Source organism: Esox lucius, chromosome 2 (genome assembly GCF_011004845.1).
Source record: "Esox lucius isolate fEsoLuc1 chromosome 2, fEsoLuc1.pri, whole genome shotgun sequence".
In the NCBI taxonomy this organism is placed as follows: Eukaryota; Metazoa; Chordata; class Actinopteri; order Esociformes; family Esocidae; genus Esox; species Esox lucius.
The window spans coordinates 37,286,124-37,358,212 of record NC_047570.1 but is presented as its reverse complement, the minus strand read 5'-3'; the positions used below and the strand labels follow the sequence as shown (position 1 = coordinate 37,358,212).

Genomic DNA, 72,089 nt, shown 5'->3' with positions numbered 1-72,089 from the left:
TTCATTGTACTGTACTTGTACTGTTCAATGACAATAAAGTTAAATCTAATCTAATCTGGCCAGGTCCATCCCAGTAGTCTAATCTAATCTGGCCAGGTCTATCCCAGTGGTCAAATCTAATCTGGCAAAGTCAGAGACACCCGGCCTTAAACCCCAAGGAGCAAACAACAGTAGTGTTGAATTTCAGTGGCTAGGAAAAACTCCCTAAGAAGGTCGAATTTTAGGAAGAAACCTAGAGAGGACCCAGGTTTAGAGGGGTGACCAGTCCTCTTCTGGCTGTGCCGGATGAGATATTAAGAGTCCAATTGGAATAATAAATAAATTTCTCTTGGCTAAATCCAGAGTATATTTGATTTTAGACTAGGTCAGAAGTATGACCAGGTGGACAAGGACAGGAACAGCAACGGTCCCCCCAAACCAGGTAATCCGCAGGTGTGGACCAGGACCTCATCTCCTTCTAAAATTTAAAATTGGAGGAAGCTGAGAAAAGTTAGTAGTACATCCCTCATGTCCCCCAGCACAATAATATAGCAGCGTAACACCTTGGAAACTGAGATGGGGGGGTCCGGTGACACTGTGGCCCTACCCGGGGGAGGCCCCGGACAGGGCCCAACAGGCAGGAAATCAATCCAACCACATTGCCAGGCATCAACCAAAGGGACACCCACCAACCGCAACCCCCCTGAATGAGGGCCGAGTATTGCTAGTAGCGTACAGCCCAACTGCACAAGTGCGCAATAGAGAGTCAACAACAAGCCATTGACTCTTCTCCCGAAGGGCATTGGAGGGAGGGCATCCCAGTGGCGACGAGAGCCCACCTGGCAAGACAGCAAGGGTGGACAGTATCAAGCCTACTGGTCACCTTCACGCCCCCGGGCCAGGCTACACCTAATTATAAACCGTGCTGTAGAGATGAGTTTTTTGTAGACACTTGAAAGTTTGCACTGAGTTTGCATTTCTAACCTTAATTGGCAGATCATTCCACAGGAGTGGAGCTCTATGAGAAAAGGACCTGCCGCCAATTGTTTGTTTAGAAATTCTAGGTACAATTAAAAGGCCTGCGTCTTGCGATCTAAGGTTACGTGTAGGTATATATGGCTGGATCATTTCAGCAAGGTAAGTAGGAGCAAGTCCATGTATTGATTTATAGGTTAAGAGTAAAACCTTAAAATCAGCCCTAACCCTAACAGGCAGCCAATGTAAGGATGCCAGGACAGGAGTAATGTGATCAAATTTTTTTGTTCGAGTTAGGATTCTAGCAGCTGTGTGCAGCACTAATTGAAGTTTATTTATTAATTTGTCTGGATAACCAGAGATAAGAGCATTGCAGTAATCTAATCTAGAAGTAACGAAAGCATGGACTCATTTTTCTGCATCAGTTTTTGATAGAAAGTTTCTGATTTTTGCAATGTTTCGAAGATGAAAATAAGCAACTCTTGAGACATATTTTATATGTTCTTCAAAGGAGAGGTCAGGGTCAAGGGTAACGCCAAGGTTTTTTACAGTTTTTTGGGATACGACCATGCAGCCGTCGAGGTTCACAGTGAGATCTGCTAACAACGCTCTTTGTTTTTTGGGTCCTAAAAGGAGCATTTCTGTTTTATTTGAGTTTAAGAGCAAGAAATTCTCTGTCATCCACTTCCTAATATCTGAAACGCATGCTTCCAAAATAGCTAATTTAGGGGCTTCTCCATGCTTCATTGAAATATATAACTGTGTGTCATCAGCATAACAGTGAAAGTTAATATTGTGATTTCGGATTACATCGCCCAGAGGGAGCATGTATAGTGAGAAAAGTAATGGGCCCAGAACCGAGCCTTGAGGAACTCCAAAGCATACCTTTGACTTGTCAGAGGATATGCCATCCACACTAACGAACTGATATCTTTCAGATAAATAAGATTTAAACCAGGCTAGAACATGTCCACGTAGCCCAATATTGGTTTCCAGTCTCTCTAAGAGAAGGGAGTGATCAATAGTGTCAAAAGCAGCACTAAGATCAAGAAGCAACAGGACGGATGCGGAACCTTTGTCTGAGGCCATTAGAAGGTCATTTGTTACCTTCACGAGTGCAGTCTCAGTACTATGATGGGATCTAAAACCAGACTGGAATATTTCATAAATGTTTTTTGTCTTTAGGAAGGCATTCAGTTGTTGGGAAACACATTTTTCTAAGATTTTTGAGAGGAACGGGAGGTTCGATATTGGCCTATAATTGTTTAATATGTCGGGATCTAGATTAGATTTTTTTAGAAGAGGCTTAATTTCCGCAATTTTTAGTGAGTTTGGTACGCATCCGGAGGAAAGGGAGCAATTTATTATGTTCAGCATTGGCTGACCTAGCACAGGAAATAACTCCTTAAGTAATTTTGTAGGAATCGGGTCTAGCTGAGAGTTTGTGGGTTTAGAACTCATTACAAATTTTGTAAATGTGTCGAGCGATACGGTATCAAAAAACTCAAGTGTCCCCATTGACACCTGATCAGGGAGGCTCCGGAAATTTTCCGGACAACCGAGATTTTTAGGACCACAACTATTTAGGGATTCAGTTATTTGTTTTCTAATGGTGACGATCTTTTCATCAAAGTAGTTCATGTATTCATTACAACTAAAGTGAAGACCCACTTCACATGCTAAGCTTTGCTTTTTTGTTAACTTTGCAACTGTATCAAAGAGAAATTTTGGATTGTTTTTGTTCGCCTCAATCAGGTTGGAGAAATAAGCTGATCGAGCAGACGTGAGTGATTTTCGGTATTGTACTGTACTGTCTATCCAGGCTAGTCTAAATACTTCCAACTTGGTGGAGCGCCACTTTCGCTCCAATTTTCTGGAGGCTTGCTTAAGTGCTCTAGTATTGTCGATGTACCAAGGAGCAAGTTTCTTGTTGCGTATTTCTTTAGTTTTTAGTGGTGCAACTATGTCTAATGTATTTCGCAGTATTGAGTTTAGATCCTCGATTTGATCGTTTACAGATTTATTTACTCTGTCATTTAAGAGCGAACTAGTAAGAATATCAAGGAATTTATTTGTAATCCGAGAATTTATAGTACGGCTTTTGAAACTCATTGTTTGGGGGGCAAGTGAATTTCTTGTTTTAACGGTAAATGTAATAAGACAGTGATCCGATAATCCAGGATTTTGGGGGTAAATTATTAGATCTACAATATCTATTTCTCGTGACAGGACTAAATCTAAGGTATGATTGTGGCAATGTGTTGGACCTGAGACATGTTGGATGAAACCCATTGAGTCGATTATGGCTTGAAAGGCTTTTTGAAGAGGATCATGGGGGTTTTCCATATGGATATTGAAGTCGCCAAAAATTAGAATACTATCTGCCATGACTACAAGGTTAGACAAGAATTCTGGAAACTCATTGAGGAACAATGTGTATGGCCCGGGGGGCCTATAAATAGTAGCTATGTAAAATGATTTTTCGGCCTGGTTAACTTTCATGAGTAAAACTTCGAAAGAATGAAACTCTGTGATATGTTTGAGAGTAAGTTTATATTTACTGTCATAAATATTAGCGACACCCCCTCCTTTTCGGGATGCACGAGGGATATGATCACTAGTATAGCCAGGAGGAGAGGCCTCATTTAAGGCAGTGAATTCTTTAGGCTTTAGCCACGTTTCACATAAACCAATAGCATCTAGTTTATGATCAGAGATTAATTCATTTACCGCAACTGCCTTTGGAGCAAGAGATCTAATATTTAGGAGTCCCATTTTGAGATGCGAAGTGATACAATTATTTTTATTTTTGACCGAGGTGGAGGAAGGCTTTATCTTAATAAGGTTGTTTTTGTTAGCACTACCTTGTTTAACTTTTCTCAGCCTGGAACGAGTCACAGTGGCAATAGGTAAAGCTGTACTAACTACTCTGGCTATGCTATTGACAGACTCCACTATGCTAGCAGGCTGGCTAACAGCCTGCAGCCTGACCTGCACCCTATCTCATGTTAAAGCTATAGGAGTGAGACTCCTGTCAATGTTCCTAGACAAAAGAAGAGCACCACTCCAGCTAGGATGGAGTCCGTCGCTCCTCAGCAGATCAGGCCTGGCCCTATTTCTGGGAGAGTCCCAAAAAGAAGGCCAGTTATCTACAAACTCTACCTCCTGCGACGGGCAGAACTCCGTTTTCAGCCAGCGATTGAGTTGCGCAAGTCTGCTGTAGAGCTCGTCACCACCCCTAGCTGGGAGGGGGCCAGAGACAATTACTCGATGCCGACACATCTTTCTAGCTAATTTACACGCTGATGCTATGTTCTGCTTCGTAACCTCTGACTGTTTCATCCTAACATCGTTGGTGCCAACGTGGATAACAATATCTCTGTACTCTCTATACTTGCCAGTTTTAGACTTCGCTAGCACCAACCCCAGATTTGCGGCTACGTCGGTGGCTCTGCCCCCCGGTAAACAATGTACGATCGCCGGCTGATTCTTTAGTCTAATACTGCGTGTGATGGAATCGCCAATGACTAAGGTTTTCAGTTTTTCAAGTCCACCGGTAGAACATGCCTGCCGACCATTCCCCTCCGAAGACGGCTCGGGCCTTGACTCCGACTCCAGTGGGGAAAACCTGTTCAAAGTCTCAGTTGGTTTTAGCAACGATTCAGGTTTAACTGGTCGACGGCATTTCTTCCCAGTGACCAAGAGAAAGTTATTGCCCGGCTGCAGGAGCTGTGCCGGGGGGCTAACAAAACTATCGTTTCTACCTGGTGGCACTGACGCAGATTTTTCTATTTCTACACTAGCATAATCCTTGCCTGGCATTTGCGTCAGAAGCCGAGCCTCTAACTCTGCTATCTTTAACTTAAGACGAACATTCTCCTCCGTGTTGTTGCTACAACAATTACAGTGAAAAGGCATTGTATTGATACTTAGCCTCGGGTGTTCAGGGGTGAGTAGTTCTGTTAATTATGTCCAAAAAGAGTCCCGGTGTAGAAAAGTTGGGTAAGAGGTCAACAGATAAATATTGCGTTGGTAAAACTCTAAAATAGAATTTTGACCAATTAGTTTATATCGAGTAAATTCGAAAAAGTTTGGCAGGTAGCCAGGTAGGTAACAGCAGGCAGGGTACAGCACGTCAACAATCCCACAATGCAGTTCGTCTCAATCAAAACGTCTATCCCAGTGGTCCAATCTAATCTGGCCAGGTCTATCCCAGTGGTCCAATCTAATCTGGCCAGGTCTATCCCAGTGGTCCAATCTAATCTGGCCAGGTCTATCCCAGTAGTACAAACCACTGCATCCAGTGGTGAAACTGTACTGCTGAAGCATGGAATCAAGTCCATACAGAAATAATACTCAAATTGTCCCCCTCCACTATCCAATAAAGAGAAAAACAAATATCTAAAACAATATTTAGAATAGTAATGTATGGCTTCCTTGTAAAACATTAAGAGATTACTCCACCTTTTTCTTTCCTTTCCAAAAAAGTTGAAAAGGAAATTTTGGAGTGAGGAACAGAAGTGTTCACTTTGCAGTGGTCTCTTAATTTTAACCCTTCTGTTCCTCACTCAAAACCTTCTTTTACGACTTTGTTGAATTTCTTTCTGGAGTTGTATATGTTTACAACATATATGCTCATATAAGACATTTAAATTACAAGAAAAAGGTGCGGCAGTCTCTTGTTTTTTTCTCTTGTCAACCTGGAAAAAGGGATCTAGAATTCCTCTGCCTGGGATCCATGGAAGACGGGTTCCATCTCCCAGAGGTCTATTCATTGTGTTTCCTGTGTTCTGTGGCTTTGGAGATAAATAGGGTGTCTTTAACCCCTGATGGGAGCACATTATATATCCTGCCTAGTAAAAACGACATTAGTCAGTGCCACCAAGCATTCTTCTCCACATAATTGTGCTCCATTGTCTACCACGGCTGCCTGGAGTTTCTCTTGGAAAACAGCTTTCTGGGTAGAGAGGGCTTTGTAGATCTGGATATAAAGCGACAATTCTACTGAAGGCTGGGAGCATCAACCCTGCTGTTTCTGATTAATTGTGTCATTAGGATGGAAGAACCTGCGATATTGTGGCTGCTGCATGTATGAACTGTTCCTCAACTTGTCCACATTTCAATTTGCTTTGTTGAATTCTGTAAGTAGTATAAACACACTTTAATCTGACACAAGATATTGAATTCTGGTCTGCGTTGAACATCTTAGTGGAACGTCACATTCAGAATTGTTTTTATAGTTTAATTTATTTCTGTTCAATAAGTGAAGAATGTTTATATATTTGATGTTATAATTGCTAATACAAGTGTCTGCAGTGGGGTCACAAAGGGCAGCCAGTTGCACCAACGTCACATCGCTGTCCAACTCCCGGAGGATGCTGGGCTGGATACACCTTAATCCCGTATGAACTGTTAGTGGTCATTTACCATAAGTCACAAGGCGCTTTAGTTGTCACAGATAACAAACTTCACCTTTTCTGAACAGAAAGGAAAACACAAACCAGCAAGCGGAATACCTTGAAAAATGTCTTTCAATTTTCTCTGACAGAAAAATGTGTCTCTTCTACATTTTCCCAGGATCTTCTGCACATAGCAAAGGGTTTTTGGAGGTGATAAGGAGATGCGATTAAGGAGTAAGAACCTGGTGCACTCTGGACCCCTGGCTATACTCCTAGGGGATGGTCAGGATCCTTGTTAGTTGCCTGAGCTGTCCAGTTACCGGGGGTTATGTTACCTCTACCAGGAAGTGATACGGCTTCCTGCCAGGCTGGCATCATGCTGAATGGATGCCAGCCTGGCATCCAGTTGAGGCCTTTCAACTGGACACATTTTAGAACACATGACAAGAAATAATATGACCTAGAAATGACAAGAAATAATATGACATTACATTACCTACTTGCCATGACAGATTTATGGTAATACTGGCACAGGAGAGCTACTTTTTCAGTGACAAATAACTACCCTATTATAATAGTTGTCTACTAAAATGATATAAAAAAATATTTTTCCCATTCCCAGCACTTCAACAGTTTCACCAGGGTAACAGAAGAGAGAGAAAGAGAGAATGAAACACAGAAAGTGAGAGATATACATGTAAGTATGTTTATAGGCACTCTTCTTCAAACCTATTTGTAGTATGTGTTGTGAATTCTTTAAGGTTTATTTCTTTTAATATTATCTACTGCTTTATTCTATATGTTTTAAGCGTCTATTATGTAGAATACTTAGTGTATGGAATTATTTAGTACGCAATCTCATTGGATGCTGTTTTGGCGTAAGTGACGCGTTCCCTATTATGCAAACCGACCTGTCAGGATATGACGTATTTTTCCACCAGTGCAGCATCTCTGAGTGCAGGACAAAGTTATTGACAAAGTGGGTTTATTTCCTAACTTTATGTTCGTAATACTGTATGGTTATGCTGCTGATATTATATTTAGCCTTAAGCCTGTAGGTCGTGGGTGTTTCGCAATTTTTATGTATATTAGTTTGTCGGGTTGCACGCACGTGTAAGTGCCGCTAGCATCGTGGCATCTTGCTAACATTGATAATACATCGTTTACCTATGTGTATACATCTGTATAAGGATATTCTATATTTGTTATACTTTAATAACATAACGAGGACGCTGTATAATGTAGTTTAAGTTGTTTATATGCTCTGTTATATTCTGATTGCTTGTTTATTATTTGGCTAAACACTTTGGGAGAGCTGTTGAAATAGTCTTAATTAGTAATGTACTGTTTATTACAGCAGTATGTGAGTATGTTTGTTTAACATTTAGTTATTTACTTCTGTTTATTTGTTTATTGCAGAAACTACCTCCAATGTATAATGTTTATATGGTGAAACCCTGCACAAATAAAAGGTGGAAAAGATATGATGACTCCTACTCTCTGATCGGAGTACTGAAGTGGTTATTAAGCACATTAAAGAACTGGCATTCCCAACCCAACAGTATGAGAGAAGTAAATGTACTACTGTATTCCTTACCGAGAGGAGGATGAGAAGGCAAGACAAAGTTGAATGTTCTGGATGTTTTTTTGCATTTTATTCTTGGTTAAAAAAATGTAAATGCATTGTAGCTTCTTTTTTTTTCACAAATCTTGGGAATGTAAACAAATGTTTACCATGCCAATAAATCCCTTTAAATTTAAACTGAAATTAACAGAGAAATGTAGAGAGGATGAATAAAGGCTTTAATTCATCCTGTTTAACAGCCCAACCCTGTAAAGCCTGGCACATCGAATAGTAGCCTGAAAATTATGATATTTTTAAATTGAAGTGTTTATTGGGCCCTTAGAGAAAATACCACCATTTTATTTTAAAATCAAATTTACATATATGCAAAAAAAATTGGATCATATTTGATTCATCAGGCATTAATGGCAATTTATTGATCACTACAATTTATTGCATTTGGACCATTTCAGTTGGCTTGGAACTTTTTTTTAGAACTGGAACTGAAAATCAATGTTTAAAATACTTCATCATGAGAGTGGGATGCATATATAAAAAAACACAAGTATATCAATTTCCACTGCAAATATATCTTAAATATATCCAATGTTTCATTCGTTCTATTAAAAAATCGAAATTGTGTATTTGGCATTATGGTAGGCATAAAGCAGATTGCATCATGAAATCCAATGCAATGACGACTGAGGGATTTACTTCCTTATATACCTGCTTTATCATATTTGATACACAAATTATCAACACGATTTTACTATAAAATAATGTACGAAATATTGAGCAATTATAAGTTACTTCAATACAGTAAATATTCATATTGAAATATTACAAACAATATAAATGTTATTCCTACTGTAACTTTTTCAAAATTAGCAAAGAGTTCCCTATCAAAAACGGGTGTGTCACTATATGAAAGCAGACATTTTTGATTGGTCATTCAAAAAGCCCGCTATTGCCTGCAGCGTACAGACGATCCACCATGGGGAAGAAGACGCATCAGATTGCATACAATGGGATTTTAGCGAAAGTATTGATCATGTTGATGACGTTGAGGTCTCAGAAACTCATGTATCAAATATGATACAATTGGCGTTACAGGGCTAAGCAGCTTCTTCCCCACACTCAACCATGAGTCACAATTTTCTCCTATTTTCTCTACACACTGAGAGTTTACCATGAGAAAGAGGATGGGGGGATGTGCTGAGGCTTCAGGGATCTAAATAAGGCACACTTATTAGAACGAGTGTACACTCCCTGCTGCTTTAACCATTCATTAGTGAGCTGTGCTGTGTGGAATCTCTGTCCATATCTCTGTTTCTATATCTGTCTCAATATCTGTCTCCATCTCTGTCTGTCTCTATATCTGTCTCCATCTCTGTCCATACCACTGTTTCTATATCTGTCTCTGTCCATGTCTCTGTCCATATCTCTGTCTCTATCTCTGTCCATGTCTCTGTCTCTATATCTGTCCATATCTCTGTCTCTATCTCTGTCCATGTCTCTGTCTCTATATCTGTCCATATATCTGTCTCTATATCTGTCCACATCTCTGTCTCTATCTCTGTCCATGTCTCTGTCTCTATATCTGTCCATATCTCTGTCTCTATCTCTGTCCATGTCTCTGTCTCTTTATCTGTCCATATATCTGTCTCTATATCTGTCCACATCTCTGTCTCTATCTCTGTCCATGTCTCTGTCCATGTCTCTGTCTCTGTCCATGTCTCTGTCTCTATATCTGTCCATATCTCTGTTTCTATATATGTCTCTATCTCTGTCTTTATATCTGTCTCTATCTCCGTCCATATCTCTGTCTCTATATCTGTCTCTATATATGTCGCTATCTCTGTCCATGTCTCTGTCTCTATATCTGTCTCTATATCTGTCTCTATCTCTGTCTCTGTCCATGTCTCTGTCTCTATATATGTCCATACGTCTGTTTCTATATATGTCTCTATCTCCGTCCATATCTTTGTCTCTATATATGTCGCTATCTTTGTCTCTGTCTCTATATCTGTCTCTACATATGTCTCTATCTCTGTCTCTGTCCATGTCTCTGCCTCTACATATATCTCTGTCTCTGTCCTTGTCTCTGTCTCTATTTCTGTCTCTACATATGTCTCTATCTCTGTCCATGTCTCTGTCTCTGTCTCTATATCTGTCTCTACATATGTCTCTATCTCTGTCTCTACATATGTCTCTATCTCTGTCTCTGTCCATGTCTCTATCTCTGTATCTACATATGTCTCTATCAATATCTGTCTTCATCTTTGTCTCTATCTCAATATTTGTCTTCATCTTTGTCTCTATCTCTGTATCCGTCTCTGTTTATGGCTCCAACATGTCTCTATCTCTGTTTGTATCTTTGTCTTTCTATCAGACTATCAAACACAATCACACAATGTCTTTCTATCTTTCTCCATCACCGTCTCTACGGCTCTCAGTCCTCATGTATTTTCCTGTTTCTTCATGTAGCTTCATCCCTGTGTCTCTTTTGCTCTCTTTTTGCGTGTTCAACGATATCCTGTCCAGCATTCTGAAACACTCAACAAAATGTAGTATGATAGTATGATTATATGCAGGGAAGAACAGGGGATAAAGGAAAATAAATTCAACATCAGCTCTGGGTGACTCAATGTTGTTGTTAGCAACCCCCCTTAGCACTGATAACTACTCAACTAAACATCACATGGGAACAGGTTAGCATGCTCAGCTAACCCGAGGACTCCCAGCCTGGGCAATGCACTGTCCATACACATTACAAGGAACAAACTGAGAACCCAATGCACTGTCCATACACATTACAAGGAACAAACTGAGAACCCAATGCACTGTCCATACACATTACAAGGAACAAACTGAGAACCCAATGCACTGTCCATACACATTACAAGGAACAAACTGAGAACCCAATGCACTGTCCTTACACATTACATGGAACAAACTGAGAACCCAATGCACTGTCCATACACATTATAAGGAACAAACTGAGAACCCAATGCACTGTCCATACACATTACAAGGAACAAACTGAGAACCCAATGCACTGTCCATTCACATTACAAGGAACAAACTGAGAACCCAATGCACTGTCCATACACGTTACAAGGAACAAACTGAGAACCCAATGCACTGTCCATACACATTACAAGGAACAAACTGAGAACCCAATGCACTGTCCATACACATTACAAGGAACAAACTGAGAACCCAATGCACTGTCCTTACACATTACAAGGAACAAACTGACAACCCAATGCACTGTCCATACACATTACATGGAACAAACTGAGAACCCAATGCACTGTCCATACACATTACAAGGAACAAACTGAGAACCCAATGCACTGTCCATACACATTACAAGGAACAAACTGAGAACCCAATGCACTGTCCATACACATTACAAGGAACAAACTGAGAACCCAATGCACTGTCCATACACATTACAAGGAACAAACTGAGAACCCAATGCACTGTCCATACACATTACAAGGAACAAACTGAGAACCCAATGCACTGTCCTTACACATTACATGGAACAAACTGACAACCCAATGCACTGTCCATACACATTATAAGGAACAAACTGAGAACCCAATGCACTGTCCATACACATTACAAGGAACAAACTGAGAACCCAATGCACTGTCCATACACATTACAAGGAACAAACTGAGAACCCAATGCACTGTCCATACACGTTACAAGGAACAAACTGAGAACCCAATGCACTGTCCATACACATTACAAGGAACAAACTGAGAACCCAATGCACTGTCCATACACATTACAAGGAACAAACTGAGAACCCAATGCACTGTCCTTACACATTACAAGGAACAAACTGACAACCCAATGCACTGTCCATACACATTACATGGAACAAACTGAGAACCCAATGCACTGTCCATACACATTACAAGGAACAAACTGAGAACCCAATGCACTGTCCATACACATTACAAGGAACAAACTGAGAACCCAATGCACTGTCCATACACATTACAAGGAACAAACTGAGAACCCAATGCACTGTCCATACACATTACAAGGAACAAACTGAGAACCCAATGCACTGTCCATACACATTACAAGGAACAAACTGAGAACCCAATGCACTGTCCTTACACATTACATGGAACAAACTGACAACCCAATGCACTGTCCATACACATTATAAGGAACAAACTGAGAACCCAATGCACTGTCCATACACATTACAAGGAACAAACTGAGAACCCAATGCACTGTCCATACACATTACAAGGAACAAACTGAGAACCCAATGCACTGTCCATACACGTTACAAGGAACAAACTGATAACCCAATGCACTGTCCTTACACATTACATGGAACAAACTGAGAACCCAATGCACTGTCCATACACATTATAAGGAACAAACTGAGAACCCAATGCACTGTCCATACACATTACAAGGAACAAACTGAGAACCCAATGCACTGTCCATACATGTTACAAGGAACAAACTGAGAACCCAATGCACTGTCCATACACATTACAAGGAACAAACTGAGAACCCAATGCACTGTCCATACACATTACAAGGAACAAACTGAGAACCCAATGCACTGTCCATACACGTTACAAGGAACAAACTGAGAACCCAATGCACTGTCCATACACATTACAAGGAACAAACTGAGAACCCAATGCACTGTCCATACACGTTACAAGGAACAAACTGAGAACCCAATGCACTGTCCATACACGTTACAAGGAACAAACTGAGAACCCAATGCACTGTCCATACACGTTACAAGGAACAAACTGAGAACCCAATGCACTGTCCATACACGTTACAAGGAACAAACTGAGAACCCAATGCACTGTCCATACACGTTATAGGGAACAAACTGAGAACCCAAAAGCACATCTACAAAAAGGCTTCACAGGAGCAGAGTCTCGACTATCTTCAGAGTGCCGTATTTGTAACCCTGAAAATCATTTTTAATGTGGGCCACCATTCTGACTGAATAATAATAATATAAAAAATGAAAGACATTACTGCTCATGGAAAGTAGGTCACAGCAGTAGCGCCATTTGGTTAACTATTGTCTGCTAGCTGAGAGCTCAACCAACCTCTCGCGGCCAGATGCAGACCAAAATGCAAATGAATCAATGAATCGTGTAGATTGGAAGTGGTCAGTGGTCTGTCTATCTTGTTCAAAGTCTCCTGATGTTTAGTTATGTTTCTCTGATTTTGAAGACTAGCGTTGAGTGATCGTCCGGTCGTGCGTGATTTAAGTCAGTGGGAATAAATGATGCGTGTGGTGGCTTGAAGCAATTCTAATGAAGTCTATCATGGGCCAAGTGGGCTTAGTCACTGTGCCACGTTGCATTCTTAAGTGTGTAGAAAACCAGTCCATTGACTTGTTTTGGATGGAGGAGAGGGGTTTCCTTCCAGCACTTATGGGTGCTGGATGTTGGGAAATGGACAATAAACCAAAAACAGAACAGGATACCAACATTTGAATTCCAGTGTGTGCCATTTTGTTATTAAATAAAGACATTGTTTTTCAAAAATAAGTGTGCGCATTGTAAATATATTTTTATGTTAAACCAAACCTCAAAGTGATTTGTCGTAGTCCTTGCTGCTGGCTACAGTACACAGTGTTGCTAATCTGGTTAGCACCTCCTGGCTAAAGACACTGGAGTCATTTATTCAAAAGAGATCCAATAATCACACCAGTCAGCAATATATTATCCCCAAAGTTTAACATGCACTTAATATGATGGAGATATGCAGTAATATCATACATAGTAGTACTTATTATGATGAAGATACGTGGTAATATCATACATAGTAGTACTTATATGATGAAGATACGTGGTAATATCATACATAGTAGTACTTAATATGATGAAGATATGTGGTAATATCATACAAAGTAGTACTTAATATGATGGAGATATGCGGTAATATCATACATAGTAGTACTTCATATGATGAAGATATATGTGGTAATATCAATCAATCAAATGTATTTATAAAGCCCTTTTTACAACAGCAAGCAGCAAACAACAGTAGTGTTGGATTTCAGTGGCTAGGAAAAACTCCCTAAGAAGGCCACATTTTTGGAAGAAACCTAGAGAGGACCCAGGCTCAGAGGGGTGAACAGTCCTCTTCTGGCTGTGCTGGGTGAGATATTAAGAGTCCAATTGGAATAATTTATATATTTCTCTGGGCTAAATCCAGAGTCTATTTGATTTTAGACTAGGTCAAAAGTAACGGGCCCCCCAAACCAGGTACTCCGCAGGTGTGGACCAGGACCTCATCTCCTCCTAAAATGTAAAACTGGAGGAGACTGAGAAAAGTTAGAAAGTGCATTCCTCATATCCCCCAGCACAATAATATAGCAGCGTAACACCTTGGAACTGAGACGGGGGGTCCAGTGACACTGTGGCCCTTCCCGGGGGAGGCCCCGGACAGGGCCCAACAGGCAGGAAATCAATCCACCCACATTGCCAGGCATCAACCAAAGGGACACCCACCGACCGCAACCCCCCTGAATGAGGGCAGAGTATTGCTAGCAGCGTACAGCCCAAGTGCGCAACAGAGAGACATCAACAAGCCAGTGACTCTTCCCCCGAAAGGCATTGTAGAGAGCCCACCTGGCAAGACAGCAAGGGTGGACAGTATCAAGCCTACTGGTCACCTTCACGCCCCCGGGCCAGGCTACACCTAATTATAAACCGTGCTGTAGAGATGAGTTTTTTGTAGACACTTGAAAGTTTGCACTGAGTTTGCATTTCTAACCTTAATTGGCAAATCATTCCACAGTAGTGGAGCTCTATGAGAAAAGGCCCTGCCTCCGGCTGTTTGTTTAGAAATTCTAGATACAATTAAAAGGCCTGCATCTTGCGATCGTAGGTTACGTGTAGGTATGTATGGCTGGATCATTTCTGCAAGGTAAGTAGGAGCAAGTCCATGTATTGGTTTATAGGTTAAGAGTAAAACCTTAAAATCAGCCCAAACCCTAACAGGTAGCCAGTGTAAGGACGCTAGGAGAGGAGTAATGTGTTCAAATGTTTTTGTTCTAGTTAGGATTCTAGCAGCCGTGTGCAGCACTAATTGAAGTTTATTTATTCATTTGTCTGGATAACCAGAGAGAAGAGCATTGCAGTAATCTAGTCTAGAAGTAACGAAAGCATGGACTCATTTTTCTGCATCAGTTTTTGATAGAAAGTTTCTGATTTTTGCAATGTTTCGAAGATGAAAATAAGCAACTCTTGAGACATATTTTATATGTTCTTCAAAGGAGAGGTCAGGGTCAAGGGTAACGCCAAGGTTTTTTACAGTTTTTTGGGATACGACCATGCAGCCGTCGAGGTTCACAGTGAGATCTGCTAACAACGCTCTTTGTTTCTTGGGTCCTAAAACGAGCATTTTGAGTTTAAGAGCAAGAAATTCTCTGTCATCCACTTCCTAATATCTGAAACGCATGCTTCCAAAGTAGCTAATTTAGGGGCTTCTCCATGCTTCATTGAAATATATAACTGTGTGTCATCAGCGTAACAGTGAAAGTTTACATTGTGATTTCGGATTACATCGCCCAGAGGGAGCATATATAGTGAGAACAATAATGGGCCCAGAACAGAGCCTTGAGGAACACCAAAGCATACCTTTGACTTGTCAGAGGATATGCCATCCACACTAACAAACTGATATCTTTCAGATAAATAAGATTTAAACGTAGCCCAATATGGGTTTCCAGTCTCTCTAAGAGAAGGGAGGGATCAATAGTGTCAAAAGCAACACTAAGATCAAGAAGCAACAGGACGGATGCGTAACCTTTGTCTGAGCCCATTAGAAGGTTATGTGGTAATATCATACATAGTCGTACTTAATATGATGAAGATATGTGGTAATATCATACATAGTAGTACTAATATGATGAAGATACGTGGTAATATCATACATTGTAGTACTTAATATGATGAAGATACGTGGTAATATCATACATAGTAGTACTAATATGATGAAGATACGTGGTAATATCATCAATAGTTGTACTAATATGATGAAGATATGTGGTAATATCATACATAGTAGTACTAATATGATGAAGATACGTGGTAATATCATACATAGTAGTACTAATATGATGAAGATATGTGGTAATATCATACATAGTAATACTAATATGATGAAGATACTTTGTAATATCATACATAGTAGTACTTAATATGATGAAGATATGTGGTAATATCATACATAGTAGTATAATTATGTCATAGACTCTGTCTGTCTAAAGATCTGTTTAAATTAGAAAAATGCTAGATCATAATTTCTTAACTTTCCTAACTTCTTAACGCTGCAATAAAAACTTCCTTTTCTAAATGTTGCCTCGCATAACTCATTTGTCACAAATAGCATATTCCTAACAGGGGGTTTTCAGAGGCAGGAAATGCTTAGCATGTAAATTAAATAGGCAGGAAATGCACAGTATGTTTTTCCACTGACAAACATCTGTCTTCAGCATGGTGACTGCAGGAGACAAATGCTCCCTTCCTCTCTCTTTCCCTGTCATCATCCTTTATGTTTTACAGCGTATTAACTACAAGAGCTCCACTCTCTCACGCCAACTCTAATTACAACCATTTAATCTGTGTGTTGTCCCTGGTTACAGTATCCTCCTCACTATGCTGTGGTGATGGAAGCAGAAAAGACAGCGTGCTATTCTGCCTGTTTCAGACCGAGGGTCCAGCCCGATGTCTGGCGGTCCAAGTCGACTCCATTCGGACAGTTCACTGAAATTCTAATTCCAATTCCAGGTATCGCAAATGCTTTTCATTAGAGTCAGTGTTTAAAATTCACTTTGCTTTCAGTATAACCCTGTTTACTCTCTGCATTGATTGGAATTGGCAGGGAACTGACCAACCCTGCTCTCGTTTTGGCCTCTACTCAGGTGGAACTGGTACATGTCATACAGTGAAATTCACACTGCCATATTACATGCGGGTTGGTAGGACATAATCTGCCACATTCCATGACAGGCACCCAGAGACTTGCTACAGTCTTGTGATAGCTCTTATGTCAGCCCAAGGGCTACTTAAATAGGGACAACGTGGGGCAGCTGCCTCTAATTGGAGACAATCAAAACGTCAGCACAGAGATGCCTAGAGGCACCTCTGCCGCCAGTCCCTGAATGTGACCCCCAGGCGTATAGAGATGCCTAGAGGCACCTCTGCCGCCAGGCCCTGAATGTGACCCCCAGGCGCATAGAGAGGACCTGACATAGGGTTTGGTTTTGCTGCAGGACACCCACAGGTTGATCTGCAGTAGTTAGGGTCAGCTCCGAATAAAACTAAGGGACCACTGCACCTTTTTCTTTCAAAAGTTAAAAAGGAAGTTTTGATTGAGGACCAGAAGCATTCAATTTGCAGTGGTCTTTTAATTTTAACCCTTGTTTTCCTCACTCAAAACCTTCCTTTTCGACTTTGTTGGATTTTTTTCTGGAGCTGTATATGTTTACAACATATATGCTCATATAAGACATATAAGTTACATACATATATTGCCATATATTACTTTTATGTTACTTCCGTATGGGTGGCAGTATTCTGGTTGGTTGATGTCAGGCTGGCAGGTTGATCCCTGATTGGTTGATGTCAGGCTGGCAGGTTGATCCCTGGTAGGTTGATGCTGGGCTGGCATAGGTTTGATTCATTCATATTGGCAATATCCAAGACATTTAAAAAATAAATAGTACTTGGGATAATTTTTCATAAAAAAACACAAGAAGTATATATACAATTATGGATATACTGTTCAATACGGGACAAAAACAAATTGATTTTCACGTAAGTAATAACTAAATTAAGATAATTATATCGGAAAAGACAGACACTTAAATGACTGGTACTTCAGTTCCCATTAGAATCCCCTCAACCGCTGAATTCATGTCATTACCCTTAATTTACAAGCAGCGTGTTGCCCTGAGCAAAACAAATCATTCCCCCATAAGGGACCAATGAGTCGACTCATTCTCATAGATTTCATGAAATGGCACAGTGGGTACATTTCCCTGGTAAAATAAATGAGACCCCCTCATGCTTTTGCCCAAAACCATATGCATTAAAAGAGTTGAGTGTGGTATAGGGAGTGTCCCATGCATTCTGATTGGTCCTGATTTCCTGAATCATTGGATAGCTTGGTAAGTATCTGAACAGAAGGGATACATGCGACCTATCAGACCAGGAAATCAGTACCTTGGAGATCAGGGTCCATGATGCTTCACTGCTGTGCAGAACCATCATTTTCTGCTCGCCTTTTCAATTCACCTAATGTAACTGTATGTAAGAAACTGGGTTTTAGAATTGTTTTTTTTATTCACATTAAATCAGTTAAGTAAAAACCAAATATCAATATGTTGACAGTGCTGGTACTAAACAGATGAGGAAGGGGAGGGGAACTATACAAGTCATATAGTCAAATAATTCAAATAGAAAATTCACGTCTAAGACTGTTAGGATGGTCAAGACTGTTAGGTTGGTCAAGACTGTTAGAATGGTCACATCTAAGACTGTTAGGATGGTCAAGACTGTTAGAATGGTCAAGTCTAAGACTGTTAGGATGGTCAAGACTGTTAGGATGGTCACGTCTAAGACTGTTAGGTTGGTCAGGACTGTTAGGATGGTCAAGACTGTTAGAATGGTCACGTCCAAGACTGTTAGGATGGTCAAGACTGTTAGGATGGTCACGTCTAAGACTGTTAGGATGGTCAAGACTGTTAGGATGGTCAAGACTGTAAGGATGGTCACGTCTAAGACTGTTAGGATGGTCAAGACTGTTAGGAGGTCACGTCTAAGACAGTTAGGTTGGTCAAGACTGTTAGGATGGTCACGTCCAAGACTGTTAGGATGGTCAAGTCTAAGACTGTTAGGTTGGTCAAGACTGTTAGGATGGTCTTGTCCAAGACTGTTGGGATGGTCAAGTCTAAGACTGTTAGGATGGTCACGTCCAAGACTGTTAGGATGGTCAAGACTGTTAGGATGGTCAAGTCTAAGACTGTTAGGATGGTCACGTCCAAGACTGTTAGGATGGTCAAGACGGTTAGGATGGTCACGTCCAAGACTGTTAGGTTGGTCAAGACTGTTAGGATGGTCAAGACTGTTAGGATGGTCTTGTCCAAGACTGTTAGGATGGTCAAGTCTAAGACTGTTAGGTTGGTCAAGACTGTTAGGATGGTCTTGTCCAAGACTGTTGGGATGGTCAAGTCTAAGACTGTTAGGATGGTCACGTCCAAGACTGTTAGGATGGTCAAGACTGTTAGGATGGTCAAGACTGTTAGGATGGTCACGTCCAAGACTGTTAGGATGGTCAAGACGGTTAGGATGGTCACGTCCAAGACTGTTAGGATGGTCAAGACTGTTAGGATGGTCAAGACTGTTAAGATGGTCAGGTCTAATACTGGTAGGATAACCAAATCTAGGACTGGTAGGATGGTCAAGTTTAGTACTGGTAGGATGGTCAGGAGGCTTTGTTGCAAAACAGAAAACCAATTCTTGATTAAATTTTAGACTGCTTACACACAGTGCAGGTCTGTAGGTAGATGGGCATCTGACTAGTAAACAAAATGTTGCTACATTAACTTACCAGTCACCAAATAAAAAAATGATCTCCCTGAGCAAGGCAGTTAACCCAGGATGTCATGGTCCCCTGGAAGTCCTGTGTGCTCTAAAGTGAATATGTACAGTACAGGATATTGATCATATTAACAAATATTTTAGAGCAATTTCTCATGGTTAAAGCCACATCCCTATAAGCAGCATGACCGTGCAAATGGCTCAGCAGAGGAAGGCAATTAAATCTATTCATTACAATTCTTTGTGAAACACCCAAATATAATCCCAGCCTGTGTAGTGCTGATAAGGCCTTTTGCCCGTCTGTCAAAGACTGCCAGGCGTGCTGCAGGGAGCCAATACGCTAACAGAGGCTTTAAAAGAGTCAAGGTTTAGATATTGTGTGATCTTGTGCTGTCAAAATATTTTTCTTTTTAAAATTTGAATATATCTGCTAAATCAGATTTATTTTGAACTTAGATATGCAGTACCAGTAATGTTTGGCTTATTTGACAGCAATTAACTTAATATTAGGATTAATCATAACTTCACATGCCTGCGTTAATTTTGTTGAGTGTAACTGGATCAGGGTCTGGGAGTAACGGGGTGACCTGCGAGGATGAACCCCAGGATCGCTGACAGAGCAGAGGAAGAGCTTTAGTTCTCATCCCGACGCCACACAGCAGCGCCAGCCTCCGCAGACAGTTCACATTTGACACTGGCACACCGGATTCACAGAGTCAACTGACCTTTGATTAATGGAGTCAGGTGTGCCGGTGTTAAAATGTAGAAATTCAACACCCGGAGTGACCCGATCAAAGGTTTGGGTAAGACGTGTCTAGTAGAGACATGAAAACTGACACTAGGGGGTTATATTCCTCCTAGGTTGGACAGGCGGCACATTCACACATACTGTAAATTTGTCCTAACATTTAAAAAACAACCGGCCTCTCATGCACATCTCACCTTTCTTTTATTTACGTAAGTCAGTCCATATTCTGTGAGTAATGTGGTCTATGAAGCCCTGTTCATATCTGTTGCTAACACGTGGATTTTGTCTGGTTCTTGTCCACATTCTTATTATGCCGACATATAATCAAAAGACCAATATTAATTCCGACTGTGACCTAACGTCTCATAACTGTAATCAGAAAAGATCGGGATATTGGTTGCATGTTTAAACAGGGCCGGAGAGGAGTGATGACATGGGAGGTGGGGGTGCTGTGCTAATCTTCACTCATCCACTTTGATTGTTGTACAGAGAGAACAACAAAAAGAGAGATGGAGAAAAAGAGGGTGGACAGGGAGATTCTATTTATTTTTATTTATAATTATTTTCTCTTGTCATTCTCATTTGTAACTATTTCAAATATTTTAAACCACGGTAATATATACAACTACTTTCAAAATGCCTTTATTCTTTTTAAACTTGTGTGTAATGTCTTTTTTTTTTACATTTGTTTATTTTATTTTTGTTTTCTCTTGTGTTTTTCATCATAGCTTTTCTATTTTCTACTTTGGCAGGGCGCACAAACATTTAAATCGAACAGAGACAGAGAATGAGAGGAGAGAGAGGGGAGAGACAGAGAGATAATTGTGCATATTGTAGCAGACAGCTAGTTGTGCAGGACTATCAGCAAAACACATTTACAGTGATAGAATGTTCTAGACAGCTAGCCACCGGCCTATAGCCTGGAGCACCCTACCGCTACACTGAACCTGTCTCTGCCACTACCGCTAACTGAACCTGTCTCTGATACTACCACTACACTGAACCTGTCTCTGATATTACCGCTACACTGAACCTGTCTCTGACACTACCGCTAACTGAACCTGTCTCTGATACTACCGCTAACTGAACCTGTCTCTGATACTACCGCTACACTGAACCTGTCTCTGATATTACTGCTACACTGAACCTGTCTCTGATATTAGCGCTACACTGAACCTGTCTCTGATACTACCGCTAACTGAACCTGTCTCTGATACTACCACAACACTGAACCTGTCTCTAAAACCATCGCTACACTGAACCTGTCTCTGATACTACCACTAACTGAACCTGTCTCTGATACTACCGCTAACTGAACCTGTCTCTGACACTACCGCTAACTGAACCTGTCTCTGACACTACCGCTAACTGAACCTGTCTCTGATACTACCGCTAACTGAACCTGTCTCTGATACTACCGCTAACTGAACCTGTCTCTGACACTACCGCTAACTGAACCTGTCTCGGATACTACCGCTAACTGAACCTGTCTCTGATACTACCGCTAACTGAACCTGTCTCTGATACTACCGCTACACTGAACCTGTCTCTGATACTACCGCTACACTGAACCTGTCTCTGCCACTACCGCTAACTGAAGCTGTCTCTGACACTACCGCTAACTGAACCTGTCTCTGATACTACTGCTAACTGAACCTGTCTCTGATACTACCGCTAACTGAACCTGTCTCTGACACTACCGCTAACTGAACCTGTCTCTGATACTACCACTAACTGAACCTGTCTCTGATACTACCGCTAACTGAAGCTGTCTCTGACACTACCGCTAACTGAATCTGTCTCTGATACTACCGCTAACTGAACCTGTCTCTGATACTACCGCTAACTGAACCTGTCTCTGACACTACCGCTAACTGAACCTGTCTCTGATACTACCGCTAACTGAACCTGTCTCTGATACTACCGCTAACTGAACCTGTCTCTGATACTACCGCTAACTGAACCTGTCTCTGATACTACCGCTAACTGAACCTGTCTCTGATACTACCGCTAACTGAACCTGTCTCTGATACTACCGCTAACTGAACCTGTCTCTGATACTACCGCTACACTGAACCTGTCTCTGATACTACCGCTACACTGAACCTGTCTCTGCCACTACCGCTAACTGAAGCTGTCTCTGACACTACCGCTAACTGAACCTGTCTCTGATACTACCGCTACAGTGAACCTGTCTCTGCCACTACAGTGACTGATCTGGAGAGGCTCTGTCTCCGTCTGCATCACCAACGCTCTCTGTTTGCAGGTCTTGGACCCCATCAGAACCTAATTTCAATATCATCCAGTCAGATGACAAAGTAACCACAGGCTTGTAATGCATTAATAAGTGAATTGGTGACCAATAGTCCTCCAGTTCTTCCAACAATACATTTCCTGTAATTACGTAAAAAAGAGTGAACATGTGACAGTAGGTAAGAGATGACAAGGGTAAACAGTCTCTCTCCCTTCCTTTACGTGTGTCCCTGTTATGTTCTTTCTTCATATACAGGTGTAACATAGACCTGCAGTACTCTTTTTGATGCAGTGTTCAACATAATGCAGCAACGATTTAGAAAATGTGTGATTTAAGTGATTTAAATGATATGCTGATTTAAATGTGACCTAAATGCTGTAGTGATTTATACAGACTGTAATACTACAGTGATTTATATATAGTTTACACCTTAGCACTTCAGTGATTTAGATTCAGTGAAGAACTTTACAGTGTAGTGATTTTGATGCAGAGAAGACCTTAGCACTACAGTGGTTTAGATGCAGTGAATACCTAAGCACTGTAGTGATTAAAATGCAGTGAAGACCTTAGCGTGCAACAATCCAGTACAAGCTTGGTAGATGCGAGGGCACGTGTCCTGCGATTACAGAGTCCATTCTGGCAGGAGTCTTCTCCCACAGGCTAGCAGTGCTCCCCTGGGGCTGAATCACTGATTCATTCTACATTATAATAACCAAGCGATGGCTACAGAGTTCATGTGCATATTTATCAGCTTTTATCCGCAGCCTGGACAAGCCTCCTGCCTCCGTCGGGGCACTACTGCAACATCAGTATGTTCAGTAACGGACTGGAGAGATGACGGCCTTAGCGGACAACGTGTTCAAATACATTTTCACTCTCTGATTACCACCCCTGCCTTGTATCCAATGGGAGATTGTGTTTTTTTATTACATGATTCAGATTGAGCAATGATATTATTTGTATTAAATAAAAGTACAAATGCTGTGAAGATAATTTATTGATAAGCAGTAGTTTTATTAAAGGTGACCAACAACAATTCACTATACTATAGATGTTCACTATAGATATTCAATATATTTTAGATGTTCACTGTACTCTTGATGTTCACTGTAGATTTTCACTATGTATACTGTAGGTGTCACCATAGATGTTCACTATACTGTAGGTGTCACCATAGATGTTCACTATACTGTAGGTGTCACCATAGATGTTCACTATACTGTAGGTGTCACTATAGATGTTCACTAAACTGTAGGTGTTCAGTATAGATGTTCAATATACTGTCAGTGTTCACTGTAGGTGTTAACTATAATGTAGGTGTTCACAATAGATGTTCACTATACTATACACTCACCTAAAGGATTATTAGGAACACCATACTAATACTGTGTTTGACCCCCTTTCGCCTTCAGAACTGCCTTAATTCTATGTGGCATTGATTCAACAAGGTGCTGAAAGCATTCTTTAGAAATGTTGGCCCATATTGCTAGGATAGCATCTTGCAGTTGATGGAGATTTGTGGGATGCATATTCAGGGGACGAAGCTCCTGTTCCACCACATCCCAAAGATGCTCTATTGCACAGGTGTCAAACCGGTTCCACAAAGGGCCAAGTGTCTGCAGGTTTTTGGTTTTTTCTATAAATTGGTTCCTAGTTCATACCTACACAACCAGGTGAGGGTAGAAACTAACCAATCAGTGACCTAATTAACCAATCAAGTACAAGGAGAGAGCAAAAACCTGCAGACACTCGGCCCTCCGTGGAACCGGTTTGACACCTCTGCTCTATTGGGTTGAGATCTGGTGACTGTGGGGGCCATTTCAGTACAGTGAACTCATTGTCATGTTCAAGAAACCAATTTGAAATGATTCGAGCTTTGTAACATGGTGCATTATCCTGCTGGAAGTAGCCATCAGAGGATGGGTACATGGTGATCATAAAGGGATGGACATGGTCAGAAACAATGCTCAGGTAGGCTGTGGCATTTAAACGATGCCCAATTGGCACTAAGGGGCCTAAATTGTGCCAAGAAAACATCCCCCACACCATTACACCACCACCACCAGCCTGCACAGTGGTAACAAGGCATGATGGATCCATGTTCTCATTCTGTTTACGCCAAATTCTGACTCTACCATCAGAATGTCTCAACAGAAATCGAGATTCATCAGACCAGGCAACAGTCTTCAACTGTCCAATTTTGGTGAGCTCGTGCAAATTGTAGCCTCTTTTTCCTATTTGTAGTGGAGATGAGTGGTACCCGGTGGGGTCTTCTGCTGTTGTAGCCCATCCGCCTCAAGGTTGTGCGTGTTGTGGCTTCACAAATGCTTTGCTGCATAACTCGGTTGTAACGAGTGGTTATTTCTGCCAAAGTTGCTCTTCTATCAGCTTGAATCAGTCTGCCCATTCTCCTCTGACCTCTAGCATCAACAAGGCATTTTCACCCACAGGACTGCCGCATACTGGATGTTTTTCCCTTTTCACACCATTCTTTGTAAACCCTAGAAATGGTTGTGCGTGAAAATCCCAGTAACTGAGCAGATTGTGAAATACTCAGACCAGCCCGTCTGGCACCAACAACCATGCCACGCTCAAAATTGCTTAAATTACCTTTCTTTCCCATTCTGACATTCAGTTTGGAGTTCAGGAGATTGTCTTGACCAGGACCACACACCTAAATGCAACTGCCATGTGATTGGTTGATAAGATAATTGCATTAATGAGAAATTGAACAGGTGTTCCTAATAATCCTTTAGGTGATTGTAGGTGTCACTATATATGTTCAATATACTGTAGATGTTCACTATTGATGTTCACTATTGATGTTTACTGTTGATTTTAACAGTAAATGTCTACAAATATTGAAATTTTGTATCAAAATGCAGGATTCAATCTAACTCCCACTGTGTATGATTCCAGTTGCTCACATTTAATTCCATAAGATTTAGGATAAAAAAAGTTTTTTTCCCCCTGAACAATACACATTATGAAAAACACACATTATAATCTATAGTTCTTTATTTACTTATGCAGATAACATATATGGCAATCATGCTTTTTCATATAACACCATCTAAAGACATTTATTATATTTTTTACATATCATATTTTACATTAGGCCCATGAAACAGTTAGAAATATACAAAACAAGATTCTTTCACCAGACATTGTATCTATTATTTAGTTATTATTCTATTATTGTTATTGTAATTTATTATGTTTACATTTCAGAAAGATATGTGCTTCGGTTTCTGAGATAATCATATTACTGCAGAGAACAGCAAATAATATAATATATTTTCAACATTTAGACAAAACGTCATACAGACACAGTTACACATATTACAGAGTACAGCTTTACAACATCATTTAAGACAGAAAACTGCAGAATGGAACTATACAAAATTCATGGAACACTTATTGATTGCACGTTTTAATCTTTGCAAAGAATGAAAGGACTAATTTAGACCAGATTCCTATGACGTTTAGCTGCCTTCAAAGCATACTAGCTTTATCCTTACAGAAACACAGCCATGATCATTTGTGTAATTAATATATAATCCCACTAAATACAAGTGTCATATCTATATATATTGCCGAACAACTTAATAATGCATAAGTTTGCTTTTTCAATAATAAAAAAGAAGGTATAATCTCAGAAGTAATATTGGCCTGTGGTTTCTCAGCAGGTTAGGCTTTCTGTAAAATGTCTCTCTCAGATCCTGACATTGGAAACCTGCGCAGACCTCCAATGGAATGACTGAATAACGACCTACTGGAGGGAGGCCTTCATTTGTTCGTTTCACAGCTCTTATCTCTGCACTCTCAGCAGATCATTTGGTCACTTTTCAAGGCAGTTCCTGAGGATTGGGACGTTATAATGGTAAACAGGCTTGGACTAAAACCCCACATCTGTAGGGGGAGCTGTCCCGTGGATGCAGCTCAAATGCTGCTTCTGTTATAATAACGCAGATCAGTACACCAGTGAAAGGAGGGAGGGGGGTGGCGTCTCATTTCAATAGGCTTTTGCTCGTGTTTGTGCTGATCCATTTTCACGAGTATGATTTTGGTCCTTCTCACTCTCACATAGAAAAAATTAAATCCTACAAATCATTAAAAAAATGTTTCAGACACATACAAAGTTATTGTTCTTTAGAAAACAAAGATACAATTGTAACAGTCTCTCGTACCTAACGGAAATCTGCATTTTGTAACAGGTTGTGTGGTGTCGAACACATTTGACGTACTGGCCTTGTGCTTTTTCAATGGTTGGAATATAAGGAGGGGTGAAACAAAACGATATAAAGAGATTTGGCCTTGCCAGTTGCACTTTCCCATAATGGTCATTGCTTATAATTCATCAGTATTCAATTCCACAATGCAATTTTTATTGCATTTATTTGCATACCTAATACATTGCATTAATTTTTTCTGTACTTCTTTCTGAGCATACAGATTATATTCTATATCTTTCCTTTTTACAAAATATTTTTTAATAGATTAATTAAGTAAATATCTTCAATTAGCACAGTAGGGTTGAATCACATTGGGCCTCCAAATTTAAATCATAATTGAAATTACAGTAATGTTCTAGGTAACAATTTAGAAAGTCTACCATTGCATATGAAACACAAACTATCAGAATAGCATTGCTGGGTAGTTTGTTTTTCTTCATTCCATTTTTTTTTTTACAAACGTAAATAAGAGAAAACTAAAAAAAATAACTAAACAAACGTGTAATCAGGTTGGTCACATGTTTCCCCCGGAGGTAGGTGATTGGATATCAGACGTTCCTGCATCCCAAATGGCAAACTGTCCCCTATGTAGTGCACTACTTTTGACCAGGGCCTATATGGGTAGTGGTCCATACGTACCCTGGTTAAAAGCAGAGCACTATGTAGGGGATAGGCCGCCATTTGAGCCTCATCCCTTGGCTGTGCTTCACCGTGATTACATTGTTTTCTGCAGAGCGCTGGCCTCGGAGACGGGCTGAACCGGGTTTAGATGTAAGCCTCTTCCGGGGCCAAGTTTTCCGCCGCCGCTGCCTGATCCGGGCCGTTCTCCTGGCGCTCTCCTTTCACCATGATTGGTGGCTGGATCATTATCCGCAGGCGCTACAGGGTGCGAGACAACAGCACATTCAGATCACGTCACGCCGCTACGTTAGAGCGTTTCACATCGCCGGCAGACAACGGACCACATGGCCGCGCCACCTGGAGTCACCGCAATGGAACTAGATGTTAGACAAAACATCAGACATCATAGCGACGTCTTTAGCCCTTTGGTGGCCTGGCGGTGGCCTGGCGGTGGCCTGGCGGTGGCCTGGCGGTGGCCTGGCGGTGGCCTGGCGGTGGCGATGTTGTTTCCGTTCTTTGCGGTGGTCGTGTCGTGTGCCTACCTAGCTACTTGCCATCTCAGAGTGAGCAGTTAAACCCTCGTATGCAGCTTGGCAGGTACTAATCAAGGAACTGATTGCTGCAATTTAGGTAACCCGAGACGCCACTGGCGGACACAAAGTGCTTGTCAGCTGCTCATTCCGTTGCCATTGACGACCACTGAGCTCCGTTCCTGACAATACCAGAACCAGCAATTACTGAGGTCCCTTTCACTGGTGGGAGACGCTCCAAAGACGGACCGTCACATGACTGACTGGCTTGACCCTGCGACCTTGTCAGCTGAACATTGATGGTATCTGTATCTGCATGTCCGTAGCTGCTCACTGGCTGCCCAAATCAGATCGTTTCGCATCAGCGCCTCCAAGCTGATCTGATTGGTCAAAAGAACTGTTAAGGGGGGGCGATCAGAATTAGCTTGGTTGTGTAAATGCAGCCTGCATTATACATTTTAACAAACACCAAAATATTTTCTGCACTAAAACTCTCTTTCTCAATGTCTGTGACAAGGAAATGGATTAAGGCATAATAATTATTGCCAGCTGCAAATCCGCCAGTGTTAGCTCTTCTCTCTAATTAGAATTTTTTTCTCTCAAACGTCTTGATATCCAATCATTTGTGCGATGTTGTCTCCTCAAAGCAACTTCAAACAGGCTCAGGAGAGTTGAAGACGTTGCCCCACTAAGCAGTTTTTAGGTGCTGAACAGCGTCGCCAGCATAATCAGCGGATTTCAAGTGGTGACTTTACTGAAGCCTAATACACCCAAGGGAGCTGCTGGACAATGACAAATCAACAGAAACCCTAGACAGAAATCCCTCACCCCACCTCGAGCAAACACCTTGGTGGGGGGGGGGGGGTTGGGGGGATTGTGTACTCTTTGCCAGACAAATGCGTCGTAAGATGCCAGGAGGCTCGTGGGGGTGCAGTGGTTCATGATGTCTGGAGGGGAGAGTAGGGGAATAAAAAGGTGGGCGTGATTTGTTTTGAGGCTATGCCATTCCAGCCACGACCACAAAAACCCGGCCTCCACAAATAATAATACACCACCCACCTGTGGTTGAAATGGAGGGAGGTGCGTGCGTGCGCGGGACGGGATGGGTGGCGTACCTCTTTATAGTCTCCTTTGAGGGTGAGGAACATGTACACCATGTATCCAGGGATGAGTAGCATGGAGGAGAGGGCCATGCACCAGCCCACTCCCTGACCCCAGGCCGGGAACACGTAGTTGTTCATGGTGAGCGGAACCATCTGGACGGCGCTGAACAGAAACACTCCCTGGGAGAGAGGACACCGGAGTTACAGCGCAGCAGAGGTGGCCCGCGGGGCGTGATTGGGTTTTCACCCTCGGCTGTCGTTTATGTGAATTACATCCAGCAGATTACTTTCAATTAGCCTTCAGATTTAAGTATCTAATTGTTTCAGTCACTCAACCAGGTTGCTTGAGAGATGAAACACCAGGAGCTGGCAGTGCTGAGAGAGGAAAACATCACAGGCACAGTTGATTTAAGGAATACATACACTTTAGCGCGACGAATGATGTAGAGAAAAAGAATGAGGAACATGGATGAAGAGCGAGAGGATGAGGAAGATGAGCGGGAGAATGAGGAACATGGATGAAGAGCGAGAGGATGAGGAAGATGAGCGGGAGAATGAGGAACATGGATGAAGAGCGAGAGGATGAGGAAGATGAGCGGGAGAATGAGGAACATGGATGAAGAGCGAGAGGATGAGGAAGATGAGCGGGAGAATGAGGAACATGGATGAAGAGCGAGAGGATGAGGAAGGATGAGGAAAATAGAGTCAGAGAGGACAAAAAAGAGTGAGAGAAAAGGGAGGGGGGGGGTACGTACAGCTACTACGAGAGGAGTGAAGATCATCCAACATAGCTTCCACCACAGACAGGGTCTGAAGCCAATCATCTCCTCAATGTTGGTGAGGAACTTCTCTGCACCTGCAACATTCACAGGAAAGGACATCGCTGGTTAAAGGTCATGTGATGGAAAACACAAATCTGTCCTCTGGAAGCAGTGTTTCAACGTTGAATTTGGTATCATAAGCCAGCTTTTACTCAAAAAGTTACATTGAGCAGACCCAAATAATTTTACATTAAGCAGACTCAAAGACTGCTACATTTAACAAGTCCAAAGACTGTTACAGACTGTTTCATTGCGCAGACCCAAAGAATGTTGCACAAACTGGCTTATAAAATGACTGTTACATAAAGAGAGAAGTACTGACACATTGTGAAGAACTGAAGACTAAAACATTTAGCCGACCTAAAGACTAATATGTTGAGCAGAGTTATTATATTAAGCCGGCCCATAGTATTTTAACCAAAGAACATTAAATTGAGTAGGCCCAAAACCTTTACCCAAAAACAAATACATTGAGAAAGGCCCAAAGACTATTATTATGACCAAACCCAACATCTTGGTGTTACACATCTGAACACAATATCAGTTCCAACAGTAAGGACCTACTGCTTCTGACTCCAACGGCCAGGGACAAACGTCCGTGACTCACCATAGAACCAGGATATGGAAACACACTCGAAGAAGACCAGGAAAAGCAGGCACATCCCGCTGGCAGAGTAGTAGTCAAACAGCTTAAAGACATACAGCCCACCCTGTCGGGAGAGAAGAGTCATATTAGCCACACAATGTTTAAATAAAACCCGGTTTTCACCCTTTGGACTCAGTGGTGGCAGAGGACTGGTGACCAGCAACACAACCGACCCCAGGCACACTGTGATATACGTTCCTGTGTACAGAGAGAGACCGGCCGGTCACCGAGAAGCCGAATGTGACGTGATGTAGCCTAGTAAGCTGCTGACTTGGAATAATGTGAGCTGCACGAGGCCCCAGTTTCGGGTGGGAAGCTGCCTTCCCGGCATGTTCAGGGCTCTGGACCCTAGCAGTAGTGGAGGGTGGAGGGTGGAGGAGCCAGGGCATTGAGCCGGTCCTACACCACTGAGATTACTGATTAGGTCGATTGTTTGACTTGGAAAGGGATGCAGACATGAATGTCCAGTGATGGATGGAGAAGGACAGTGTGGTACACTGGGCTGCAGATCAGTGTTCTGGACGTGTTCTGGGATCGTTTCAGGGGCCACAGTACAGGTGTAATGTACAGCTCCTCGGGAGGAGACATAAGGACCTCTGAGTTTGGGATGAGGGGCATGAGAAGACATGGTCACTCCGGAAGACTGACTTAGACCACTGAACAGGGTGACTTAGACCACTGAACAGGGTGACATAGACCACTGAACAGGGTGACATAGACCACTGAACAGGGTGACATAGACCACTGAACAGGGTGACATAGACCACTGAACAGGGTGACATAGATCACTGAACAGGGTGACATAGATCACTGGAGTATTGAGTCCGGAGGACGTGGTCGACTGAAACCATCAGATCCAACACAGGGATGGACATCAGCGGGAAACAGAAACGATACTGTACTTGGAAAAAAGAATGTGGAAGGTTAAGGGATTTGAGGGTACGCTGTAAATTAAGGAAATATGAACCTGTCTTTTAGATGATACCACAATACTTACCGTAAATCTGAATCTGGCTGTCTCATGCACACCTTTCATCTCCAAAATCTAAAGTACAATCCTGCTGATTTATTCACACTTTTCATCTCCAAAAAATTCAAATGTTCAGGAAAAGGAGAGAACCATTGTGTTACTATCAAAACCCATCTCGAAACTTCAGAAGTTATTTTGAATACATTTTCTTGGTCCAACGATCAAGAGATCAGCTGCTGATCTACCCAATTCTCTGGTTCAAGCAGACTCAGAATCCGGGTACAAACAGAGATAATGGAACATGGTGGTGTCAATACTTTTTTCCCCCTTATAATTTTGTGATGTCCAAATTGCAATTACATCCTTCCCTTATCGCAATAACTGCTACACCTGTCTGGGAGGAGCCTACAATGCATATCTTGCCATGCCGTTTTGCTTGTTATCATGCTGCTTGCTCAACCATTCCCCACATACACATACTGGGAGGAGAACACACTCCCCTGCCAACAGCCATGACTGAACTTGCAGGAAACTACCTATGATTTGCTGGAAAGCAAAAAAAAACATGTCCCTGTCCGACATCCATCCACCCAACCCCAGAAGGTGCAGAGACAATTCGCACCACCCTAGAAGACCCCAGGCCAGGACTGACTTGGAACACTAAACAGGCTGACTTAGACCACTGAACAGGCTGACTTAGACCACTAAACAGGCTGACTTAGACCACTGAACAGGCTGACTTAGACCACTAAACAGGCTGACTTAGACCACTGAACAGGCTGACTTAGACCACTGAACAGGCTGACTTAGACCACTGAACAGGCTGACTTAGACCACTGAACAGGCTGACTTAGACCACTGAACAGGCTGACTTAGACCACTAAACAGGCTGACTTAGACCACTGAACAGGCTGACTTAGACCACTGAACAGGCTGACTTAGACCACTGAACAGGCTGACTTAGACTACTGAACAGGCTGACTTAGACCACTGAACAGGCTGACTTACACTACTGAACAATGTGTATGTGTGTGTGTGTGTGTGTGTGTGTGTGTGTATACTATACCTGTGTGATGTTGGAAAGGCCAATAATATAGGAGACCAGGCAGACAACAGCAATGAAGAGTTCTCGTCTTCCTCTCAGAGCCCTGGGGAACTCATCAACCAATGCAGTGATGAAGCCCTCGACAGTACAGAACTATACACAATACAGAACAAATTAGGTTCAATACACAACATGTAACACATTGGGTTCTACACACAACACGTAACACATTGGGTTCTACACACAACACGTAACACATTGGATTCTACACACAACACGTAACACATTGGATTCTACACACAACACGTAACACATTGGATTCTACACACAACACGTAACACATTGGGTTCTACACACAACACGTAACACATTGGATTCTACACACAACACGTAACACATTGGATTCTACACACAACACGTAACACATTGGGTTCTACACACAACACGTAACAAATTGGGTTCTACACACAACACGTAACAAATTGGATTCTACACACAACACGTAACACATTGGATTCTACACACAACACGTAACACTTTGGATTCTACACACAACACGTAACACATTGGATTCTACACACAACACGCAACACATTGGATTCTACACCCAACATGTAACACATTGGGTTCTACACACAACACGTAACACATTGGATCCTACACACAACATGTAACACATTGGGTTCTATACCCAACATGTAACACAATGGGTTCTAAACACAATATGAAACAAATTGGGTTATATTAGGTTATATACACAACAAGGAACACATTAGGTTCTATACACAACAAGGAACACACAGTTCTATACACAACATGGGACACATTACATTCAATACCCAACAGATAATTAGGTTCAGCAGCACAACACAAAACAACAGAACAACACAACATAAAATATAGCTCAAAAGAGGACAACAGAAGAAACACATTACAAATATGAACACCAATAGGGTATTGTTTTGTCACCTGACTGTCGATTCCCAACATCAACAACATGGAGAAGAAAAGGATGGCCCAGAGGGGGGAGATGGGCAGTTGGGTCACTGCCTCGGGGTAGGCTAAGAATGCCAAGCCAGGGCCTGGAACCAAACACTCACCCTTAGAGACTGGATCTGACAACCTTCTGATTCCCATCTACAGTACTGTGCAAAAGTCTTAGGCACCCAAATTCTAGGTAACACCACATATTGATGTATTTGTTTTCATGTCTTTTTTTTAATCACTGTTTATTTGTCTTTATAGTATTATTTGTATATTTAGGACCTTTACGTTTATTTATTTTTGTAAACATCTTTGAGGTACAGAATTGTTGTAGGTGTGCCAAGACTTTTTCATCGCACTGCATGCCAAAATACACAGACAGATAGAGGCCTCATCGGAATGATTCTCCTGATGTTGCAGTAAGTTAAAGCTTTTGGTGGGTTCAAAGTTTCAGCAGTAGTTTAAAACTCAGACTGGACCTGACCTAAAATGGACTATTAACAGAAATACAAAGAAATATAATTTGCATAAACATTCACATTATAATTTGCATAAACATTCCCATTTTCTGGTGATGTAGGACAGCTTTTTTGCTTTAGCAAGCTCAAATTACGATCCAGCCTAAAGGCTTATAGCAGACGTAGTCAAGACACATTCCTGAGTGGAAGAATGTACACTTCATTTTACATTGGGGCACTTCCTAGTTCTTCTACAGAGGCCAGTTTCAATGTTTGAAATGTACATAATTTCTTTCTTTATTGTTTAATTTAATTGTTATTATTATTTTTTATTTGTTTTACTCTACGGACTTACGTCTCGTTTTCTCCCAGATACGGATCTGGCTTGGCTCTGCTGAGGACATATACCTTACCTGCTCACGTATCTTGTGAGCTGGGTTTCTTGGCCCTGTCCCTGGGGGTTGTTTGGGGGTGGTGGGGTAGTAGATTCCAGTGTCCACCCATTCAGGGCTCCCGGGGGCAGGACTGAGAAGTCCATTCCCGTAAAAGATTTACATAATCTGACCAATTTAATGTCATTATGACCTACTCAAAAAGTGTAAACCATTAAATGTTTAATATGAATACCTAGAATAAATATATATAATCGATTATTTTTATATATAACAGTCACCACCAGAACTGTGGTCAAGCACATATCAAAATCAACAAATACATTCTTAATTGATCACAAAATCTAAATTGCAATAAGCATAGCCTCTGAACATGAATCCTAGTGAAAACCTGTGGTTTGAAATGAACAGAACATCCAATAGCGCAGACCAAAGAACCACCAGATTATAGAAAGATTCTTTATATAGGAATGATTTCAAAACCCTGTCCCTGTTCCCTCCAGTCCCTGCAAGGAGAATATTCACAGCACACCAAAAACCAGGGTGCCAATCATTTTAACATTTAAAGCTGGGGAAATATATTAAATAGTATAAATTCAAACACAGCTCATTGCCAGTTTAGTTAATGTCACACAGCCTTTTTCGTTCATTTTTGCAAATCTTTTCGGGAAGTTACTGTATCTGGAAGCACATTTAATCCATGTCTACAGGCGTATATGAAAGGGTTGCTGTACAACACAAATATTACACCCATATTCTTTGTTGGCTGGACAAGCCACACGGCGGATTGTCCCAAGGATCGATACCAACAGTGAATGGCAGTTACCTGAAGCTGCTACTTCTATTATAGGCCTTTTAGTCACGTTGGCCATGAAACCCACAATGGAGAAGATGACCAATCCAGCGAACATGCTGGTGAAGGAGTTGATGCAGCACACAATGACCGAATCTCTGCAGGGAGACACAGAGGAAGACAAAGCATGAATTGGATGGGCTGCTGTGACACTGGACACGGGGGCCTTATCAAACCAGCACAGATTTGCTTTGGGAGGGAGGGGAGGGTTCTGCATTTTGGGGGCAGCGGACTGACCCATTCATTCCAGGGGGGGAGTGGGGGGGGGGGTATTTGTTCTTTTGCTGCCAGGAATGAAAGAGACCAGAGATGGCTTGGCAACTGATGTGTTTTTTCTCTCTGTCTCTACCTTTATCTCTCTCTCTCTCTCCCACTGTCTCTCTTTCACACCCTCTCTCTCTCTGTCTCCCCCTTCCCTATAAAAGCATGTATTCCACAGCAGTAGAATCTGCAGGCAGTGATCTTCTAGAACTATGGCAGCAGTGGAGGCGGAGTCTAAGCTGTATTAAAGAGCTCTATTAAACAGTATGACTGACATCAACCTACCTGTACACATTATTATTGAAAGGGTTGTAGCTTCCCAGAGCAATAAGTGAACCCAGCCCGAGTCCGTAGGAGAAGAAGATTTGGGTGGCAGCATCCAACCACACCTGACAACAACAGAGGAGACTTAAAACACATGGCAAATAAACTAAACAAAGCTAATTAAAACACACGGCAAACAAACAAACAACTAATGAAACACACTGCAAAAAAAACGAGAACAGCTAATTAAAACACACCGTAAACACACAACACGGTAGACCTAGACAAAGCAACTAATTTAAAAAAATTTTTTTAATTCAAACACACTGCAACTATAAACACAGCAAATCTCTGCATATACAAAAGTAATCAGTATTCTCCAATTAGCTATTCATTCTTCCTATCGAGAGTTAAAGACCAGCTACCTCAGATTCTTTGAGCTTCTCGAAGTTGGGTGTGATATAGAAGAGGATTCCATCGATGGCCCCGGGAAGAGTAATGCCACGGCAGAAGAGGATGAAGAGCATAAAGTACGGGTACGTTGCTGAGAAGTACACCACCTAAAACCGATAGGGACAAAGAAACTCATTAGTACACCACCTGAAACAGATAGGGAGGGAGAAACTCGTTAGTACACCACCTAAAACCGATAGGGAGGGAGAAACTCGTTAGTACACCACCTGAAACAGATAGGGAGAGAGAAACTCGTTAGTACACCACCTAAAACCGATAGGGAGGGAGAAACTCGTTAGTACACCACCTGAAACAGATAGGGAGGGAGAAACTCGTTAGTACACCACCTGAAACAGAAATGGAGAGAGAAACTCATATCTGCTCCATTTGAAACAGCTATGGAGGGAGAGAATGTTAGTATTCCACCTGAAACATGTATGGAGACACTCGTAAATTCTCCTTCTGAAATAGGCGGGGACCTTAAGCTGTATGATTACAGTTATGTGCTATAAAAAAGTGAAATATAGCTTACAGCATGTTAGGACAAGAGCTGGTTTGGTGGGAAAATATTTTGAATCAGGATGTTTTCATTTAAAAAAAGTGTTGTCCAGCTCAATGGAGTTGCAGGCCAGCAGTAATCAGCTACTGTGTTTGTTGAATATTTCCAGTTAATATTTGGCCTTTCAAAGTTTAGGGAACCCACATGTAAACATAAATTAAATCCCATTTTCTCACAAAACAACGAGCAATATTGAGCACTAGTAATTTCTGTGAATCTGACTGGTAAAGACACGCAGAGAGCCTGCAGCCATTCTCCAATGTAAAGGGCTGGGACAGCATGAACAAGCTGGCAAATCGTGAGACAAATCTGTCAGAAAACACCATGTTGACACTCCTTTAAGGCCTTGTGTCAAAAGATTGAATTCAATTTGGCCACACAACTTTGTCAAGATTTCCAACAACTCTGTTCAGAATTCAAGAAAAAGTACTTGACACATTTTAACATGCTTTGCACACGATTCAATCATTTCATCATATCTTTAATTTAATGGTAGTTCTTTCATGCAGCGTTTTTTTTATATGTATTTTTTAGTCTGGAGCCATTTACCCAAAAGGGCCTGCTGGACTTACCCTCAAAATCCAAAATGGCAACCAAAATCCAATACTGAGCACATAAGAATACTTGTCAATGGGTTGAAGCCTTTAAACCAATTTATTCACGAGAGCATCTTACCTTGCCAGTCCAGGCCACACCTTTCCAAATACAGAAATAGACTAGCACCCAGGCGATGGCCAGGGTGATGGCTAGAGGCGCTCTGATCTCCCCGGGCTTCTCCAGACCATCAGTCAGTTGGTGCATATTACGTCTGTAAGACAACACAATCAATCAACCTGCCAACCTGCCAATCAATCAATCACATAATCAACTGGTCAATTAAACTCATTTATAGATCCTTAAATCCACTACAACCAGACCACTTCTTGGTCGATAGCGCTTGATGCAACCACCGACAGAATGTAAAGATTTATAATGGATGTAGAAAAAAAAAAAAATGTGTTCTTACTCCCAGAATTCCTGAACCGCACTGGTCAGGTTGGCAGCATCCAGGATGCTGTAGTTGGAATAACACCGCTCTGTATTCCAAGAATTGCCACATGATTGCCACGGAAGCTCCTGCAACAAAGAACACTTTTGTAATTTTGCCAATCTCTTTCACCAAGGCCTCTAAATGTTTTTGGAAGGGTACTTAAGGCCAAATCTGATATCTTTGAATTAACTCTGCATGAAAGAAATAGCCTGTCTTCGTTGTCCTTCAGCATACAAATGGATCCAAAAAGAGCTTGTGTGATTTTTCCAATTCCATGACACTTAAAGATATTCACCTGGAAGATGAGCTCTCCTTTCTACACTACAGGCAATAACATAACATTAATGAATGAATCTTGTCAACGTTATCATAGAAAACAACTAATAAACGTTATACTCACAGAAGTAAAGGAGGACCATAAATAGTAAATGGCCCAGGCAATGATCACAATGTAATAAATATTTAGCCAGAACGAAAGCACGGCTGCGGCCAGGCCAACACCTAGAAGAGGAACGTTAAACTATTTATATCCGGTCAGTTAATACAACCCCTATGAATATTTATGTCAGTTAATAAAACCCATTTGAATATTTTGGGTAGGTGTCTAAATTAATTAGCTAACAGCTTCGAGTGATTAAGAAATATAAGCTACGGTCAGTCTCTGTAATACTATTGGTCAGGAGTTTTGAACCAATATGCATATTTCTATGCGTTTATGGTCAAAAAGCAAAAACAATATTGAATTAACATAGGGTTTGATTTACCTTTAAACATGGGAGCGAGTTTCCACACCCCAAGCCCTCCGATCGACGTGTACTGACCAAGGGACGTTTCAAGCAGAAACAGGGGCATGCCAGCAAATATGAGCGTCAAAAAGTAGGGAATCAAGAAGGCGCCTGAACAGAAGGAAAGTAAACAAAAAGTAAAATCGTGAATAAAAATACGCTATGCCATAAATATTCAATTAAAAGGAATAATAATTAAAATAAATAAAATAATAATTTTTCAGGCACACTGCTGCTCAAATAAAGGATCTCGGCGAGTTTCCTACAAAGTTGCGCGCAATTACGCACAATGTGCAGAATAACTCGTAAACAACAGAGATTTTTGAGCGCCCGAGGGCAAATGTGTTTATTATGAGGTCAAATTGTTTGCCTTCTTTTGTTTTGAAAAACTGCCAACATCTCGATTACCTCCTCCGTTCTTCCCACACAGATAAGGAAATCTCCAGACATTTCCAAGTCCAATTGCGTACCCGACGCAAGACAGGAGAAAATCAAATTTTCCAGTCCAATTTTCTCTTTCGGGAAGTTCCTTTTTCTGGACCTTGACGACCAGCGTTTTGGGTTTGTCGTTAGGTTCAGCATTCACCTCTGTTAGGACGTGTCCGTCTGTGGCTTTAGTACCATTTGTCGCCATGTCAATATGTTTAGATGTATATTTCCGGGCAAGGTTGGCTGGTGGACGGAAGATTTTAGCCCCACCGGTCCACGTAGACAGCAGCTTCGCGGTTCGTTACCCAGCCGAGGGACCGTTGGATGAACAGGAAATCCGGAGATGGAGCAGGAATAACACCTTACCAATGGGGAAAACGACCCTGAGGGGGGAAAAACGGGGAAAATATTAGCAAATAGCTAATAATATAACACGGGACGCTGAATCATTTCAAAATATTGATATACCTCGGGTCTGGGCCAAATGCATACATCAACAGATCCGAAAAACTGAATTTTGAAGAGTTATCATTGAGTCACATTGTTGGCCCTCTGGGACAAAAGATCAAAGGAGGAACCCGCGGTGCTTTTCACCAGCCAGGCCCAGGGACCTTTGATTTATAGCGTTGTTACTCTCAAGATCTCCATTACCCACTTCAAACAGCATGCACTCAGCCGAAAGGTGATTTAACACTGTGAAGAGCAAGGGGCGATCGCCACTGTCAAATTAATCAGCATTCAGTGGTTTAATTGCCGCGCAGTGCCAACATAAATATTACAAAACAAGGAAATCACATTAATCCATTCGCTTAACTGCATTCACATTCATATGACATTATCAATAAATTATGAAGCGAGATTAAATAGGAATTCTAAATCTGACAGAAATTAAATGACTGTCAATTATTTAAACAATCAATCAAATGTATTTCATAAAATATTTTTTTATATCAGCTTTAATCAATAACTGCTTAACAATAGTACTACAAAACCAAAAGGAGCGAAGAAATGCAAATGCAGAAGCACATTTAGCTTATAATACTTTTAATAACATATATTTTGTTAATTTCAATATTCATAACCAATGTCAGAGGAAATTCAATTGGTTTATTAAAAACGGTTCGCCCCTTTCGAAACAAAATACAATGTGCGTAATTGCGGATACATTGTCTTGGAATTATTAATATTTAGATTTTTTTTTATTTAGTACCTTAACAATAGTACAATAATAGTTTTTTCCCCTCTCAGCTATTTATTTCCACTTAAGAAAAGTCGCGCGTAAACTAAAGGACACCACAACCGACAAGATTTACGCATCAATATCTCTCATTCACAAATATACATTCAATGATCCATTTGACAATTCAAGTCACTTAAAAAGCGTATAAATGATAGAATGGTGTGACTAACCACTGTCTTTCACGTGGCATGGATTTACGAAAATACAATCCAAAAGTCTAGGCTAAGCCGTGCGCAATATATGCAACTCAGTATAACAAACGGGTTTACATGCTCGCTTCCAATGTCCTGATTATCGCAAGAAATGTTTCCCCCACAATATTAAAAGTAAAAACTGTACTTACAATCAAACTGCTATGCCAACTAGATGTTTTGGATGATGGTATGCTATCCGTGCGTTCAGTCTTAAAGTTGATTCTCCCGGAACAGAAAAAATAAACAAATTTCCATTCGAAAATATACAGAAGCAAAACCAAACTTTTATCCTGAAGGTAAATGTAACTCTACAGGCAGTGGGTTTGAGCGGTGACTTCTGTTAGCTTGGTTCGGCTGAAAGAGTAGCGCCGGGAAACGGAGCAGCGGAAAAGGAGCAGCTTTGCCTCAACACCGTCTAACTTCAGCGGCCGGGGACATTACACGGAGCACAAATCCCCGCTCTCATCTACATAGCGTCAATGTCATATGAAAGTCGACCCTCCCCGTGTCCAACATTTCCACCACTGAGATCGCTGCTGGTTTGAGGCGAGAGCATCCTCTTGTCGCACGGTTTTATAAGCTTAGTGCTTTTTCATCAACTTGGGAGTTTCTACTGGAATTGAAAGGACCACTACGGGATGTAAAATGACTTCACATGATGTTAGCTATGGATGACTGTTCAAATATCAGAAAGCTATGCCTTTGCAGATTCAACCAAAACAATAATTTCAAGAATTCAACATGAATTCTGTTCGCTTGAAAATATTTTGTAATGTAATTTTACACACTAAAGTATTCGTTTTACGTTAGCCTACTAAAAATACCCCCTTGACGTAGATGGGAACTGACATTTACAACCAACCTACCCAGTGGAGACTTGCCCGTGGCCTACCTATTCAAACAAATTGTTGAGTCAAAATTTACGAGGTCGGTTTAAGTGCGTACCCAAACTAGCTCTGGCCAAAACGGGCCTGTCGAACATGGAACCACCGATTACAGTACACATGTTACAGTATAACATCGTCCAGTAATTTAATTGAGTGAAACCATTCCAGAGAGCGGCAGATTTGGTGGGATGATGCCAATCAGCTTGTGGTTTCTGCGGAACTGCGATAAGAGCAACCAGTCAATAAAAATAGTCTGGGGGTGAGAGATAATTTCGGAAACTGCGTTTATATTCTTCTTAATCATATTCTTCTTAGTCTCCTGAAATATAACACCCTGGTGAAGGAGGCTAAACGAACAGACTTTAAATTCACAATCGAACCCCATGTGAAGATAAATGAATAGTGTCTTGCAGGGAGATTGGCCTCAGGGGCTTTGAGTAAAGGAAAATTACCTGTTCTGTTTTTAGTCGAAAATAATGGGGCATTCTGTCCACTCTTGGATCCACTGTTTGAAGCATTAAATCTATGAGTGCCCCAAACTGTAGTCACCAATGCATTCTGCTTGTGAGACCTTGTTAAACCACTCAATCTGCCTCACCAAATCTACTGATAATACACAAGAAAACCTGAAAGCTTTTTATGAAGGCCTACAACCACACTGTCATAACAATGCCACAAGAACTGTTATAACGTACTATGACACAAGCAAATAAAAGCTGTGTGTTTACAGGTGATGTCATCTTGGTGTGTATGCGTTTGGGTATGTGTTTGTTTGTCTGTGTTTTTGTTTACAGGTGATGTCAATGTCTGACATCATCTGCCTTGACATCTTGACAGTCTCTCCCATTGGTTATGTCATTGTCATGACAACCTTCCCTAGGTCTTGGCTGAGAAGGTCTGTGGACAGAGTGGGTTGATATGCAGTGTTACAATCAAAGGAGGAGGTTTAAAATTTGGAGGTTCCAAAGTATTAGATGCACCTTGATATAGTGCTCACTCTTAGTTTCCCTCAATCTCCCTCTCCTTTTCTCCCATTCCCCCAATCTCCCTCTCCTCTTCTCCACTTTCCTCAATCTCCCTCTCCTTTTCTCCCATTCTCTCAATCTCCATCTCCTTTTCTCAAATTCCCTCAGTCTTCCTCTCCTTCTCCCCACTTCCCGCGATTCCCCTCTCCTGTTCTCCTGTGAGGATGATGAAGGTGAGAGAATGGTCTTGGTCTAGATGATAGCACACAGCTGTGGAGTCTAGAGCTGGAGTGGCAGCCAGTAGCTGAAGGCACTGATCTGCTGCACTATGAAGGCATGTGGACCGCGCCCAAACAGCAACCTATTCCCTATGCAGTGCACTTCATTTGACCAGCACCCTACGGTGTGGGACTGGTCATAGGGTGCTGCTGGGACGAGACCCTGAAACGGTGGCAGATGGGAAGCCGATGAGGGGTGAGCTAACCTACTAATGATACAAAATGAAATGTAGCATTTCTAAAGCCCATCTGGTTGTTTTACCCTCTGGGGGTGTGTGGGGGTTCAGAGCAGAAACACCCCCGCCCCACACGGCCCACCCGCAGACAGCTAGGGCCTGCCTCCCCAACACCCCCCTGTTCCCTACCTAGTGTACTACATTTGAACCAGGACTTGAGGGGGGACTTGTGTAGGGACTAGGGTGAATTTTGGGGCGCAGGCAATCAGAGACTCAAGTGTTTGGCAGGCATCGGTGGCAGGACTTGATAGCGCCACTGTGCACAAAGCGTATAATTGGCGGAGGTTGTGATAATCTCCTGCTCTCTGAGGTCTTCTTGGAATTTAGCTATAAGCGCTTTTTGTGTGTAAAATGATCCCACGAGACGGCGGCAGAATCACTAATGGTGTTGTTTGTATGTCACACCGTGTTCATAGATGGAAAGGGCCAGGGAGAACTCACTCCCTCACCTTTCAGTAGATTGGCTTCACTTCACCTTTCAGTCGTTTAACGTGCGCTCTGATCCATAGCTTTGCCCACGCTGCGCTCCCCTAAGGCTACGCCGGGATACCGCGACGACGATCAGAGCTCACACGATCCCTGTTTTGGATGCACAAATTTACCAAGCATCTGAAGTCCTAGAGGTTTATAATTAGACTGCTGGTGAAAGAGGGTAATACAACTGTTGAGGCAGTGCCCTTGTGGAACCAGTCCCGCTGGGGACAGGACTCAACCCAAATCAGAGGTCCCGTTGGGGACAAGACTCAACCCAAATCAGAGGTCCCGTTGGGGACAGGACTCAACCCAAATCAGAGGTCCCGTTGGGGACAAGACTCAACCCAAATCAGATGTCACCCTGGGGACAGGACTCCACCCAAATCATAGGTCCAGCTGGGGACAGGACTCCACCCAAATCATAGGTCCAGCTGGGGACAGGACTCAACCCAAATCATAGGTCCCGCTGGGGACAGGTCTCAACCCAAATCATAGGTCCCGCTGGGGACAGGACTCAAACCAAATCATAGGTCCCGCTGGGGACAGGACTCAACCCAAATCAGAGGTGCAGCGGCATGGGATGTTAATAAAAGGATACGTTCGATCGAGCCAACATGTGCCATAATGAAGGTGAATGCGGACCACACGAACGAGAAAACATGACCTAGACAAGCTGCAGCCCCGTCAAAGCGTAATCAGATCACAGCCCTGACTAAGGCAGAGAGAGGAGGCCGTGTTTGGACCACAGATCCTCAGCCAGCGTTTGAACATTGTTCTTCCTACTCTGTCTAGATCCATTTCGGCAGAGTGTTGAGTCATTCACTGAGGAAGGCGAGATGAGACCATTGACATGGGATGTAACAGGCTCATAGTTATACCAGGAACGCTGTGTGTCCAAAATGGTGCCCTTTTCCCCTTGTGTTCCCTGGTGTTCCATAGGGGCCTGGTCATTAGCAGTGCCCTAGGAAGGGAAAGGGTTTAGTTTGGGCTCTGAGCGGAGATGAAAAACACAACGTTCTCATGACTTCACTGCAGTACCTCATGGATAAAGCAAAGGTTCAGGGTCAGGCTTTTATTTCTGTCATTTCACACCAACAATAGTTTCATTGAATTGTCCACATCAAATATATCTCCGTGTCTCGTACCAACATGGAAATAACCCCTGACTCATAGCTAAATTCACAAATAAAAATACAGTGTAAATTATTCAGTGTTTCACTGCCCATAAAAAACATGTGTTCCCTTTCAACAATCACATTGGTTTGTGTGCAGGACGACAAACACTCTGTTGGAGAGCTGGAGAGAGAAACTGGACTTGAGCTGCTGCCTTCAGCCATCCAGCCATTCTGCATTCTTCCTCCCTGGCCAGAGGAAACCAGGACTAGGTGTCACAAACATTTATGTGTGACACTGGCAGCCCAGAGGGCTGAACCGAGGCAGAGCAAAGCTCAGCCAGGCAAAGACACGCACAATCTACACACACACAAACACACACACTCACACACACACACACCCAACACACACACCCTACATGCACACAAACACGCACACCCTACACAACTCCATGATGGTGGGTGTTCATTGGTAAGTTAGTCAGGTAGGCAGCAGGCAGCAGGCCCTTCCAGAAGAGGCTCAAAACTGGGTTTCCTGTTTCTCTGTCTGAATGGACAAGAGACAGAGTGGCGTGTCCGTTGCCTGGTGACTAGCTAAAGCAGTCCACGCCAGTTGTATAGCGGGCAAAACACAGGGAAAACACAGGCAAAACACACAGGCGAAAGACAGGAAAACAAACAGTGTTCTCTTCTGAGAGCACAAACCACACAGGTTCTGGAGACTAAACACACCAAAGGGCGTACTGGGTAATTAGCTCTGGCATCAACAAAAAATGTAAATGTCTTTGAGGCCCCTACCCTGGCCCAAATATATTTCCTCCAGTTACTGGCACCCTGGGTAAATATTGACAAATAAAAATGTGAAAAAAAATCTAATGTCATTGTTGTTCATCATCTTCCCCTCAAAAAATCATATGATTCCATCCTTTAATAAAAAAAGAAATTGTTGATTTTAGAAAATATTTAATCTACATTTATTGGCACTGCTGCAATTAATACTTTATGCACCCCCCCCTTTGTCAAAATAATAGCTCTTAGTTGTGTCCTATAATGTTTGACGAGTTCTCTACAGATCTACAGATCCTTGGTCCTTTTCAACTCAGCCCATATGTTTTCAATTGGATTTGAAGTCAAGAGACTGATGGCCATGGCAAAAATATGATCCTGAGGTCCGAGGACCATTTTCGTGTGGATGTGGTGGTCTGTATTGGATCATTGTCCTGCTGGAATATCCAATGATGACACAGTTTTAGCCCCCTGGAGGAGCTAGACAGGCTTTGGGCTAAAATCTCCTGGGATCCTGTAATGCTTAATCGACTATAAGTTAAATAAACAAATGCACACAAAAAATATTACAGAGTATGCGTTCCAAATGACACCCGACTCCCTTCGTAGGGCATCAATTTGGGCCCATGGAAGTAGTCCACCACTCAGAGAACAGGGTGTCATTTGGACCACCACCACAGAGATTTACTGCAGCATTTGGTTCCCGTTTCCTCTTCCAGATAAAAAGACGGTGATGTGAGACGAAATCTGAATGCAATATGTAAATGAACCCTGATTAGCATGTTAATGCCTCATTTCAGTCTTAATTAGCTTTTTCATGCATTATAATAAAGGTATATTAGGGACACATTGTTACTAAACGCTGAGTCTCATCAGTACGACATTCCAACATGGTATCTGATTAACTTTGATTCCATTTGATGCTGTTCCAAGTCAAAAATAACATATGTATTATAGTGGCATCATTTGTGTGTCTGTTTGTGGGTCTGTCTCTGTGTGTCTGTTTGTGTGTGTCTGTCTCTGTGTGTCTGTTTGTGTGTGTGTCTGTCTGTATGTGTCTGTCTCTGTGTGTCTGTCTGTTTGTGTCTGTGTCTGTTTGTGTGTGTCTGTCTGTGTGTATCTGTCAGTGGGTGTCTATTTGTGTGTGTGTGTCTGTCTGTTTGTGTGTGTCTGTCTCTGTGTGTATGTTTGTGTGTGTGTGTCTGTTTGTGTGCGTCTGTCTGTGTGTATCTGTCAGTGTGTGTCTATTTGTGTGTGTGTGTGTGTGGGGGGGTGTCTGTTTGTGTGTGTCTGTCTCTGTGTGTCTGTGTGTGTGTGTGTGTGTGTGTCTGTCTCTGTGTGTCTGTTTGTGTGTGTCTGTCTCTGTGTGTCTGTTTGTGTGTGTCTGTCTCTGTGTGTCGGTCACTGTGTCTGTGATTAAACATTTGTGGTTATGTCAGCGTTGCTGAAATCTTTAATCAAGATGTATTTTAGTGAAGCTGATAGGAACATCATATTCAATAGGATATTATTATGATACGTGTGTGTGTGTGTGTGTGATGTTACTATGCAAAACACAGCTCTGCACCCAGTGACAGTGCTGACAGATACTACATAAGGAGTAATGATTCAACCCACCTTATTGGCTGGCCTGTATCAGGGGTCTGAAGGGGAACTAAAATATGGTAATCCTACTGTCTTTGTGTAGCACCTGGTAACCCACCAGTCAGAGTAATGAAGGCTGACAGACCCAGTGGGCCGCGTCAGTCAGGGCTAATACTCCCTGCAGATAGCTTTCCCTGCCTCCATATCAGCCCCACTCAGCCCACCTGGCTAGCTTGCCGTGAGCCATAGACAGAATCACAGATATATATAAAAACAGAGATTGAAAAAGAATATAAAAAGAGAGAAAAGGAGAAAAAATTATAGACGCTAGGTGTAATTTATCAGATCATTATTTTTGCCCGTGCGGCCTGTTTGCCCATGCATTTCATCAGTAGAATATTTTGTATGTTTTTTATGTTGTCATTGTTAATGCTGATATTATTTGTATTATCTGTGATCACACAACATATGTGATAAGTTTACATGAATACGTTTTTTCTTTCATAACAACAATCCGTTTGTTTGAATTGCATCGTCCGGGCGACAGTTTGTGATTGCCTCCTGAACTGAGAAAGGAATTCTGAGCAGGAACTGAAGCACAACATTGTGGTTTAAATTTTTGCGCATGTTGCTAGGCAACGGCGTGACAAGTAGGTACCCAGGTACTCTAGATGGTGTTGCTAGGTCACAGCCAGCGACTGCCTCCATTCCTTTGCTTCCCAGCCTGCAGGCTCCCTGTGGAGCGCCTGGTCTCCGCTCACTGTAACCTCATTCACACAGTATGTCAGAGCTGTGTGGTTCGTAATGCAAAAGCAGTTGATGTGGTCCCTGTTAGTTGTTTCATTACCTTTACAGACTCTCAACAGGCCTCGGGTCGCAGCTAATATAGGTTAATGGAATTTAGTTAAAGACTTACTTTAAAACTCTTAAAAAGGCTATTTTTCCAAAGCTACATTGTTTTGGATAGTCAGATGGCTCCCAGAATTGACTGTTTTTTTAACCACAAGGTGATAAAAGAGTTATACAATATACAGTGGGGAGAACAAGTATTTGATACACTGCTAACTTTGCAGGTTTTCCTACTTACAAAGCATGTAGAGGTCTGTAATTTTTATCATAGGTACTCTTCAACTGTGAGAGACGGAATCTAAAACCAAAATCCAGAACATCACATTGTATGAATTTTAAATAATGTATTTGCATTTTATTGCATGAAATAAGTATTTGATCACCTACCAATCAGTAAGAATTCCGGCTCTCACAGACCTGTAAGTTTTTCTTTAAGAAGCCCTCCTGTTCTCCACTCATTACCTGTATTAACTGCACCTGTTTGAACTCGTTACCTGTATAAAAGACACCTGTCCACTCACTCAATCAAACAGACTCCAACCTCTCCACAATGGCCAAGACCAGAGAGCTGTGTAAGGACATCAGGGATAAAATTGTAGACCTGCACAAGGCTGGGATGGGCTACAGGACAATAGGCAAGCAGCTTGGTGAGAAGGCAACAACTGTTGGCGCAATTATTAGAAAATGGAAGAAGTTCAAGATGACGGTCAATCTCCCTCGGTCTGGGGCTCCATGCAAGATCTCACCTTGTGGGGCATCAATGATCCTGAGGAAGGTGAGGGATCAGCCCAGAACTACACGGTAGGACCTGGTCAATGACCTGAAGAGAGCTGGGACCACAGTCTCAAAGAAAACCATTAGTAACACATTACGCCGTCATGGATAAAAATCTTGCAGCGCACGCAAGTTCCCCCTGCTCAAAGCCAGCCCGTCTGAAATTTGTCAATGACCATCTGGATGATCCAGAGAAGGAATGGGAGAAGGTCATGTGGTCTGATGAGACAAAAATTTTGCTTTTTGGTCTAATACTTATGTCATGCAATAAAATGCAAATTAATTACGTAAAAATCATACAATGTGATTTTCTGGATTTTTGTTTTAGATTCCGTCACTCACAGTTGCAGAGTACCTATGATAAAAATTAGTCTTCTACATGCTTTGTAAGTGGGAAAACCTGCAAAATCGGCAGTGTATCAAATACTTGTTCTCCCCACTGTACCTTTGCTGTATATTGATTGTTTTCATCACTTGTCTTATTGATGAGTAATCTTGTCCCAAGGTTCTTGTCAGAGTGCTGTAAAACAATTCACACAAGCCCCATTAACACATGGCTCTAACATGTGCCTTTTGTCCTCGATCTTGTCCACATCCTCCAGATGTTTAGACAGGTAAGCATGATTAAAAGACTGTGATCAGATGTCATGATTGAAAACACACAGGATGAGGACACATTGTGCCAGGTGTGAACAGAGTCCTGTGTCTTCTCTCTGAATAAAACCACAGCCAGTCTTTCTCTATTGTAACAAGTCCTGGGTAGAGGGGGAAGATTCATCCCGTCCTGGCACTGGTCGTATTAATATCACTGTCGTCTAAAAGCGACAATGCCCAGACATGAACACCATTAGTCAAAAGTGTCCAAACGTTTGTCTGGTACTGTATGTTTTCAGGGGCCCAGGACTCCTGGAGACAGCCCTGGAAGAAGGAAAAAGACCCTAGGGAGAAGTTAATCCAACTCCTTGCCTCTCCCTCTCTCTCTCCCCCTCCTTCCCTCTCTCTCTCTTCTTCCCTCTCTCTCCCTCCTTCCCTTCCCTCCCTCCTTCCCTCCCTCTCTCTCTCTCCTTCCCTCCTTCCCTCCCTCTCCCCCTCCTTTCCTCTCTCTCCCTCCTTCTCTCCCTCTCTCTCTCTCCTTCCCTCTCCCCCTCCTTCCCTCCCTCTCTCTCTCTCCTTCCCTCTCTCTCTCCTTCCCTTTATCTCTGATTGTGACACACTATGCCTGCGTTCTAAATGGCACTCTATTCTGTCGACAGGGTATTTCTCTCCTTCGCTTTCTAATTACTTCTCTTTAATCCTCTGTCTCAATCTAATAGGGCACCTGTCTAACGCATTACACTAAATAGGCAACTGAATGCTATTTTGAACACAGTACTAGTACTTAGTTTTGAGTCTAGTACTCATTCTTCAGTCTAATACTCTGCGTTCAGTCTTGTAATCAATTCTCAGTCTAGTACTCAGTGTTCAGTCCAGTACTGAGTGTTCAGTCCAGTACTCAATGTAAAGTTTAGTACTCAGTGTTCAGTGTTGTACTCAGTATTCAGTGTTGTACTTAGTGTTCAGTCCAGTACTCAGTGTTCAGTCCAGTACTTATTGTTCAGTCCAGTACTCAGTGTGTGCATAGCCTAGTCATTTGGTGGGTTAAAATTACCAAACAATTTGGTATTCATGTAGCTAGATTAAAGGAATGGTAACATATTTGAACAATATAAAATCTGTCTCAGAACGGCAGAACAAACTGCATGCAGCTCCAGCAAAATTAGGAAAATCTTTTTTTGAATAATTTTGCTAAACATGGTTTTGTAAAAGGCAACCAATGACTTTCTTCACCTGTTTCAAGATTTGCCTTCAGCGCAAAACAAAATCTGACATCCATGTGTATACAGTTCCTTTTGGCGATCAACTGGATGCAGGTATTTCATGTTTTTCCGGTAACACAGCACAGTCACAGGAAACATGTCCATGCCCTCAGTAAACAGTACAGTCACAGGAAACATGTCCATGCCCTCAGTAAACAGTACAGTCACAGGAAACATGTCCATGCCCTCAGTAAACAGTACAGTCACAGGAAACATGTCCATGCCCTCAGTAAACAGTACAGTCACAGGAAACATGTCCATGCCCTCAGTAAACAGTACAGTCACAGGAAACATGTCCATGCCCTCAGTAAACAGTACAGTCACAGGAAACATGTCCATGCCCTCAGTAAACAGTACAGTCACAGGAAACATGTCCATGCCCTCAGTAAACAGTACAGTCACAGGAAACATGTCCATGCCCTCAGTAAACAGTACAGTCACAGGAAACATGTCCATGCCCTCAGTAAACAGTACAGTCACAGGAAACATGTCCATGCCCTCAGTAAACAGTACAGTCACAGGAAACATGTCCATGCCCTCAGTAAACAGTACAGTCACAGGAAACATGTCCATGCCCTCAGTAAACAGTACAGTCACAGGAAACATGTCCATGCCCTCAGTAAACAGTACAGTCACAGGAAACATGTCCATGCCCTCAGTAAACAGTACAGTCACAGGAAACATGTCCATGCTCACAGTAAACAGTACAGTCACAGGAAACATGTCCATGCTCACAGTAAACAGCGTGGCCCAGTTTTGCCACTTCAGTCACACCAAAATTTGAAGTGGATTCATGAAGCCTCTTTTGAACCGAGGTGGTACCTTTGTGCTTTACATAAGGGGCGGGCTCGCGTCAGTCACCACGGATGCATGGCATTCGTCTTGGTGGCGAATGGCAGCCATTTTGTGCCGGAACTCTCACCACACCATGAGCACCAAGGCAATTTCACCCGCTGTCTGTCTGTAGTTAATATGGTCGCTGCGACTTGAGATTACAGTGTTCTCTAGAATGTTGGAATGAACCATGAGATTTCGATTCCATCCATCATTGTCTCATTACTGCTACCTGGACAGGTGTTTCGGTTGCCATGTCTGTAATGTTGCTCTAGCTAATTGACCTTGTGATGAACCTGGCTGACTCCCCTCCCCCACAGATCAACTCCTCATGAAGATTTGAGACAGAAGAAGAGAACTAAGAAGAGAGTGGGTGACATCGGCAGGACAAGGGGAGGGGGAGACACAGGCAGGACAAGGAGAGGGGGAGACACAGGGCGATGATAAAGAGGAAGTCAGAAAAATAGCGGAAAGGAAGGGGAGAAGGAGAGGAGGGAGTGAGAGAAGGAGGCAAAAAAAGAGTGGTGAAAGAGTGAAAGAGTTATGCTAATGCTATTAGCATTGTGCCCCCCCCCCCCACCCCCACCCCCCCACTCCCTGGGGAGAAAGCTGAAAACTTTTGAGGGCCATCAGACCGAAAAATCAAGGAGTGTGTATGTGCATGAGTGGGATTGTAGGGATATGTGCATGTGTATGCGATTTAGCCTCTTGCGTGGCACATTTGTGTGTGTGTGTGTGTGTGTGCGTGTACGTGTGTATGTGTGTGTGTGTGGACGGCAGGTGTCTGCAATCTCCCCCTGCCACTTATCCCCTAGTCACCCACTCCATCACTATGGCAACGGCCGGGTTCTGAAGTAGCTGATTGGTGTCTTTCCTCCCGTCAATGTTCCGCTCCTAATGGACTACACACCATTATCACTCACATACAGACAGGACATATTCACATGGAAGTGGAACTGAAATAGAAATCACATTTCATACATTACACAGCAAGGATGGCGACTGAAACGTCATCAAGTAGAATTGCCGGACTGCATTCAAGCATCAACATGTGAATAGCTTTTCACAACGGGCTGAACGAGTTATTATTGACCACAGCTATTTCCACCGTCGTTAGGAACTGAAGTACTGACAACTTACAGGACAATAAATTGCTGTTATGGATATGGACCGATAATGGTTGTGCTTTGTGACAATTTAATTGAGAGAGAGAGGGAGGCAAAGAAAAAGATAGACCAAAAGAGAGATAGAGAACAAAAGCTATTAAATGGCTTGAATTCTCTAGGAATTTTCTGCAATTTTCAATGGATTAAAGAACGACCAAAAGATCCCTTATCTTACCCACCTAACTTGATATTGCGCATCTATGGACGTAGGTCATTCAATAATTTTATAAACACGGACAGTATGTCAAAAAACATGGCTCCTATTGAACAATAAACAGTTTAGTGAGTGTGGTTGTGTACATGTATGCACATAAATCAGACATCGACATTCATATCATAATATCAACATATGTAAATGTGCAAAACAGTATTATGATGTAATATATGCATGTAAATTCAGTTTGGCCATATGGTGGCACAAAATGTATTGATCTATTCGTTATTTGTTGATCTACCTCACTCAGTGTAATAAAATTTGGCACGCATGCTCAGGGTAAAAAAAATCGAGCTCATTTATATTATATAATTTAAACTTTGGTTCAACTTGGCCACATGGGGGCACCATTGGACAGGTAAAATATTCATGCCACATTTAGTGCATCTACGGACATAATGTGTCTCTCAGCACTGAAGTGGTGCAATAAGGCCAATAGTACATGAATGCAGAAGCCTGCTTGCAGCTTTACCATTATTCACGATTTAAATGGATTTGGGACCATCAGACCATGATAAATCAGTTCGTATGGAAGAGGGAATTCCTCAAAGGAGTAAGGAAGTAATTTACTTGTGGTGAGTTGATCACAACAACTCTGATAAAATGCTAAACCTCTTAGCTGTTTTTATCCTATAGCCACCAAGCTGTAACAAGATAAAGCAAACCTGTCAAAATACGCGAATATTATGTGTGACTGTGTGAGACCCCACTACCGCAGCTTTCGTTCCCCCGTGACTGTTAACATGTGGCCAACGCAATCGTCAGGTTTGTGACATAACACAACATGGTGGGTCTGGTCACTGCTGGTGACGAAACAGCTTAGAAGAAGTGGCTCCTCTTCAGCCCATCAGTGTTTACTGTCTTATTGACGTAAGCCAGTAAACACTGTTGAGAGCCACTTTTGTGTCAACATCCTTCATAAACAAACAGCCGTACCTGAAGAACTGGCTCCTCTAAGTGTCTCCATTTGTTATTGGTGCAGGGCACTGTTCATCTGGCTCAGATTGCAACTAAAAAGAAATATGTTGGGTGGGATTATTTTGGCCACTCTTGTCAAGTGTTTTTTTTACCTGGCCTGGCACCCTTGCCTGGCATTACCAAACTAACCACAACTACCTTGTGTAATCAGTTAGAGGAAATGCCTTTCTGAGCGAGAGACTCAGGAGGAGTTGCAATCATGGCAGCGAGATGTTTTGACTTGGCAGTGTCGGTGGTGTGCCGAAAACCGTCCCCCTGCCAGAATCGGCTTATGTGAAGATGTTTGCCCTTCATTTCGTTGTCAATATAGCCTACATTTCTCTGATCTTAGCTGAACAAAACATTATTTATTTATGTCCTTAAACACAACAGTAAAATGATAACATTTGTTTGCTTGTTCACACAGGGATAAAAAACTTCAGCAAGCTCATTTTCTTACCTGATGAAAAGACCCCACCTCAAAATATCAAGACTAAAATGTTGGTCACATTTCAAAATAATTTTGGTAGCTTCTTTTGACCAGCAGTGTGTGTCACAATATGGTCGCAATTGGGCAGCCCTTTGAGACATATTTTGAGAATCTTAAAGTATTGCCTGAAGTATGAGACACATTTTAATTTTATATTCTACTTTTTTTTTTGTTTAATCGAATCAGTGGTCAACTACCTTGATGGTGTAGGAACTTGAGTAGTGTGATCAACAATTGTGAAAATGTGGGTATACAGGTCTGTGCTTGTTTTTTAATGTGTAGATCTTTAAACTTTTTGAAGAACTGTGTAACAAACAAGATGAAGGGGAAAGAAAGAGAAAAAAAAAAAAAGCTGTTCTCCCAGAATGTTGTTAAATATAAAACTTTTTTTGTTTTTTCTTTTGGGGGGGGGGGGGTAAGGTTTTAGTTGTTTAAGATAAAATGAAACTGGAGAACTGTTTTACTTTCTGTAAAATGTTACATTTTTGATTCTCCAATAAAGAGATTTATAAATAAACAATATGGTCGCAATCAAGTAACAGTCTTTGTCCATGGTATGCTTAAGCTTCAGTATTATACAGTATTTACTAAGAAAAACAGTCACTGCGGCCGGATTTTACAATCATTGTAATGGCATGCTGACAACACCTGATAGTAGGGTGGGTCAAATTTTCCCAGAAATACCAATGGCAAATGGATATACCATTGGTAGATGTTGTATAAACCCAGCATGCCTTGTCCCAACATGCTCTAACTACTCCTTATGGTTAGGTACCTGTAAGGTAGCTAACTTTGGCATACTTAAAAGAAAGCTAACAACTCTTTCATCAATTTAAAAGGTTTTCCTTGGCGTACCAGAGTGTTTGCAATGGCTGAGCTCAACAGTGCTTTTTTTTATACATTTATTTTGCAAACTAATTGTTTTTGTTGAGCCTAGGATTTAGGCTATGTTTTTGGATAAATATTTAGGTTGTTTAAGCTAATAATGGCTTCCTTAAATTCCATTGATACCTCTTTGGACAATATGCTAAAAAACACCAACAGTAGACTCCAAAGGCAAATGCAAAGCCTAAAAGCATGACTGAACATTGACAGCTCTGAAAATATTAACAGCCTGCAAAATGTGATGAAACACACCACTAACAAGAAACACCTGTCTTACAAACTTTCACAACACTTTTATTGTCCTTAAATTGAGGGACTGTGTTTAAAAAAGTAAAATTATATTTATATTTTATCAATATATACACAATTACAATTACATAAAAGCAGGTAATCTTACATTTTAACTCATGGTAATTGCTTGCTAACTATTTTTTGCTGACAATAATTGCTTGCTAACAGTTTTGCTGACAAAGATTAAGCCCAGTCCTGGATGAAAATGGTTAAATGGTTCCACATACAATCTCCAGTGTTATTTGGTCTTGCAATAGAGGCTCCTTACTCCTCTATTTTTTCAAATAAAACAATATACACAGTAAACATCTAATTTCATCTGTGCATTATTCATATTAGTTGTTTTATTGTTTGAATATCTGTATTATGTGTTTATCCTTCCTCCATTTCATTACATCAGGGAATTGGTGAAGGAATTGCTGGTGTGGTTGGTTTTCAGGTTCCCATTTAACTGATTTCACCTATCCAACCATGTCAGAATCAGACCCATGATTAAAAGAAGAGTGGTTCAATAATCTTAGCATTCCCTATCAGCATTGATTCCGCTATCAAAGGTTGATCAATATTAAATTCCTCTTTGTTACCACTTGAAGGAATAGTACAGTGAAAAACATGGCATTCCTAACAAGTTTGAAAATATTTTCACACAAATTAGAAATAAAGCTGAAATGGTACAATATATTATGATAATGATATTATTGTACGATGGATGTTTGGGGAATAAGTCTTAGATTTATTATTTTGGGTGCATACAGAAGCACATCCTAATGTGAATGTTCTAATGGACAACAGAAGGCGGACCGGGTCCTATCCCTAATGTTCTAATGGACAACAGAAGGCGGACCAGGTCCTATCCCTAATGTTCTAATGGACAACAGAAGGCGGACCAGGTCCTATCCCTAATGTTCTAATGGACAACAGAAGGCGGACCGGGTCCTATCCCTAATGTTCTAATGGACAACAGAAGGCGGACCAGGTCCTATCCCTAATGTTCTAATGGACAACAGAAGGCGGACCGGGTCCTATCCCTAATGTTCTAATGGACAACAGAAGGCGGACCAGGTCCTATCCCTAATGTTCTAATGGACAACAGAAGGCGGACCGGGTCCTATCCCTAATGTTCTAATGGACAACAGAAGGCGGACCAGGTCCTATCCCTAACCCACTAAAGCTGCATCCTCTCTACCATCCATTGCCCACACTAAGAGGCCATCTTCTCCCACACAAGCACATCGACCGACAATTGCAGACTTGAGCGAGAGGGTGAAATCCCTCTGGGATTTCCTGCTTAGTAAAATTCTAAACAATTCACTCAATTTCTGTTCATGTGTGAGAAGAGAGTACCTAAATTACTTTCATATTTGCTTTGGAATAACTTAAAAATATCCCAAAATATAGTTTGTTTTAAGCTGGTTGACTAAAAGTGAAAGTTAAACACTAATGTGAGTGGGAACTGGAGCATCCAGATTAGTAGTCATGTAGGACACAGGGCAAAGCACAGAGCTGTATCCTCTCCAAGTATAAGCGTCCCTCTCCACTCTTCCCAACCCAGGCTTCCACATTCAAAGAAGTTTTTTACTATTTGCATTTATCTGTTTGCTGTTGCGTCACCCCAATCAGCACTGTAATGGCCTCCTCAGTTACAGAACATGAATGTACTGTAGGAAACATTACTGAACGATGTTCACCTGGATTCCTTAACAAGGGAAAGACACATTAAGTTTTATGCTAATTAACCACAGAGGTCTCAGAAAACAAAACACTGAAACACAACATAAGACATAGCACTGAACTGAACTTAACATGGTGCGAAGTGCATAAGACTCCAGGTTAAAATGGCAGGTTTTAAAAGTCTCAATGTGCAGTTAGGAGGTGTACATGCAGTCAATACAACACTCTGAGGCATAATAGAGGCAAACGGACTTGGTCCATTTGGAAAGGGACATCTTTTAAAGAGGTAATACGATTTGGTACTTTAGCGATCTGCATGTTTAAACACAGTATTGATTTGGGTAGGGCAGGCTTGTGGATATACAGTACGTGCCTGTAGAAAGAAGTACATATTTTTTCAAAGATTTGAAATTAAAAACAGAAGGAATGTATGCACAGTGATATGAATGAAAGAAGAAATCAAAAAATTATCAATCAAAAACGACTTTTATCTACAAAGAGTACTAGTCATTTAGGTTTATGTATACAGATGTACTCCACAAGTTAGTTCACCAGATTAGTCTCGCTTCCACTAAAAATGTATTTTCAAGAGAGACCAGGGACATGATGTACTGTAAACAGACATCAAAATATTGACAGGCTACCACAGTATTTAGCCTAGCTTAAACATTATTCAAAGAGATGACCACATTGGCTGTATTAAGAGTTTTTGGTTATTTTAATGGCTGTGTCATTTGGATCATGTGGAGTGTTTGCCAGAGTCATTTGGATCGTGTGGAGTGTTTGCCTGAGTCATTTGGATCATGTGGAGTGTTTGCCTGAGTCATTTGGATCGTGTGGAGTGTTTGCCGGAGTCATTTGGATTGTGTGGAGTGTTTGCCGGAGTCATTTGGATCATGTGGAGTGTTTGCCTGAGTCATTTGGATCATTGGTCTAATATAAGGATAATACAATGCATTTTAAATAAACCTTGGGCCAAAGTTGACATAATCCCAAACAATTTTTTTTATCTGTAAAAGAAACAAAAATATATTTTTTAAGGTAATGACATCAAGCAGCCTTTGGATGTGTAATGTTTTGAAGTAGACATGAGACCGGGACTGGAGATGCCCAGATCTTAGCATATTAATCAGTATTTTATGTATGTAGAGGAGTCTAATCATCGTACATATCAAGGCATCGTAAGATATGGTTCCCTAGATGTAATGCAGGAGAGATAGCTGCATGATAACATTTAATGGGCATGCCACTTAGTTCCTTGGAACCTCTAAATGCTTACACATCACTTTGTTTGGAGTAAGAGTTAATGTGACATGACAGTAATATTTGATTTCTCAACTGTTTTAGATAAGTAGAAATCTGACAGTCTCAATGTCCAGAGGAAACACAGTCTGACAGTTTTGAGGAAACACAGCTTGACAGTCTTGAGGAAACACAGCCTGACAGTCTTGAGGAAACACAGCTTGACAGTCTTGAGGAAACACAGCTTGACAGTCTTGAGGAAACACAGTCTGACAGTCTTTAGGAAACACAGCTTGACAGTCTTGAGGAAACACAGCTTGACAGTCTTCAGGAAACACAGTCTGACAGTCTTGAGGAAACACAGTCTGACAGTCTTGAGGAAACACAGCCTGACAGTCTTGAGGAAACACAGTCTGACAGTCTTGAGGAAACACAGCCTGACAGTCTTGAGGAAACACAGTCTGACAGTCTTGAGGAAACACAGTCTGACAGTCTTGAGGAAACACAGTCTGAGAGTCCAGAGGAAACACAGCCTGACAGTCTTGAGGAAACACAATCTGAGAGTCTTGAGGAAACACAGTCTGAGAGTCCAGAGGCAACACAGTCAAACAGTCTACACTGTAATTAAACAGACTGTTTTTAATAAACTGACTGGCTGGGTGGATTGCTGGCTTGCTTGCTGACTACTTGCTGGTTGGATGACTAACCAGCTGGGTAATTAAATGGCTGATTAGCTAGCTGCCTCTATCACTAGCTGGTTGGCTGGAGGTGAGCTCGCAGGTAACTTAAAGTATTTTGGAATTTTAACTAAGAAAGATTTAGAATGCATCCCCAGTCTCTGTCTCTTTCTACATTATGGTGCAGTCTTGTACATGATGGTCGAGTCTTCTAAATGATGGTCTAGTCTTCAAAATGATGGTCCAGTATTCTACATGATGGTCAAGTCTTCTACATTATGGACCAGTCTTCTACATTATGGTCCAGTCTTCTACGTGATGGTCTAGTCTTCTACATTATGGTCCAGTCTTGTACGTGATGGTCTAGTCTTCTACATGATGGTCCAGTCTTCTACATGATGGTCCAGTCTTCTACATGATGGTCTAGTCTTCTACATGATGGTCCTGTCTTCTACGTGATGGTCTAGTCTTCTACATTATGGTCTAGTCTTCTACATGATGGTTCAGTCTTCTACATGATGGTCTAGTCTTCTACATGATGGTCCAGTCTTCTATGTGATGGTCTAGTCTTCTACATAATGGTCCAGTCTTCTACGTGATGGTCTGGTCTTCTATGTAATGGTCCAGTCTTGTACGTGATGGTCCAGTCTTCTACATATCTTGAAGGCTTCTACATGATGGTCCAGTCTTCTATGTGATGGTCTTGTCTTCTATGTAATGGTCCAGTCTTCTACGTGATGGTCTTGTCTTCTATGTAATCGTCCAGTCTTGTATGTGATGTTTCAGTCTTCTACATGATGGTCCAGTCTTCTACATGATGATCTAGTTTTCTACATTATGGTCCAGTCTTCTACGTGATGGTCTTGTCTTCTATGTAAATGCCCAGTCTTGTACATGATGGTCCAGTCTTCTACATATGTTGAAGTCTTCTACATGATTGTTCCAGTCTTCTACATATCTTGAAGTCTTCTACATGATGGTCCAGTCTTCTACGTGATGGTCTAGTCTTCTACATTATGCTCCAGTCTTCTACGTGATGGTCTAGTCTTCTACATGATGGTCTAGTCTTCTACATGATGGTCCAGTCTTCTACGTGATGGTCTAGTCTTCTACATGATGGTCCAGTCTTCTACATGATGGTCTAGTCTTTTACTCGATGGTCCAGTCTTCTACGTGATGTTCTAGTCTTCTACGTTATGGTCCAGTCTTCTACGTGATGGTCATGTCTTCTATGTAAATGCCCAGTCTTGTACATGATGGTCCAGTCTTCTACATATGTTGAAGTCTTCTACATGATGGTTCCAGTCTTCTACATGATGGTCCAGTCATTTACATGATGGTCATGATGGTCCAGTAACTCAAACATGTTGAGACTGAAGCATTTTTAGAAGCTTGTATTTCACAAGTCTCTGGGTCACTGATCAGTTATTCACAATCAATGAGTAGCTGCACTCTGGCGATCAATTCTAATAAACCACAATTCTGATAGACTGGTTGTGTGCTACCAGGTTACTTATAGCCCTTTGGAATTGTAACTGAGTGAGATTTAGAATGCATCCCCAGTCTCTGCCTCCTTCTACATCATGGTCTAGTCTTCTAAATGATGTTTTCTGTGGGGAGGAGAGGAGGAGGTGGGAGGAGGGAAGTTGGAGGTTAGAGATGTAACTGGTTAGATGCTAACAGCATTTCACTGTACTGCACTTGTACTTGTCCAATGACAATAAAGTTTAATAAAATCTCATCTAAGAAGGAGAGTGAGGGGAGGAGGGGAGGAGGAGAAGAGGGAGAGGAGACGAGGAGGTGCAGAAGGACACGTACGGGCAGGAGGCCACAGCAGCTGGCTGAGGTCAGTTAAACGTTACTCTCAGCAGTTCTGACAATGGAATGCCTGAGCGGCTTGTGCCCATCTACAGGAAGATGGTGGGAGAAGCACTGTTCGTTTTAACAGATGGTTGGATCTGCTGACGCATTTGTTATTGCCCAAACCACATGTCCATTCAGATAAAAGCAAGCAAAAGGACAAGGAGCAAGTCATTTAAGAAAACCCAATTTCACAGAGGTATCCCAGAAGCATCGTGTAGCCCAAACATGTTGAAACTGAACCTTCTTTTGGAAGATGATGTTTGTATTTCACACGTCTCTGAGTCATTGATCAAGGACTCATGATCAATTAGTAGCTGCACTCTGGCAATCAATTCTAATAGACCTCCAAGGCAGAGATCGGTTGGAAATGTGAGGGCTATTACTCAAGTCATTTCTTCGTGTGATTGAAATACTTCAGTCATTCAGGGAATATAGGAAATCATTAGCCAGCCAATCATATCCCAGAGAATGAACTTTCTCTTCATCATGTAATTATAACAAATCAATACATCCTGGGATATTACATGATGTACTGCCTAACCTCCATAGACCTCCAAAAGTGCAGAATCAACACATGGAAAATACTAGCATGATATGAAAGGGATAGTTTTGGATTTTGGCAAAGAAGATAGAAGTAGTTTAATGAGCCAGTGCTAACTAGATTAGTGCAATGTCAGGTAGATTATGGTTAGTCTTCTAGTTAGCAATTTAGCCATGTTGACAGCTGCAATTAATGAAATAAATCAAATGAATGGTCATAGAAGTCATTAACTGTATCTGAGAGACTCCATAAAAAAATTGACCCGCCCAAGCCCATTAAAAATAGGCAAATTTAGTAGGAAACACACCCCACCTGGCAACACTGAATATGGAAAAAGTTTCCTCCTACCGTCTTTTTAGGTGCAGTGTTTCATTTTCTTAATGAGCGCAAAATCATGTTTCACCATGCCAACACAGAGGCGGTGCAAGATTTTGGGAAGGCTGTTGCCTTTGAGCTTTGAATGCAAGAAAAACCCTGTGTATAGATATATAGAATGCCACCTACCCAAGAGGCTAGTAAGAGTGATTGCGTCACACGCCACAGCTAAATTCTACCCGCGTTTGGCGGTTGTGCGGGTGCCAATGTCAGGCCCTGAGTAGATGTACATTACCAGTGGAATGTGTAGATGTGCAATGTAGGCAAATGCAGTACAAATGGAAATTCTAAATGTGTATTTAAGGCAAACAGAGGAGGGCAGAAAGGTCACAAGTATTAGGAATAGTGTATGTTACAAGTGGGATAACAGTTGTACAAATGGCAATCTCTAAATGGCATTCTAGATGTGTAAACGCAGCAAATGAAGAAGTGATGTAGTAGGCTTGGATGAGCAACCGGGATGCAGAGATGGCAGCACTACGGTCCTCGAGGTGGATGTGTGTGTGTAACAGCTGTACAGATGCAAGCACAATGGCAATTCTTAATGTGCAAAATGTAAATGTGCAAAGAGGCAAATTGAATGTGCAACTGAAAGGCAGGGATAGCAGCAGTGGGGTCTTATTGTCTTAATACAAAGATAAATGTTAACCAGATAACAATATGCTCTTATTACAAACATAAATCTTGCCATGAAAAAAACCTTAACTTAGTAAAAAAGTAAATGTTTACTAGTTAAAAAGCCAGTAAACATGGCACAGTACTATAATCTCTCTGAAAGATTTGGAAAATTGTAGATTGCCAAGGCCACGGCTGACCACTGCAAGGCTGTGTTCAGAAAGACACCATATTCCCTGTATACTGCACTACTAGTGTTCTGCTCAGAAGAAGTGTGCTGTTTAGGAATCATTGTGCCATTTGGGAGGCGCACCAAGAAAATACAGCTTGTCATGGTGGTAAGAGGTTTACTTGCTTCAAAGCAGAAACTGGTTTCTAAAAGCATCTTCTTCAGCAGGATGGGAGGATTTATTCACTGCCGTCTGTCCTTCTGTCCTTCTGTCCTGGGCTTATTCACAATACTAAATGCATGTTTTATGTTGAATAAGCCCTGGAGAGAAGGTTGTCTGTCTGTCTGTCAGGGGGATGGTCAGTAATTAAGCCATTGTGTCACAGAATCACTCCAAGCCCAAGAGGTACAAGGGTGAACAAAGCAGTGATTGTCCCATGAAATGAAGCATGTGATGGGATCTGGACAATCGGCCAATAGGCTCATTTCTAACATTGATTAAACAGCCCTGTCCTTCATCATTAAACAGTGTTTCTGTGAAAGAAGAAATGAATCATATCACAACGTGGTTGTCAGATAAAAATATGTTATCTCCATTACCTTTCAGGAAATGAAACAAATTTGAATATGTTTACCGCTTTCAATGCATTTAAAACTTTTCCAAACGACGTTACAAGGATTTTATCAGTTTGTACTGATGATCAACTTCCAACAGTCCAGCGGGACTGAAATGGTTGATATTTGTAAAGCTTCGAACTGATTTGCTCTGCAATAGTTCCCACAACAATGTTGCATTTTCCAAGGTCTGAAAAAGCTTTCCCGGTAGAAGCAAAGCCAAAAAGGATCAGCACTCTTCATGTAAACAGGCAGAGAGATAGAATACCCCAGGGCTCTGAGCTAGGACCAAATTATCTGCCTCCATCTTATCTGAATGTGCGTCTCAAATAGCTCCCTATTCCAGAAATTAGCGAACTAGATAGGTTCCATTTTGGGACGCACACTGCACATCGTACGAAGGCTAAATAATACAATGGTTATCATGTCATTACATTAATGGCCCCTGAGTGCTCAGCGATAGGCCATTAAACAGTAGGTATCTGTATAATGTCCTGTGCGTAATGTGGATTTCCAAGGTGGTTATATAACTGTCACATGGCCATGGTTAAAAACAATGTAGGAAAAATAAAACTAACAACAAATACATTCAGTCATGCATTAATGATGGTATTGTCTTAAGGCTTGATTGGATCGGATAGTGGTTGGACTTCATTATTCTTGTTTGATGATGATAGGTGACTTCTGATATAATGTAGTGCACATGCTCTAAAATGATCCTCTCATACAGGGATTTCAGGAAAACAGGGTGAGGTGGGGAGAAGGAAAGGTCAGGAAGAGGGACACAAGGGATGAAAGAAAGGAGAGACGAAGAAAGAGAGAGGTAGTGGGGAGAGAACAAAGATAGAAGAGTAGCAGGCAAGAAAGGAATGGGGAGATAGAGGTAGAGAGGGGGACAGAGGAATGGGGAGATAGAGGGACAAAATAATTGGTAGACAGGGGTAGACAGAGGGACAGAGGAATGGGTAGATAGAGGAACAAAGGAATGGGGAGATAGAGGAACAGAAGAATGGGTAGATAGAGGAACAGAGGAATGGGTAGATAGAGGTACAGAGGAATGGGTAGATAGAGGGACAGAGGAATGGGTAGATAGAGGAACAGAAGAATGGGTAGATAGAGGGACAGAGGAATGGGTAGATAGAGGGACAGAGGAATGGGTAGATAGAGGGACAGAGGAATGGGTAGATAGAGGAATGGGTAGATAGAGGAACAGAGGAATGGGTAGATAGAGGGACAGAGGAATGGGTAGATAGAGGGACAGAGGAATGGGTAGATAGAGGGACAGAGGAATGGGTAGATAGAGGGACAGAGGAATGGGTAGATAGAGGAATGGGTAGATAGAGGAACAGAGGAATGGGTAGATAGAGGAACAGAGGAATGGGTAGATAGAGGGACAGAGGAATGGGTAGATAGAGGGACAGAGGAATGGGTAGATAGAGGGACAGAGGAATGGGTAGATAGAGGAACAGAGGAATGGGTAGACGGGTAGACAGAGGGACAGAGGTTTGATAGGTAATTATGTGTAAATACATGGTTGGGGCTTGACGTCATGCCCTTCTGTCTTCCTCTTGATCCTGTCACCTGGTCCAGCTCATCTGGACTTCCTGAATCATCCTGGCATTTGAGGACACTGACCGAGCAGGGCAGTAATGTAAAAAGCCGGCAGTGAGATCCTGGGGCCTAGTTGTCCTGCCAGAGATCTCTCTTTTTAATGAGACACAGAAGAAAAAGAGAGGGAGAGAGTGAAAGCAAGATTGTGAGAGACAGAGAGTGTGATGGGCGAGAGAGAATTTGGAAAAGAGAGATTGCAAGAAAGAAAGAAATAAAGCGAAGAAAATAGTCCTGAGGACATGCTGTCAGTGTGATCTTTCAGTTGAATAAGGCTGTTTGCTTCAAGCATTAGATGACGACGCCAGTCAAATATTATATCAGCCTGAAACATACTTAATAATCTACCTGAATCCCATGATGAGATAGGATACACTCCACCTGCGCTCTACCTGAGTCTGTCTCCCAGTAGTTTGGATAGAAGTAAGATGGGTACAGTGTCAGTATCCCAAAATGGTTGAGTAAGTAAATGTGGAGGGTTTGGAAAGACATTATGATCTTATATATCTACCATTAGATACCATGGTGAGAGCTACTTCAGTTGCGTAGCTCACTACTCTATTTCACTTTAGACAAGCAGATAAACAACACAAAATGCACAACTGGATCACGTCCCAAATTGTAGCCTATTTCCAGTGAAGTACACTACATTCGACCCGCTCCCACGCACTATGAAGACAACACAGAGTGATTTGGGATTCAGGAGAGCAATGGGAGGCAGGGAGCTGAGAACAATCTGGGCTGAGGATGTCGAACATGGTTGGACAAGCCAAAGATAATCCCCCTAAAACTTCTGTTTTAGTAGTTTCAAAACAAGATACTTCATGTAGAAGCAGTTTCAAGACAATATACAGTGTTATGTAAGCAGGTAATGAATGGTCCTTTTGTTAGGTTTTTAAGTGCTGTCAATTATCAGGTACAGAATTGACATCGCCTGGTGTGAGGATCTGTGTGAAGTGTGTTGTATGAGAAGGCTGGCAAATGACAATGTTTCCCAAAGCCAATTGACCTGGTATGAACAAGGGTTAAAAAAATACATAATTGACAACGAAACCCATTAAATGTTCTTATCTGGTACTGGGTCGGAGACCTTTACACACAGAACAGACATAATTCTTTGGGACATGGGTTCTACAAGGGGCCTGGAAGATTCATGACATGGCGCCATGCAGAGGCTGCTGATTGGACAACGCTACACTGATTATACGAACAGCTTGTTTGGTTTCCTAAACTGCGAAATGGCAGCCAGGAGTTTGGTGGTAAATACGTTCCCTTTCCAGTTGTTACGGAAATTCTTGAACTAATGTACATTTGAGAAATGTCTGCCTTTCTATTACCTGGTATGTATCTCTGATCTTTGGTTGTGACACACATGTCTGTATTATATCAGAGGATCACTAGGTACTCTGACCATCTGTTCATCTGCCTAAACCAATAAGGGTATCTGTCCTTTGTTCCATAGGAATGTAAGAGAGGGGGATCTGGAATCTGGAATCATTGACTGGTATCGGTAGATTATAGGGTTACTCGTAAATCTGACCATCTGTATAACTCATCAGATCATCTATTGTCTGTCCTCTTCAGAGTTGAAGAGGTTACCCATGTGGGGGAGGACAGCCTAGGTAGCAATAGAACAAAGGGAATGTGTTCTATTGAGTTGGGTCAGCTGGGAAGCATCTTACCACACCCCTTTTAACTGGAATAAATTCTGACTGTTCATGTATTTACCTCAGAGATTCCTCAGAGGGTTATTCTTTAAACTTTTGAAACGTCTCTCTATTTGCAAATAAACTGTTAATTGTGGCAAGAGAATATTGTCTCTGTACTTACTCACAAGAGTTCCTATTGATGGAATTGCCATCACACAGTGCAAAGGTGCGGCCAGGTACGCTGCCAGTGAGCAGTGTGAAAGAAGCAGGTTGACTTGCTTCAAAGGATGCGTGACTTCTACATTTATTTTAAAAAATCCTGATATTATTTGATTTATTTGATTTGACCAAATATAATGGCAATTAAAGTTTTTTGCATCAATTACGGTGGAAGATGTCTTCTTTGATCACACTTTTGATTATGGGATAGAAATGATGGAGAATATGTTCAGTCAGCCATAATGGTTGGTGTAAGAGTTTTGGCTAATTTGGAAAAAGTTTAATAAGCTGTTATACATCACCTTTAACACTTAGACTCATTTAGAAAAACGTTTCAGACATTATTTGGTCTTGGACTAACTGTGTTTGTGTGTGTGTGTGTGTGTGTGTGTCTGAAAGAGTCAATCTCTATATAGATTTACAGTGCCTTAATTCCATTTGTTTTACCTCTAGGGTTTTGGAAAGTAAATTTCAACTGGCAGGTTAAATACTGTCTAAATATTTTGGCAAATTTGAAATGTCCTTCAGTTAACACCCTAAAAGTTCAAATAACAGAGTCTTATCTGTCTACAATAATGAGCCCATTTTTTAATCTTAATGTCAATATGCATGTTATCTCTTCAAGCAGTCTATTGGCTGATTGAGAGAAGGAAAGGTAGCTTCAGTCTCCTGTGTTCTGATTATCTATTACAGTAGTTCATTAAACCTCTCCTCATGGACCCATAGCACTTCTGTGTATTTTATCTCTGCCAGCGCTAGCACATCTAGTTCACACAATGCATTGTCACTGTGCAACATAAAAAAAGACCTTTCTTTCTCCTTGGAAGATCAGTGATAGAATGCCATCCAATCATTTAAGAAATTTGGCAGACGCTCTTACCCAGAGCAGCTTAGAATAGTTTGTGCATCCTCTTTCAAACTGGACACCTTAGGAATCAGATCAACAACCCTGAGGTTACAAGTGCTATCCTGTTACCAAGCCAGTTGCTGGACATGCCTTTACATTTGGTTTTGTCAACAATTCAGTGGTCTTGGTGTGGGAAAGTGTGAACAGCCCAAAACAGACAAACCACTAAAACCCCATTAGTACCCTAACCTAAAGAATGGTAGCTTGAGTAATGCTAAAAACATAGCAGAGACAGGCTCACAGAGAAGCCATGGAGGAGACAGAGACAGTGAGAGAAAGAGAGAGACAGAGTGAGAGAAAGAGAGTGACCGGGAGAGAATTAGGGAGACTGGGAGCGAGACAGAGATAGATACAATGAGACAGAATCAGAGAGACAGGCAGAGAGATACACAAAGATAGAATTAAAGAGAGGCAGACAGCGGCATGGGGAACCATGGATCAAGACACTGCAGAAATTGCTTCTGTTATTTATTTAATTATGGCATGGTCTTTGTTTTCTGGATGAAAATATGTTTCTTAGTACAGCTCCTATCTGGGAAAGAGGCTACAGAATACCTGGCCACTGCAAGCGGATTCAGTTCTACTGGTGATGTCTGTGGTAATGTTGAGTGAACACCCGAGGAATCGGTAATGTTGAGTATTAACACCAGAGGAATCTGTAATGTTGAGTAAATACCAGAGGAATCGGTAATGTTGAGTATAAACACCCAAGGAATCGGTAATGTTGAGTGAACAACTGAGGAATCGGTAATGTTGAGTGAACACCCGAAAAATCGGTAATGTTGAGTATAAACACCCAAGGAATCGGTAATGTTGAGTGAACACCAGAGGAATCGGTAATGTTGAGTAAATACCCAAGGTATTGGCTGAACGATCAAAAGAGATATTGGCTGTTGTCAATTTATCTATCTAAAGAGATAATGTCAATTTATAACATTTTTGACATGCGTTTTTCTGGATTGTTTTGTTGTTATTCTGTCTCTCACTGTTCAAATAAACCTACAATTAAAATTGTAAACTGATAATTTCTTTGTCAGTGGGCAAATGTACAAAATCAGCAGGGGATCAAATACTTTTTTCCCTCACTGTATCACTGGCTCTCTCTATGAACTGTCTCTCTCTTATTGTTTCTATGAACTGTCTCTCTATATGTCATTGTCTCTCTCTATGAACTGTCTCTCTCTCATTGTTTCTATGTCACGGTCTCTCAATATGTCATTGTCTCTCTCTATGTACTGTCCCTCTTTATGTCACTCTTTCTGTGTCACTGTCCCTCTATGTCACTTTCTTTTTGTCACTGTCTCTCTGTCTTATCTTCACTGCCCATTGATTTGGGTTGAAGGACCATTACTGGAATGTCTGTATCCCAAAGCAGACCCTACATAGTGTGCATTATTGTGTCAGAGTCCATAGTGAGCATTGTCATCCAGACATATACAGTACATTCTCTATTCAGCTGATGAAAGGAGAGTCTGAACGCTGATAGGCAGTTATTTTATTTCAGGGTTATTATCATGAATGCACACACACACACACACACACACACACACACACACACACACACAGAAAGGGGCAGGGCTGATTGTGTGTTTTGTTGTGAGATATCAGTGTTGGCAGGTGGAGAGCTATGGGGATGTGGAATGAACAAACATATACACACACTTATAAACACATATGCTCACACAGACTGGCAGACAGACAGGCAGGCAGATAGGCAGGCGGGCAGACAGGCAGGCAGACAGACAGGCAGGCGGGCAGACAGGCAACCAGGCAGACAGGGTGGGTTGTACCACAGGCTATGTACACAGCAGACGGGGAAGAGGTGAACTCTTTACCACATTCCAGTGACCCTTTTCCACCTTGTAAAATGAGGGGTTAATTGAGGTCAACTTCCATATTTGACCTATAGATTCGCTGGAGCTTGTGGTTATACACTTTCCCTTGATGTATGGAAATAAGGAAATTACTTTCAAAATGGATTAAATGTGAACACTTCATCCCAGTGTTTGGGAGGTGTCCAAGAGAGTAGCCCAATAGTTTGAAGGGACCTGCAGTTGAGTCACACGTGCACACACACACACACACACACACACGTGCACACACTCAAATACAGGCATATATAAATATAAACACACACCCAAATACAGGCATACACACACACACGCACACACCCAAATACAGGCACATATATATACACACACACACCCAAATACAGGCATACACACACACACCCAAATACAGGCATATATATATATACACACACACCCAAATACAGGCCTATATATATACACACACACACCCAAATACAGGCATATATATATACACACACACACCCAAATACAGGCATATATATATACACACACACACCCAAATACAGGCATATATATATATACACACACACACCCAAATACAGGCATATATATATATATACACATGCACACGCACACACACACACCCAAATACAGGCATATATAAATATAAACACACACCCAAATACAGGCATAGACACACACACACGCACACACCCAAATACAGGCATATATATATACACACACACACCCAAATACAGGCATATATATATACACACACACACCCAAATACAGGCATATATATATATACACACACACACCCAAATACAGGCATATATATATATATACACATGCACACGCACACACACACACCCAAATACAGGCATATATATATATATACACATGCACACGCACACACACACACCCAAATACAGGCATATATATATATATACACATGCACATGCACACACCCAAATACAGGCATATATAAATATAAACACACACCCAAATACAGGCATAGACACACACACACGCACACACCCAAATACAGGCAAATATATATATACACACACACACGCACACACCCAAATACAGGCATATATATACACCTACACACACACTCACATGATCCATGAGGCCCTCCTCAGTATGATACATTTCAATGCGAGTCTCCAGGCAGAGGAGGTTAAAACAACTCCATCAACTGTCACAGTCTCCATGGAGACACGCCAGACCAGGACGCTACATGCCCACGGTGTACGATGTGTGTGTGTTTAGCCCTACAGCTGGACACACACGCAACACACACACACACACAAACACACATTCTCCAGTCTTGACATGTGACAGGAGTGATGATGTACTACGCCCGGAGCCATGCATGATGACTTGACTAACAGCAAAACTGGGTGTATTTCTGCATGTGTGTTCCTGCGTGTGTACGCATGCATGCGTGTTTGTGTGTGTTTGTGTGTTTCTGCATGCGTGCGTGCATGTACTACTATACTAGTGAGTTCCAGTTGTCCCCACTAGTGAGGACATTTTCCGGTCCTCGCTTTCATGGGCTTAAGGTTAGGTTTCTAATGGGGCTTTAATAGTTAGGGTTACATTTAGGGTTCTAATGGGGCTTTAGTAGTTAGGGTTAAGGTTATGGTTCTAATGGGGCTTTAGTAGTTAGGGTTACATTTAGGGTTCTAATGGGGCTTTAGTAGTTAGGGTTAAGGTTATGGTTCTAATGGTGCTTTAGTAGTTAGGGTTAAGATTAGGGTTCTAATGGGGCTTTAGTAGTTAGGGTTACATTTAGGGTTCTAATGGGGCTTTAGTAGTTAGGGTTAAGGTTATGGTTCTAATGGTGCTTTAGTAGTTATGATTAGGTTTAGTGTTCTAATGGCGCTTTAGTAGTTAGGGTTTAAGGTTAGGGTTCTAATGGGGCTTTAGTAGTTAGGATTAGGGTTAGGGTTCTAATGGGGTTTTGGTAGTTTGGGTTAAGGTCAGGGTTCTAATGGAGCTTTAGTAGTTAAGGTTAGGGTTCTAATGGGGCTTTAGTAGTTAAGGTTAGGGTTCTAATGGGGCTTTAGTAGTTAGGATTAGTGTTAAAGTAGACAGAGTCAACAATCAACTAATTACAGTGAAAAGATATAGTAAGCAACAGAAGATATGAATAAGAAAGACAAGCCACCACATGATGTTTGGTGTCTTTCCTCAAAGTCTATGTAAAGAAAGAGAATTGAATGTTTGCATGACCGAGCACAGAAGCAATGTTAGAACAGCTGGCGAGATTCCTTTTAGCCAGACTGTTAATGGGTTCAACATGACATGTGTTAACTGATATTTCAGGGAATTGATGTTCTACAACTACCAAATGGGACAGGGGTTAAAGTAATAGAAATACGATCATATCGATGCTCTGGAGATTGAAAGCTCTACAGACTTGAATTAGATTTTACGGTAACTAGGCTCAAAGAAATAAATCTGAAAACCAGTCAGTATCTGGTGTGACCAACATTTGCCTCACGCAGTGCAACACATCTCCTTCGCATAGAGTTGATCAGGTTGTTGATTGTGGCCTGTGGAATGTTGGTCCACTCCTCTTCAATGGCTGTGTGAAGTTACTGGATATTAGCAGGACCTGGAACACGCTGTCGTATACACCAATCCAGAGCATCCCAAACATGCTCAATGGGTGACATGTCCGGTGAGTATGCTGGTCATGCAAGAACTGGGATGTTTTCAGTTTCTCTCATCTCTGTAAAGAAACTCTGAAGCGCTGTTGGATTGGTCATTGGGTTATTGTCTGACCAACAATCTTCTTGCCTTGTTACTGAACTATTCCAAGATCTGGAAGGCCAGAGTTCCAAACATCTTCCATTTCAAAATGATGGAGCCCACTGTGCTCCTGGGAAATTTCAATGATTTAGCGATTCTTCATACCCTTCCCCAGATCAATGGCACAACCCAATTTTATCTCAAAGGCCTACAAAGAGTTCCTTAGACTTCCTCACTTAGTTTTTGTTCTGACACTTCATGTTCTGTGAACTGTAGAACCTTATATTTACAGGTGTGTGCCTTTCCC

At 41.7% G+C, this 72,089-nt stretch overlaps 1 protein-coding gene across 1 annotated transcript; it reads right to left on the bottom strand.

The window, feature by feature from the left end:
• Positions 1 to 25,549: 25,549 nt before the first annotated feature.
• Positions 25,550 to 40,988, bottom strand: slc6a1b (solute carrier family 6 member 1b). The gene is made up of 15 exons (XM_029113744.2): positions 40,569 to 40,988; positions 38,965 to 39,368; positions 38,536 to 38,667; positions 38,172 to 38,272; positions 37,748 to 37,857; positions 37,417 to 37,549; positions 36,155 to 36,289; positions 35,751 to 35,854; positions 35,178 to 35,302; positions 33,487 to 33,599; positions 32,539 to 32,670; positions 30,464 to 30,566; positions 29,791 to 29,891; positions 29,048 to 29,215; positions 25,550 to 27,660 (listed from the first exon to the last, which is right to left on the bottom strand). The coding sequence occupies exons 2-15, from the start codon at positions 39,188 to 39,190 to the stop codon at positions 27,547 to 27,549; spliced, it is 1,797 nt and encodes a 598-aa protein (XP_028969577.1). The 5' UTR covers positions 39,191 to 39,368; positions 40,569 to 40,988; the 3' UTR covers positions 25,550 to 27,546.
• Between the last annotated feature and the right edge of the window lie 31,101 nt (positions 40,989 to 72,089).

Bases quoted from the DNA above. Each gene is read 5' to 3' on its own strand.
- slc6a1b (XM_029113744.2), bottom strand. From the start codon at position 39,190: ATGGCGACAAATGGTACTAAAGCCACAGACGGACACGTCCTAACAGAG. The intron at 38,668-38,964 runs GTAATCGAGATG...CCTTCTGTTCAG, and splicing joins GTGTGGGAAGAACGGAGGAG to GCGCCTTCTTGATTCCCTAC. The intron at 30,567-32,538 runs GTATAGTATACA...CTCTCCCGACAG, and splicing joins GCCTTTCCAACATCACACAG to GGTGGGCTGTATGTCTTTAA.